At 34.8% G+C, this 72,089-nt stretch overlaps 1 non-coding gene across 1 annotated transcript; it reads left to right on the top strand.

Annotated features, from left to right (window-relative positions):
• Positions 1 to 42,943: 42,943 nt before the first annotated feature.
• LOC121215866 (small nucleolar RNA R71) lies at positions 42,944 to 43,050 on the top strand. The gene has a single exon (XR_005911836.1). It is a non-coding gene; the product is annotated as a small nucleolar RNA R71 (small nucleolar RNA).
• The last annotated feature ends 29,039 nt before the right edge of the window (positions 43,051 to 72,089 follow it).

Here is a 72,089-nt window from a genome sequence, read left to right as displayed (position 1 = left end):
TTCACATGGTCGCGACATGGCAGGATGTGTGTTTTGGTGTGTTTTTTTATCTTTCTAATTTAATCCTAATTTTTTTATAATCGAACTGAGGTCCTTAAAAGCTATCAAATATTTCAAAACTTTGCATGTTTAAGATTTGAATGTCTAATTTAATAACTCTACTGTTCATTTCTCAAAAAAGATCTTTAAGATATTTTGTTATATTTACGATTTAGTCCTTAAACCTTAGTTTAAAAAATAAAGCGAGTTTCGTTTATTAGATTAAAATGTTTTTATTTTCAAATATTATTTTGATTAGGATTCTAAGGACTAAATTCATGCTTAATTGGTAATTAGTGAATGTTCGTGTCATGTATGTCAAAATTACAGTTTTAACCTTGAGTGTATGCTGATTGGTTGTTTACTAGTAAAGCATGAACCTAGGGTTTGTTTGCTTATGTTTACTCGTTTGATTAATTATTGTGTGTGAATATTGTGTGGTGTGAATGGTGGTTTGGTGGTTGATAAGGAGGTTATGTAAGTGACTAATGTGACGTTTTGGATTCGGGTTGGACTGTCTCGACCGAGTTAGGGGCACCACAGATTTTCCATGGATATCTATTGTCACACATTGCAAACTTGTCTTCATATTTTTCTAATAGGGATTTTGTAACATGGAGTTGACCCTATGCTTTATACTATACCACTTCAATGTAGTAACAAAAGTATATTTAGAGGAAAACTTCATTCCAACTTGTAAATCGCCGATATGTAACGAAGAACTTGCATGGTCCAGTCTTTTTTGAGGAAGTTCTGGAAATTCTAACCTACCTTCAACATCAAGGTCGAGATTAAGTATGTGGGGTGGAGGTGCATATGTCGTGACATCTGGATGGTATCCTCCAACATTTTCTAGACCTTCATTTTTAGAACCACTCTCTTTTGGTTTAGTAAGAATGACCTTTAGTTTAGATAATAATGCAATTTCCAAACCATCCAACACGGACTCCCAAATTGAATTATTATCGGTTTTAGATCCCTCTTTGTTCTCTTCATTCTTATCTCCCTCTTCATTATTAGCCATAGTTGCATGTCTAGGGTTGGATGTCCTTTCACCGGTGTAGTTTATAGGGAGTAAATCGTCTGTTCTTGTAAACCCTACGTTAAAACCAAAATCACTTGTGAATTGCTCACCAGTGTAACTTGATGGCATACTTGTATAAGTGTTTCTAATATAGAACATTGGCATTCGGAAGTTGGGATCTAAAGCACTCACAAAATGTCGTGTCGAGGTGTCCAGGTTTGGGTTACCAACTAACCGTGACTGTTGGCTCGAATGTATGCCAGAGTTAAATTTGAGGGTTGAAATCGATGAATGCCTTACCTTTGATGATTTCAACATTTTCAGATAAGATCTTTCTAACAATGCTATGAACCCACCACACAATCGTGTGGTTGAACTTTTTGCTTCTTATTCCCGATACAAATTTACTAGAACTGTTGTCGAACTCAAAGCATATTCCTTGACATAAAAAAGTAGGCATATAACTCTAGTATAGCATTTCCACTAGAGCAATGCGAATCGAGCATCACATAAACTCCCATGTTACCTTTGAGCTCAAATATATCATATCTAATAGGGTTCAGTGACATTAGATATCTATATTTAAAGCTCGAAATTCTTCTTCGACTTCAAGTCAACACTTTTCTTCTAATTCTTGACTGAAACTCTTGCAATTTTATGCTTCAGTTGAAAGTCAATTCTGTAGATTGGACTGATACAACAACGACCCCAATTTTGGCATCACAAGTGTGACCCTGAAAAGAAAAGAAAAGGAAAGAAAAGAAAAGTTTCAACTACATGAACATTAAAAGAAAAGAAAAATGAATAGTAAAATTGCCTGTCTAAAACAACACACTAATTTCGGTGACCCTAAGATTGATTATATAGGAAACGACCTACTTGGTGACCATTCAATCCGAGATACACTTAGATACCAATAAATAAAATATTCTGATAAATGTTAGGGTCACAAAAAGGTCTAAGGAATCAATCATATTTTGGCCTACCATCGTCGCCTTGTTGTGACGTGGGCATGCTCTTCATCACGATGTCGCCACCGTGAATGCCCTTCGATCTTCACCGCGTCGTCATGAAGAGAGGAAGCTCCTCATCACGATGTCGAGTATACTCTAAGCCTTGGTAGCTTCGTTGGCCTATCGGAATCCCTTGTCTCGTGGCCTTATCATCCTTCATTGTATTCTTAGACCTGAATTGGCACCTGGAATGATGAAAATGTGCAAGTGTACACAATCGCAACAAGTAATAAATTGACAAGTAAATGTTGAGTTATCGTACCCACAGGGATTATGAAAGGAATTATTTATGAATGCAACTAAAAACACTTAGGTGAAGAAAAATATTTTGATTTGAGGAGGTGATTAAAAATTAAGATTTTTAACCATGTAAAATAAATAAAGAGAAAAAAAAGTTCCAATGCACTATTTCAAAAGATGATTTTAATCAAGATGACATAATTGTGTTAGATTAATTACATTTCTTAACTTAGAATTACTAAACTCATGTTCATGTTGTTACGAATAAATTCATGGCAACTTGGTAATTTGCTAACTTATGAACATACTCACCTACCAAAATCCATTTATCTCTTGACTATATCTCTATGTCAATTCAACCGATTACACAAATTTTAATATGCAAATGTGTTAATGCTCATACATACTTTTGAAATTAAAATAATCTCTTGTACATATCTCTATACCAATTCAAACAATTAATTCAATCTCATAAGCACATAAAATATTATGTGAGGTAACAATGTATTCCTACCTTGAAATAGTTTAATCACAATAATCTTGCAAGTTATGCAAGGCTAATGTACCATTAGATACCGTTGCTAATCTAACCCTTAGCTACCTTAGATGATTAAACATGTACTGATTAAGTATTGTCTCAATTAATTACAAATTCAATCCGTTTAAATAATTAATTCATTAGTTATCTTACAATTGTAATGCAAGAATAAATTAGTCATGGTTTTACTTAATCAAACATCTTACCAAGGCTTATAACAACACATACACAATTTTAATAAATTAAGTGGACAAAATGCAATCAACCTAACACAAATTAAATTTAAGCCATATTAATTAAATTAAACATATCAACATCACAATTATTCATAGACATGTTCATAACAACAACAATAAAATTAAAAGGATAAGGAACAAGAATCAAATCCAGTGTTTCTCCGAGGCTTGACTAGTTTGCTCCACTCCTCCTTCTCTGTTTGTTCTTGTTGAACCCAAACTTCTATGAACACTTGAATGCTGCTCCAAATGGTGGTTGAAGGGCTCTTTTTCAAGAGGTGAAATCGGAAAGGGAATGGGGAAGAAAATGAAGAACAACGGAAGGGGATTGAAGAGAGAAAGTGAGAGAAAAATGAAATGATGAGAGGTTTTGAGGTGTGTTTCAAATGAGAAGCCAATGGGGGGTTTTTATAGGTTGAGTAGGCTACTAAAAACAACAAAAATCAGCAGCCATAGAGTCCCCCCATGGCCGGCCACACATGTGGCAATTTTGAAGGTTTCAAACTTGCTATTTTAAGGTAGGGGAAAATCTAGAAAGGCATGAATAGTGGAGGGGCTTGAATGAAAATTCAAGGAGTCTTCAAGGGCTATTTTACAAGCTAAATAATCTACCAAATAAGCTGATCGGGTCAGCATGTGGGATGGTTTTGGGTTGCCCAGTGCTCGGTCAGATCGATTTTCTTAGTTTAGCTCAACTGAGCCTCTTTTCATAATTAATTAATAATAATTTATTTAACCCAAAATAATTTGGATTAAAATTAAATTTAATTATATTATGAATTAATATTCATAATTTGGACTGTCTTAGGCTGAAAAATTAATTCGCCTTGATACTTCAAAAATTGCTTCTTAGTTTTGTGCTTTTAGGAGTGTCTACCGAGTCGTTTTTTGCCCTTTATGTAAATCAGTTGAAAATAAATCAAAATTTAATATAAAATTAATTAAAATTAAACATGTTCATAATTTAAGGACAATTTAATTATTTTATAATTATTATATATGTTTTGACAAGAATTTCATCGAAACTACTTGAATTTGAGTTAAAAAGGGCATGAAAAATGTGTATATTTTCGTGTTTCCACACCCCCAAACTGAATTCATTGCTCGTCCTGAGTAATGAACAAATTGAAAAGAGTTTCTCGGAAACTCCTTTGAAAAATTCCTTTAGAACAACATTCTTCCCAAAATTATGAATTTAGTATAGTTATGCTCAAGAACAAGAAATTTGATATTTATGCTACTTAAGTATACATATAATTCAAATTAATCTCAATTATTATTATGATAGAAAAAAATAAACTACATGCTTAATCAATAAAGACATGGTAAATCCCTACCAATATTATTTTATTCCCTTATTTAAGATTAAGCTGCAATCATCAAGTTTAATTTATGCCTTCATATGTTGAGCATAGCAATTTCTCTCCATTAATGTAGGTAGCATAGAAACTTGAATCCATAGGTCTTTTAAATAGGTTGTAACGTGGCTAGGGTAGGGGTAGGTAAAAGATAGATAAATTTAGGCTTAAAACCCTAGACTTAGCTTCAATCGGACCTTTGGATTATTTGCCTTCAATACTCCAACTTATTTTGCTTTCACATGCTCTTTTGTACATCTATTTTCTTTCAAGTACATATGCTATTCTCTTTTTTTCTCCTTTTTTTTTCATGAGCATTTTGCTGTATGTACTACAAATTTTTTTGAGCATTTGATACTTCTTTTCAACTCCCTCAAACTTATATTCAAAGAATATTTTGAATAGTACTGAGTCTAGTGTTTGAGACAATTTAAAGATAATTAAGAGAAAAGTGCTTGCTAAATATTGCAAGGGTTCAAATAAAATTAGGCCATATAGTCTCAAAATTGGGTTTCAATGAATAAAATTTCGTCAAGGTTGGCTTGAAAGGCTCAAATGGTCCAAAAAAAAGTCACCTAAATCATTTTCAACATTCCATGCTTCCTAGGATTTCACCTCAAGAAACTACTAAGTCGATTCTAGAGACTTAAACTTTAATTCATGCCTAACTTTCTTAAGGAACTAAAAATTTTATGGTATGATTTGCATGGTTTATTTAGAATACATTTGTATCATAATTCAACCAACATAACAATTATTGAAATAATAGAAATTTATTGACACTGATGTTTAGCATACTTAAAAAAATTTCAAATTTTTGAAGAAAATATATCCTAATCGTAATTAAAAGAACATTTTATTCTGAGAGGAAATAATTTCAATTTTTCAGTCCCTCTACTTAAGATGAACAATGTCCTCATTATTAAAAAGGAATAGATACTATACACTAGGTAGGGTTCTAGAAAATAGGAGGTGAGCCAGTTTGACTACTTAAGTACCAAGCTCTCTCTAGAGCCAATTCTAGACATGTACATATCTATTGCCACACTTCTTTTTTTAAAACTTGTTCATTTTTATTTATGAATTCCACCTCTTTTTTTATTATACAAAAAATAAAAATCCTAATAGATCTTAATCCTAAAATAACCTAAGAAAGAATTCTAAAATAACATAAGGTAAAGATCTTCCCTTTCTTATTTATTTGCAGATCCCTCAGAATCTAACTCATCTTTTGCTCCATCCTCTTTGTTTTTGCATGAATTGCTTCGCTCCCTCTTTGATAGTGGACTCCATGGTTTAAATATGAAATCTGGAAAATCAGACACAAAAATAAATGGGTCATTGTATATTTTTATAAGAGCGCTTCTCGTTGAGTCATCCCATATTTTTGAATATCTTCAGTAAGCTTGTTGCTGCCATTGCATATGTTGCATTATGTCCATCAACTTTAACAGCTCACCTTGAAGATCTGGATGAGGCGATTGAGTTCTAAACATTGAGGTTGTCATGTCAGGTTTGGTTGCTGGTTCTATTGGTTCTACCTTATTAGGGATTTCAACTGACTGCATTGGTTCGATCTCTGTGGGATCTTCTTCTTCTTCTTTTTCTTCTTCTTCGGGATCCTCGCTCTCTTCAACTCGTTGCTGGAGAATAGAATCTCTGGCTATTCGGTAGAGGTCCCAATCTGTGATTGTACCCTGACTATAACCTGTCTTCTTTACGTTTGCAAGAATTTTAGCTTTCAAGCACAAAATTGTTATCGTAAAGGGAAAGTAAGCTGGGCCAGAATGTCTAGTGGCACAATTCTGCATTTCTCTCAGAATAATTTTTCCCACATCAATGGTCCTTCCAGTTAAAATTGAGTATAATAAGACCATTCGCTCTAATGAAATTATAGTCCCATGTGAAATAGGCATAAGGATGAATCAAATGAAATAGAACCATACCTTCGTTAGTGGTGTCAAATATTCTCTGCAGCAAGTGTGAATTCCTTTCTTTGACATAGTCCACTTAGAACCTGGAACTGTAAGTTCCTCAAGAATTTCTTGCATATTTTTAGGCTCAATATTTCTCATCAAGGAAGAATATTCATCATCTTCAAAATCAAATAATTCAAAGAATTCATTAATAGCATTTGAGGTTATTGGTACCTTGATTCCTTGGATAGAAACTTCCTTTAATTCGTTTGAGGTCAAATTTGCATAAAACTCACGAACTAATTCCCCATCTGAACTAGGTATTTTCTGACAAAATAATTCCCAATTGAAAGCTTCAGCAATTTGTCGAATGCGCACCATGAAATCAATATAGTTGCTTTCTTTCAGTGTAAAGCCTTTTTCAGGGTGCATTTGTTGATTCCTGAAAATGCTTTCGTATCTCACTTTGGATTTTTCACAGTGAAATTTGTTTTGTGATTCATCAATTTGGACAAAGGCACGAGTTCTCTTGTGAGGCATGATTAACCTGAACATAAGATAGAAACAAATATTTTCTCAAAAATTTAATTAGTATAAAATATTAAATAATTAAATAAAATTGAAATTTAGGAGAAAAATTTGTCTTACCACCTTTATAAAGAAATTAAGCACTCAATAAATAAAATTAGAAGTAAAAGAATTTAATTGAGGGATGGTTGGAAATGTGACCAATTGGTGGCAAAATAAGATGGAATTATGGTACACAAGTGACAAGGGTGTGTGGTTAGAGACAAGGGTAGCAGCGGCACGCAAGGGAGAAACGTTGTCTAGCTTGGTGTGATGATGGTAGCAGTAATGTGCGGAGCCTTGTGTAGGCAGAGGGGCACGAGTGTGCCACACGAATGTTGGGCAGCAGTAAGGTGGGTCGTGCAGGGCCTGGTGAGCTGCTGGGCGCGCGAGCTGGTGTAGATGTGCTATTGGCGCGCACGGGCTTGAGCTAGGAGCGGTAATAATGTGCGCAGAGTTGGACGTACAAGGCAGCAGCAGCACGTGATGGTCGGCTGGTGTAAGCGTGGGCGTGAGCGGCTTTGGAGTTGGCTAGTGACTTGTGTGATGGGACAGGTAACGAGGTGCGTGTGAGGGTGGCTGTTGGACGACAAGGTTACTAAGGGTGTAGACGGTGGGTGTTGGAAGGAAGGATGGGGATTGGTTTAAGTGATGTGAGAAAGTGTAGAAGGTGATTAGAATTTATAGTGAAGAGGGTAGGTGTTCAATTAGAATTCTTAGAACAAATTAATAATTAAAATATTCTAAGTTCTAATTCTACACAATGTTAATAACAATTAATAAATAATATAATGCATATTACTTTATTATTTGCTATTAGTTTATTGAAAAAAACCTATTAATTAAAATATGATCAATTTTAAACAAATCCTAATTCCATACAAAGTTGATAATAATTAATATATATTATAATAAATATAATTATATACTTGTTATTATCATCTTATTTATTAAAATTAAATTAAAAACATTTATTTTAGATGCCTTTGAAAGTATTTACAAAAAAAGACATCTAATTTTTAATATTTACACAAAGAGCAACCAAAATTTGAAAATAGTTCAATTAAGTACCCAGACTTAAAGGAAATTTGAAAATTGAGTCACAATTAAAACTTGGATCAAAATTAAACCTTTTATTTGAAAAACTAAAAATTCATTTTTCCATTTAAGGAATAATTTTTCAGAAGATTATGTTGAAATCAATTCCCAAGAAAGATTGGAGGGGTCACAAACGATCCCGCTTATGTTCCAATCTCCTAGATAGAATTTATTTAAACATATTAATCCAGAAAATATACCCTAAATAATTTATTTAAAAAAATAAAAAAATTAAATATCTAATAAAATGAACGAGATTTGATCTCGTTCAATTTTATCCCCCCAGTAATGTTTTAAGCACTGAGCATTGACTCGAAAATGACCTCTCTTACTTGAAGTTTGACAAATTAGTATGGATAAACTTGGTGAATTGTAAATGGACCGAACCAACATGATTTTATCTTACCCGGAAAGAACCTTAATCTATAATTGAATAACAAGACTTGCTGACCTGCTTCAAATTCTCGAACTCAAATGTGCTTGTCATGCCATCTTTATGTCTTTCCTTGAATAGTTTGGCATTCTCATATGAGAACATTCGGAACTCCTCTAACTCATTAAGTTGAAGCATCCATTTCTCTTTAGCAAGCTTAAGGTCCAAGTTGAGTTGTTGGAGAGCCCAGTAAGCTTTGTGTTCTAACTCCAAGGGTAGATGACTTGGCTTTCTCAAAGACCAACCTATAGGGTGACATCCCTAACTCAAGAAGAGAAATTGGTCCATATTCTTACGCAACATAAATGGGCTATTGCTTGGAGTATTGTCGATATCCGAGGCATTAATCTATCTTTTTGCATGCATAAGATCAAGTTGGAAGATGAAGGCAAGCAATCAATTGACCAACAAAGAAGGTTAAGCGAGAAGGTGAAGGAAATTATTAAGAAAGAAATTATTAAATGGCTTGAAGATGAAATTATTGACCCTATTTTTTATTGTAATTGGGTAAGTCTAGTGCAATGCATTCTTAAGAAGTGTGACATCACTGTGGTTAGCAATGAAAAAGACTAATTAATTCCTACACGCATTCCTATGGGATGGAGAGTCTGTATGGATTATCGCGAACTTAATGCTGCCACAAGGAATGACCACTTTCCACTTCCTTTCATTGACCAAATGTTGGATAGGCTTGCTGGAAAAGCCTATTACTGCTTCTTAGATGGCTATTTTGGGTACAATTAATTGCTATTGCACCGGAGGGTCAAGAGAAAATAACTTTCACCTATCCTTTTGGTACTTTTGGTTTTTGCTGTATTCCTTTCGGTATTTGTAACGCACCAGCCACATTTCAAAGGTGCATGATGGCAATATTCTCGGATATGATTGAAGATTCTTTAGAGGTTTTTATGGATGATTTCTCAGTCAATGGGAATGATTTTGATCATTGCACCGATAATTTGGATAAAGTATTGCAGTGATGTGAAGACACACATCTTGCTCGAAATTGGGAAAAATGCCATTTCATGGCAACTGAAGGCATTGTGTTAGGCCATCGCATCTCTAGTAAAGGCATTGAAGTAGACAAAGCTAAAGTGGAAATCATTGATAAATTACCTCCACCGACAAATGTGAAAGGTATTCACAGTGTTCTTGGGCATGCAGGGTTTTACCAAAGATTTATTAGAGCTTTCTTGAAAATTGCAAAACCCTTATGCTCATTACTGGAATAGAGACGATGTAAGAGTATGCCCAAAGATCAATCATGAGATGGTTGTAATAACATACTTGATTTATCATGTTTATTAATGTAAGGTAATATAAGGCGTTACCATTATTATTTTAGTTCCTTTTCTGTGAGTATAAATAAATTCTTTTATAATAATATCCTGAAAATAATATGGTTATTCTTAAAAGGTCCTTAGTCATGTATTATTGTTGACTAGGACAACAATAATGCATTAAGACTAACATGTAGTTGATTGATGATAAAGAGTTGTCATTGATATAGAGTGTTAAAATCAATGCATGAATATGTGTGTTAGAGAACAAACATATTGGACTGACCCGCTATGAGTATATTTCTTAGATTATTATGTAATTGTCACAACATTACTCATAGTGATTAATATGTATATGATCCTCAGACTTGAGATCATCATTATCCCAACATCGTGAGTTGTACATTTTGATACAGTCAAACGTACACCGTAACTGGTTGTTCTATAAAGGCTGATGTTGGATATACCCCAATATATGTAGAGGGATATGGTTGATCAATATAGGATAAGTCCCTCCTACATAATGGGAGTAATATCTTAGGCCACTTGATTGAGTGAGACTAGAAATGCATGGCCTGCTCAAATAAGTTGATATGAGATGTCATACTTATTTGTATATCATAGTCTACTCAAGATATCAAGGAACATGGAATGGACTATGTGTAACACTCCCTTACCCGTGTCAGACGCCTGTATCAAGTACAAGGCATTACAGAACTTTAACAAAATTAATTTTTTCATATTTTATTTTAAAGTCCCTTTTTGCATTTAAACATTTACATACTTGCATTAAAATTTTTCAACACAACATTGAAATTTCATACATGTGGAATTTAATCCATATTAGTCCATATCGATGACTTATACGAAATAAACTATTATATAGTATATACAGAACAATTTATGACACATAAAAAAATGACCAAGTCCTCTATATATGCCATAATTCCAAAGTAATATTTTTGACTAAAATACCCAAAAGGAAGTTGATAGTGTGACTGGATCTCTGATAACCTCCGATTTCCGAGCTGGCTTGGTAACACTATAAAACAAGGGAAAATAGAAAAGGGATAAGCATATAGCTTAGTAAGTAAGTATGTAATTAATAAACAAGTTTCTAGCATATTTCCATAGATAATATAATCATAATCACACATAAATTCATTCTTTATTCAAGTTCCAGCAAGCTGTTTATTCGCATCATAGTTAGTAAATTATTTTTATCCAGAGTTATGGAACTCCAAATTAAGATCCTTAAATTTTTCATGAAACTAGACTCATATATCTTCTTACCATAAAAATTTCAGAAGTTTTGATTTATCCAATTAGTACAATTTATTCTTTAAAGTTTTTCTTGTTTCACTACTCAAAAGCTCTGACCCCTCTTCACTAAAAATTAATTATCTATTTGTAAAGAATTCAAAAGATATTCAAGTTTGTTTTTCTAGAAAATAGACTCATTTAGAAATTTAATCATGTAAATTACAAACCATAATTATTTTTTTACAATTTTTAGTGATTTTCCAAAATCAGAACAGGGAATTTCGAAATCATTCTGACCCTGTCTCACTAAAATTCAAATATCTCAGAGTATATAACTCTTTTGTCTATTCTTTCTCTTTTATATGAAAATAGCCTCATTAAGATTTAATTCCATATCTCATTCAACTAGTAACTAAATTCCTATAAATTTTTGTGATTTTTCAAACTAACGTCACTGTCACTGCCCAAATCTGTTCTGTTTCAAATTCACTCATTCATATAACACTATAACAATTTAATTTGTAGGCACAGTACGAGACTTTATCACTCTAGTAACTCCTTTGCAATTTAGCACATTTCAATCACATATTCATATTTGTTTGCAATTACTCATATCCCGTTGAACATGTCGGAATAATAACAAATATTTAGTGGTTTGCACATAGTACCACCGATGTGACCATTGTCATCTGATACACGTAGTAGCCTACACATAGTACTACAGACGTGATCAAGCTTTCTAGTTCACATATTAGCCTGCACATAGTACTACACACGTGACCAAGGTCATCCGGTACACATAGTAGCCTGCACATAGTACTACACATGTGACCATTATCTATCGATACATGTAGTAGCCTGCACTTAGTACTACACACGTGTTCATAGGTACTTTATTCAAGCCTTTCCTATTCCGACGGTCCAACAGGGATTCTCAATTTTTAATATTTTACAATTTATCCAAAATCAAATCACAATTTCCAATATTTCAGTCCAATACCATAACAAATTTAAAAATTCGATTCGAACTACTTCAATTTTTACTCGACAATCATATATCCACAATTCAACTATCAATACTAAATTTCTAATTGTTAAATAACTATTTCATATTAAACCATTTCTCATATATTATAACAAAATATTAAAAAAAAATATAAACGATGTATTATTTACATACAACTTACCTCGGTGCAAAATGTAGTGAATTTGCAATTTAATCCGAAATCTTTTCTTTTCCCCAATTGAGATTGATTCCACGTTCTTCTTGATCTATAATATCAAATTTAGCTTGTTTAATATTCAAACTTATCCAAAACAGCCCTCGACTCAATTTTTGGAAAAATTACAATTTTACCCCTAAACTTTTGCATATTTCCACTTTTGTCCCAAAGCTCGGAAATTAAAATTCATCCCTTATTCTTATGTTTTATGACATGCTGAAAATTTTTCCCTTCTATGGTAACATCAAATTCCCACTCTAACACTTACTTATGAACATTAGGTATTTTTACCAATTATGTTGTTTTACTCGGTTTCACTTAAAATCGACTAGCAAAAGTTGTTTAACATAATTTCAAACTTCATATTCTACCATAAAACATCAAAATAAACACATTTCAACTATGGGTATTTTTCCAAATATGAACCCTAACATGAATTAATGGTAGAATAAGCTAAACCGAGCTATGAGGACTCCAAAACCGTAAAAAAATATTAAAAACGGGGCTTGGGTGCACTTACTATAAGGCTTGGAAGCTTGAAAACCCAAACTATGGCTTCCCATATTAAAAACGGGGCTTGGGTGCACTTACTATAAGGCTTGGAAGCTTGAAAACCCAAACTATGGCTTCCCCCTTGTAAAATTTGGCCTTAGCTTGAATATGGACAAAAATTGGCTTTTAATTTTGTTTTTAATTCATTTTAATAACTAAATGACCAAAATGCCCTTAATGAAAATCTTTAGAAACATGCCTAACCATGTCCATTTTTTCTGCCAACTTAACCAATGGTCTAATTACCATATAAGGACCTCCAATTTAAAATTTCATAACAACTGGACACCTTTAACATATAGAACTCAACTTTTACTCTTTTTACAATTTAGTCCTTTTGACTAAATTGAGTGCCTAAACGTTAAAATTTTCTAACGAAATTTTCTCAAAGTCTTTCTGTGAAATTGTAGACCATAAAAATATAATGATAATAAAAATTTTTCTCGTCAGATTTGTGGTCTTGAAACCATTGTTCCTACTGGGCCCTAAATCGGGCTGTTACACTATGCAAGTGTGGCTATTCCATGAATTGTGTTCAATCCATAGATAAAGGACTTAAGGATTAATGCATGAAAGGTTAATCGCAAAAAGGTTATGTCTAATCATGATTTCTTGTAACTTAGGTAGGAATGATGTATTACTAGATGCCACTCATTTTTGGTAACATTAGAATCGTTCTAGTATTACTGCTAACGTTACAAAAACCTACAGGTTCACACCCTATGGTTGAAATGAACAGAATAAAATATAGTTAGTATTGTGTTTGGTTGTCACATGAATTAAAAAATTATTATATTTATTTATTTTTAATTATGATTATTATGTTCGGATAAAAATTTTATGAATTATGATTCATTATATATATACCAATTATAAGAGGGTTAGTGTGTGAGAGTTTTAAAAGAACCCTAAGAAATAATATCCCAAAATTTTTCTTGTGAAGTCTAGCAGCCGTCAAGCAAAGAATTCTCCAAAACAATTTTAGGGATTTCTTTCGTTCATTGTTAAACCGGGTGGATTACGTAGAAGTCAGAATTAGGAAAGGTTGCAGCTTGGTTTGATAGTAGATTAGAATTCTCATTGCTGAGGCGTCGCTATCTACTCAGATTGAAATTACGGTAATTTTTAAACCGTTATTTAACCTCGATTCATTCATCGCACATGGATTCATGGGTTGGATCGCCGAAATTATTATTTATTAATTTTCGCTTCGCCATGGGGTTACCGGTATTCCCAACAGACGATGCATGTCTGGATGCATTCATTCAATTGAAGACGCAGCTAAAATGCACTCATTGTCGTTGCACCGGATTGGTCTCAACCTTTTGAAGTTATTTGTGATGTAAGCGACTTTGATGTGGGTGCTGTTCTAGGACAACGCAAGGGAAAAATATTTCATGCCATCTATTATGCTAGCATAACTCTTACAGAGGCTCAAATCAACTATACCACTACAGAGAAAGAATTGTTGGCTGTAGTCTTTACTTTCGACAAGTTTTGTTCATATCTTGTCGGCGCAAAGGTTACTATATTTACTGATCACTCAGCGTTGAGATATCTTTTTGTGAAAAAGGATGCAAAACGAAGATTGATATGCTGGATCTTACTGTTGCAAGAATTTGACATTGAGATAAAAGTCTGTAAGGGTTCAGAGAATCAAGTTGCAAACCATCTGTTTCGATTGGAACTTGGCAGTGAAGATGGAAACATACTTCAAATTGTCGACGCATTCTCAGATGAGAAGTTATTTGCTATAGGTGCAACCCCTTGGTATGTAGATCTGGTTAATTATCAAGTGTGTGGAAAACTCCCATTGGGTGTCACAGGCCATAAAAAATAAAGATTTCTTCGTGAAGTAGTGAAGTATCATTGGAACAAATCGTATTTATTCAAGGTATGAAATGATAACATTATTCGGCGTTGTTTTCCAGAAAAGGAGATGCTTTCAATCCTGAAGCACTGTCATGATGCTCCTTATGGAGGTCATTTCGGTGGCTTGTGAACTATTTCTAAGGTTCTCCAATCAGGATTCTACTGGCCTTCATTATTCAAAGACGCCCATAATTTTGTGAATCAAGGCGATAGTTGTCAGTGCATGGGTTCTATATCCCGACGCAATGAAATGTTGCAGCAGCCAATTATGGAGGTTGAATTGTTCGATGTTTGGGGTATGAATTTTATGGGACCATTTTGAAATTCATTTAGAAATCTTTATATTTTAGTAGCTGTTGACTACGTCTTAAAATGGGTTGAAGTTGTTGTAGTCCCAAAGGATGATGCAAAGACATTGCTTAATTTTTTCACAAACATATACTCACTCGCTTGGGCACACCAAAGGCATTAATTAGTGATCAGGGTATACAAAACTCCATTAGGGATGTTGCTGTATCAATTGGTTTTTGGGAAAGCATGTCACTTGCCAGTTGAACAGGAACACAAAGTAATATGGGCAATTAAGTAAGTAAACATGGACTACGAAGCTACTGGAAATAAAAGGTTATTGGATATCACTGAATTAGAGGAGATTAGGCGAAATGCCTATGAAAACACTACGATTTACAAAGAAAAGACCAAAAGATGGCATGACAGAATTATTTTGCGGCGACAATTTATCGTGGATCAACAAGAATGAGAGGATTAGTCAAGAAAGCCACCAAGCCTATTGAAGGAACACTCATCCTCTGCAACTACAGTTCGTGGGTCTGAATCCTCCATGCCAACGAAGAAAAAGGAGCCGGTGATCTTTTTAACGAAAGCGACCAAAGATCGGTTTCAATACAACATTTTAAAGCAAAACTTCCACCTAGAACAGGGCATTCTCCTTTGGTAATAGCAAGACTTGGGCAAGCAAGTCTCCCAAACCATCTCTAAGCTGAAGTGGGAGACTTTCTGCACGCATCTTGGAAGCTATTCTCCTTCATTTGTACGTGAGTTTTACGCTAACCTTTATGACCATGAGTTGGAGTTTATCTTTGTTCGGGAATGCTTAATCCCATGGGATGCTAAAAAAATCAATGAGCTATACAACAGTAAAATGGATGTAGATGAACATTCTGAGTTTATTGAGGATATCACAAACGACAAAAGAGACCTGTTGATGAAGGATTTATTTGTTGAAGGAGCATTGTGGATGGGTTCACACCAAAAGAATTATACGATGCACCATCGTTTTCTGACACTACAAAGCAAAATCTGGTTTCATTTTGTCAACTGCAGGCTACTGCCTCTACTTACAGCACCACAGTCAACCTCGATAGAATGTGCCTAATACATTCAATTATCAAGGGCAGAAAGATTGATGTCAGCACAATACTGCACCAGGAAATTACTGATTGCACTGCAAGGCAAGCTGGAATTTTGATTTTCCCATCGTTAGTTATGCTACTGTGCCCGCAGAAAGCGATTGTACCCCATGCTGATGAAGAGGTCTTGGAGAATAAGAGCCTGATAAATAAAGCCTCTATTGAAAGAATGACTCGGGGCAAAGATACACTAGCAATGAAGGTGACAGAGACCAGCAAAATAAGAAAGGGCAAAACCAAGGGAACAAACCTGACTACAGAGATATCATTGTTGTGCAAAATGCAAGATATCAAGAAGTTGGCCAATTCCATCAGCAATAAGCAGAGTCGCTATAATAGAGGATATGGTCAGATCACAAAATTTGTTCTACACTTATACTAGGGCCTTGGTAATTTGCTAACTTATGAACATACTTACCTACCAAAATCCATTTATCTCTTGACTATATCTCTATGTCAATTCAACCGATTACACAAATTTTAATAAGAAAATGTGTTAATGCACATACATACTTATGAAATTAAAATAATCTCTTGTACATATCTCTATGCCAATTCAAACAATTAATTCAATCTCATAAGCACATAAAAGATTACATGAGATTCCTACCTTGAAACAGTTTAATCAAATAATCTTGCAAGTTATGCAAGGCTAATGTATCGTTAGATACCGTTGCTAATTTAACCCTCATCTACCTTAGATGATTAAACATGCATTGATTAAGTATTGTGTCAATTAATTAAAATTTCAATCCTTTTAAATAATTAATACATTAGTTACCTTACAATTGTAATGCATGAATAACTTAGTCATTGTTTTACTTAATCAAACATCTTACCAAGGCCTATAACAACACAAACACAATTTTAATAAATTAGGTGAACAAAATACAATCAACCTAACACAAATTAAACTTAAGCCATATTAATTAAATGAAACATATCAACATCACAATTATTCATAGACATATTCATAACAACAATAATAAAATTAAAAGGATAAGAAACAAAAATCAAATCTAGTGTTTCTCCAAGGCTTGACTAGTTTGCTCCGCTCCTCCTTCTTTGCTTGTTCTTGTTGAACCTAGACTTCTACGAACACTTGAAAGTTGTCCCAAATTGTGGTTGAAGGACTCTTTTTTAAGAGGTGAAATTGAAAAGGGAATGGGGAAGAAAATGAAGAATAATGGAAGGGGATTGAAGAGAGAAAGTGAGAGAAAAGTGAAAGGATGAAAGGTTTTGAGGTGTGTTTCAAATGAGCAGCTAAGGGGGATTTTTATAGGTTGAGTAGGCTGCTAAAAATAGAAAAAATCAGAAGCCATAGAGCCCCCCCAATGGCCAGCCACACATGTAGCAAGTTTGAAGGTTTCAAACTTGCTATTTTAAGGTAAGGGCAAATCTAGAAAGGCATGAATAATGTAGGGGTTTGAATACAAATTGAAGGAGTCTTCAAGGGTTATTTTTCAAGCCAAATAATTAGAAAAACAAGCTGATTGGGTCAGCATGTGGGATGGTTTTGGGCTGCTTAGTGCTCGGTCGGATCGGTTTTCTCTGTTTAGCTCAACTGGGCCTCTTTTCATAATTAATTAATAATAATTATTTATTTAACCCAAAATAATTTGGATTAAAATTGAATTTAATTACATTATGAATTAATATTCATAATTTGGACCATCTTAGGGTGAAAAATTAATTCGACTTGATGCTTCAAAAATTACTTCTCGATTTTGTGCTTTCAGTAGTGTCTGCCGAGCCGAGTTTATGTTTTTGAACTATTTTCAAACCCGAAAATAAAAATAAACCCTTCGGTCATAGTGAACATGTTGAGTTTGAATATTGAACATATTTTCTCAAAATTTTACTAAGGGTAAAATAGGGATGAGAAAATTGTTTAATATAGATATTATAGTTTATTTTGAGAAATAGAAAAATCGAATCGAGTTGATCACATTACAAAGTACTAGGTCAAAAGGCCCAAGAAGTACTCATAATTGGACCCGATGTGAGAGAGGCCCAAAGGCCCTAGTAGAAATACTAGGGTGCGCCATCCACCCCACTCCTACTCTAAGTAGGAAGTTTTTTTTCTATTTGAAATAAACCACTACAACTCAACAAGGGTTCTACCTTCCCTTCCTATAAATAGATGACACCTTTAGAGCTATTAACACAACTTTGAGAGATTATTATTTTGCCAAAAAATAGTGAGAGTTTATTCTGAACTATTAAATATATTTTTCTAGATAACAATTTTATCGGTTTTTATAAAAAAGAGAGAATTTTAATTTTCATACCAAAAGGAAAAGAAAACTTTTTCTAAGTATTGTATTTTGATTCAATTGGTTCGAGCCCACACTCAAAGTAGTTTGTGGTATAGTGGAGAAAGTCATTTGGTTGAAAGCAAAAAACATTAATGATTCGCTTATCTGAAAAAACATGTACGGTTTCGGTCTAAGGTTTATTGCTATAAATATCACAAATCAGGTTGATTTTCAAATTTTCAATTTTTTTCTGTGCAAAAAAACTATTTTCAAACCGGATTGTTTTCCAACAAGGATATCTTTCACCCATGTCTCATGCTATGCATTCGACTGTCTTGAATGATGCTACATACTGTAGAAGTCATATACCCAACACACCAACTTTCTGGTCATTATCTATTCGAACTCAGGCTTTTACATACATCAAAGTGTACGAGTCACGCATACATGGCCTGCCATCCACTCAGGATTCAAGCATGTCACACTATGAATGTCACAAGCAAATAGATCAATAAACGGATTCAGAATCTATTCTACTTTGGTCCAGTCCAATGTACTTATTGTAACACCCTTAACCCGTATCTGTCACCAGAATAAGGTTATAGAGAATTATCGTAAAAATGTAACTCAAATCATCCATTCTCAACATTTCATAATCATTGTAAAATTCAATCAAACACATGCATAATGTCTCTAGTTCAAGCCCTCGAGGCCCTAGAAACACTTTGGAAACGATTTGAGACTAAATCGGGAACATTTAAAACTTCATGGAAAAGATGGTAAAATTCACACTGTAGGGGTCACACGGCTGTGTGGCCAGGCCGTGTGACTCACATGACTGAGACATATGCCCATGTCTTAGGTCATGTGGACATTCGACGTAGGGAGACACAGTCGTGTCCCAGCCCGTGTCTATGCCCGTGTAACTCTCTGACTTGGGCCACATGGCCAAGCCACATGCCCATTTGTCACACTGTGTAACCTTCGAAATATAACCTCTAAAACCTACAGGGGACATGCAGCCGTGTTGCGTGGCCATGTGTCACACACGGCTAAGACACACGCCTATGTCTTAGGCCGTGTGGACAAGAATTAGGCCATTTTCAAGCCATCTCTCTCACCCAAAACATGACCAGACATTCAAGCCCTTCCACCTAATTCAAGCATTCATAAAGTACCTAAAGTATGCATAATAAAATTAGATCAATATAGCATTTTTGCATACAACCAATATGCCAAAAAGACATCTCAAACATAAATCTTGAAATCAACCTAAACGCATACATGTTTTGGCATAAATCAATTATACACAACCACAAATCATCGTGCCAAGACATAACACAATTGACCATAAATCAAGTCTCCACAAAATATACCAAATTGATCACTAAAAACATACATCTACTTGGCCATTTCAACATTAACCATTTAAGCACCAAAATGCCAAAATGTTATCAATCATAAAACACCTATACATGTGCATATTTAATCATTTATCAATTATATTGTTTCCATATCAAAACATAGCGAAATGACCTTACCATTGGGACCACTTCTCACATGCATCAAAATTATTTAAATGTCACCACTCTAGCCATTTCCAAATGATTCCAACAACCAACATTCAAACACAAGTTCACCTATACATGCCATTATAACCTTAGCCAAAACATCAAACTACCGATATAACCTTTGGATAGTGTGATAGATCTTCGATGAGCTTCCAATAGATCGAGCTTCCGATAACCTGTAAAATAAGGGAAAGACAACTATGTAAGCAATGAATGCTTAGTAAGCTCATATAAAATTTATATATAACATTCCATTTCAATAATGATCTTTATAAGGTAATTATAAACCTATACCAATACCATAAGATTTATCATACCATAATCACCAACTCATAAATGAGTATGTCCATAAACTCCACATATATTTAACATTCCTAGCATAATAGGATTTTATAAGACATATTACACAGTCATTAACCTTTTTCATAAAACTTTGAAACCTTTCATTTACTTACTTTAGCTTAAATAACATTATCAACTTACAAATTAGTGTATTTATCCACGACCTATATAAATTCATCCATAGCTTAAATAAATTTCTCACATACAAATAAACCCTTTAACTCATCAATCCATTTACATTATCATATTACATCTTAATTATGAACTTACCATTTCATTACATTCCCTTACCCATCTTATTTGCATAACACAAGACATAAGCATAAACATCGACCAATTACTCAAGCTTGAAACAAGAGTATATATCATCAATACACAAGTTAGTGCATTTATACATTACTCTTTTGGGATCAACCACATGATAAACCATTTCATTAAAAAAACACATCTTTTGATTCATACCACCTTTTCATGAACATAAACATATTTCCATTTGGACAGTTACCATTTCAATGTATAACATTACCATTAACAATAATATAATCCAACCATAAGCTTGGCACAAGTCTAAGCATTATCAACTACACATGTTATTGCATATACATATGATTCACTTGAAATATCATAAGGTAAGTTATTGAACATTAACAACTTCATTTGAAATAATCAATTTCATGAACATTAGTATACTTTCACTGAACATTTCCTTTCCAATTCTTTTCATAGATTCATGACATAATTCATTTGAGTACTTATTGTTCATTTTCTTTTCAAGCCCGTTGAACTAGTAACTTGACTCGGATACTCGGGTAACTACACCATACCAAGGGCATCATAGATGCATAACAGGGGCACCAAAGTGTAATCAGGAGCACAAATGTGCGACCAGGGGAACTGAAGTGCAAATAGGGGCATATATGTGCATTTAGGGGTATCGAAGTACAGGTAGGGGCACGTAAGTGCAATCAGGGACACCGAAGTAAAACAGGGGTGTGTAACTGCAATCAGGGGTACCGAAATACAAATAGGGACACTGATGTGCAAAAAGTGGTATCGAAGTACAAACAGAGGCACTTCTTCATTTCTGTATACATACTTAAATTCATCTCATTAGCATGTAACTTTAATAAAAATCCAAGAAAAACATTACTAATAATCTTTTCTCAATTTCATATATACATAAGTATTTGCAACACTTGTCCTTATATTATTAACCGAAGTAATTCACATATATATAAATCAATTAACTAGTGAACAACAATAATAATCACAAGTGAATTATGTTAAATGCAAATTAACCATTTTTAATGCAAATTCATACTAGCCAAATATTCATGACATCTTGTACAGTCCATATTTGTAATAATTTCACATCAAATCCTTGTATTTTTACTATTTCAACAATTTAGTCCCTAATCAATAAATTCATCAAAATTACTTAATAAAATACTTATAAATAACAACTAATACTTCAAATTCATCATTTAAAAACTAAAATCACGTTCATCAATGGCAACATTCAATTTCTTTAACAGTTTCAAAATTTAAGGTATGGGTTAGCTGTATCTAGTTGCAACGACCTCAAAAACATAAAAATTAAAAGAAACGGGTGAAAAACGGACTGACATGCACCCATAGAAGCTTGGAGCTTCTCCCCTTTTTGTTTTGACTAAAAATGGTGAAGAAGATGAATGAATCATCTTTTATTTTCTTATTTTTTTAACATTATAACATAATATGATGTTTTTATAATTTAACAAACACCATTTCTTTAACTAAATAACCCCACTAACTGCCCAACACCTTTTAAAAATGGTATATTTACCATTCAAGTCCACTTACCTTTATTTAGTAAGCCATTTAATCACTCAAATCAAAAGTGATCAAATTTTACATCTTTTACGATTTAATCTTTTTTAATTAATTAACTATCGAAACATTAAAATTTTTCAACGAAAATTTAATACAACTTTTATAACACTTCTTAAATATTTATAAAAATATTTATAGCTCGGTTTATAGAAACAAGGTCTCGATACATCATTTTTTAAAACCACTTGACTTTAGGGTCTTACTTGTAACACCTCTAACTCGTATCCGTCGCCAGAAGAGGGTTACAGAGCATTACGAAACAAACAGAACAGTAAACCATTTAATTCATATATCAATGCAATACATGTTCTAATTTCATTAAAAAACCATTCATAATGTCCCTTAATCGAGCCCTTGAGGCCCTAAAAATACAATAGAAATAGTGCGAGACTAAATCAGAAACATTTAGAAAGTTTAGCAAAAAGTTAGAAAAATTTACATTGCAAGGGTCACATGACCGTATGACCAGACCATGTGACTCACATAGCTGAGATACATGTCTGTGTCTCAGGCCGTGTAACATTCGAAATAGGGACACACGACTGTGTCCCAGCCCGTCTCCATGCCCGTGTAACTCTCTTACTTAGGTCACACGGCCAAGCCACACGCCCGTGTGCTAGGCCGTGCAAATTTTGAAAAGCAACCACTAAGAACGTACAAGGGAAACCCGACTGTATCGCCTAGCCGTGTGTGACACACGGCTGAGACACACGCCCGTGTATTAGGCCGTGTGGACAAGAAATAGGCCAAAATCAAGCCTTTTCTTTCACCCAATTTCAACAAGTGCCAACATACCAAATAAACCTATGATCCAGACACCAAAACATGCCAAAATATGCATAATAAGGTCATTTCAATATACCATAAGTCCATTCAACTAATATGCCATTTAGGCACCTCAATCACAACCAAGCATTTATACTTACATTTGCATAAAAATGATCATGTTTAATCCAAACAACCTTAACTAAATTCCATATCAACACATAACCTAATTGACCGCATTTCAACCATGCCAACACATACCACTTTGGTCATTTAACCCATGTATCAATTTGGCAATAAAACACCAACCATCAAGACATCAAATGCCAAAAGCACACCAACCATAATACCACATTTACAAGCCAAACATAACATCTCATCAAATCCAATTCACTTATACATACCATTATAACCTTGATCAAGATATCAAAGCTACCAATATAATCGTAGGATAGTGTGATAGATCCCGACAAGTTTCCAACCCGATCGAGCTTTCGATAATCTGTAAAGTAAAGGAAAATAACTACGTAAGCAATGTATGCTCAGTAAGCTAGTATGAATATTAAACATAACCTTTCATCATATATATGAACTTTATACGACAAATGTAAAGCTTTACAAATGCCAAAAGATTTATCAAACTATAAAACTATCAACTCACATATACTTTCTATTCATAACATAATAAGATCTTATAAGTTGTACTACATAATCATCAATCTTTTCTTAAAATGATGAATCATTCCACTTACTTTTCGTTCCATTTACTTAGCATAAATTTAATTATATTATCAATTCACAAATTATTGTGATTATTCATGACATAGGTAAATTCACCTTTAGCATAAAGAATTTCTCACATATAGGTAAGTCCTTTAATTCATCAATCCTTTTTTCTTATCACATTACATTTCAATTGTAAACCTACCATTTCATTACCTTTTCTCACCCGTTTCATTTGCATAACACAAGACATAAACATAAAAATCAACCATAACCACAAGCTTGATACAAGCCTAATCATCATCATCAATACATAAGTTAGTACATTTATACACAACTCTTTTGGGATCAAGTACATGATAAATAATTTCATAAGAAATTACATCTTTTGATTTATACTACCTTTTCATGAACATAAGCATATTTCCATTTGAACACTTACTATTTCAATGTATCCATTAATATCAATCATGATATAATCAAATCTTAAGCTTGGCACAAGCCTAAGTATTATCCACAACACATGTTAGTGCAGCAACTCGCAACTCACAAATCACTTTTTATTCTTTTCCTTTACTTTTTTCATTTGCATAGTACAAAGTATAAACACAAAAATTAATCATATATGTTCCTATCATCCACAATCTCAATCGGTGAATTGAAACATTCAATTCAAGCTTAAATATATGGCAATTCCATCAAAATCACTAAACAAGTTACCTTACCGAGATTTACAATCAGATGAATTCATCTATGTTCAGATCAATATTCAATAAATAAAAAATCTTTCAAATTCATTAAATAGATTACCTTATCGATATTTTCCATTCGAAAAATAACTTACGAATAAGAGTACATCGTCAGATAAATCGAACACACCAGACAGAGGCTCGTAAGAGTTGATCCAGCTGAAACACACCAAACAAAAGCTCATAAGAGTTGATCCAACCAAAAAATGCCAAATAAAAGCTCATAAGAGTTGATCCGATCGAAACACACTAAACAGAAGCTCATAAGAGCTGATTCAACCAAAACACGCTAAACAGAAGCTCATAAGAGCTGATCCAACCAAAACACGCCAAACAGAAGCTCATGAGAGTTGATCCAACCAGAACACGCCAAATAGAGAGTATAACACGAGATTTCGCAACAAATGCTAAACCTCGGTTTAATTGGGTAATATACAAATATCTCCGTCCAATACCATCTCCACTCCAAACTCCCATAACACACCAAATCACGATTGTACTCTATCCCACGTTCAATCCAAATCGAGCATCAAGTTTAATATTATATCTCAAATTACCATTAATTATCAATAATTAAAAATAAATATATAAGTTGTACCATGTTCATCTACTCCAAAATTCATAATGATGTTAAATTCTAACCGTACGAACTTGCTTGGCTAAATTTGTAGGAATCTCAAATTACAGGGGCTATTTGGTAATTTTTTATTCTTCTTGATTTTCCACTCGATCTTGATTTAAATTAATAATTTCATTCAATTTATTAATTTATATAGTAAAAAAAATTATATTATGCAATTTAGTAATTTTTGACAGTTTTACAAAATTTTCCCTAACATTTTACTTTTATTCAATTTAGTCACTAAGCCTAAAACATGTCAATTAACCATTTTTATTGCCAATTCATATTAGAAAAATATTCATGGTACCCATTTCAGCCCATTTTTACAACAATTGCACACAAGTCCTTGTACTTTTACTATTTTAACAATTTCGTCCCTAATCGATAAATTTATCAAAAATCACTTAACAAAATACTTTAAAATAAAAACTAATATTTAAAATTCATCATTTAACATAAAAAATCACTAGATTCATCAATGGTAACATTCAAAATCTTTAACAGTTTCAAAATCGAAGGTATAGGTTAGCTGAACCTAATTGCGACGATCTTAAAAATATAAAAATTAAAAGAAATGGATGAAAAATGGCTTACCATGCAAAGGTATAGCCATAGCCGAACCTTGAAGCATTTCCATGGTGAACAAAACCAAAATGAATAGAAAACTTCCTGTTTTCTTATTTTAACATTATTATATTATTTTAATATTAAAAATAATGTATAAAACATATATCAAATTAAAGGAAATTAAAGGAAATTAAAACTTAAACGGTCCACCATCTTAAGAATGGGTAATTTACCCATTAAGGCCATCCGATTATGATTCTTTAATGAATTAACACCCTTAAACTAATAGTGATTGAAATTTTCAAGTTTTATGATTTAGTCATTTTCGCTTAATTAACTATCTAAACGTTAAAATTTTTCAAAGAAACTTTAATACCACCTTAATGACATTCCGTAAATATTTATAAAAATATTTACGGCTCGATTTATAGAAATGAGGTCCCGATACCTCATTTTCTAAAACCACTTGATCTTAGGGTGTTACCATTTGAACTTTATAAATCGCTTATATAACATAAATTATCAAATCAAAAACCTTTTTAATATTTGACTCGTAAATATTAAATAATAATATTTACAAACTTACTCGTCAGATTTGGTGGCCCTGAAACTACTATTTCCGACACCACTGAAAAACGGGCTGTTACATTACCACTTGAACATAATAAATCATTCATATAACATAAATCACTAAATCAAAAACCTTTTTAAAACCATGTTTGACTTGTAAATATTAAATAATAATATTTATGAACTTACTCGTCAAGTTTGTGGCCCTGAAACCATTATTTTCGACAACACTGAAAAACAGGCTGTTACAACTTCCCCCCTTACGAAAATTTCGTCCTCAAAATTTCTCACTTGTTATAGCTGTCAAGTCAAGTCTTTCTTCCACATATACAATGGTTATGCATAGATAAATCAATCATAACTCAACTCGATTCAAAACTCGTATCAGAAGTCATATTAGAACTTAATACTATATATGAATTTAACTGAATAGCTATAATGTTCTCCTATCATAATTTTATCATTAATAGTATGACTACCAAGGAATTCGTAGTAATCATCTGTTGAAACATAACCAAGAAACCTAGATTATCAAACTCTGACTGATGCTTTTGACATGTTTACATCTATAACTTTCAACTGATATTTGTTCCCCTTTCATTGAAAACGTCAAGCAATATCATTTAACACAAGCGCGATCGCTTCAACTACCGAGACGACTTTAACCCATAATAAAATTTCCCGATTATAGCTAATCTAATAGATATATTTTTGTATCATGTCCTCTAGAATATGAATTCTTCATTCGGACTATCTGTCTATTTACCTATGAATCCGTAAAATTTATTCCCGAATTGAATAATAACATTTCAGAAGAATTCTTTCTTCTTACTGTCAAGATAATCCAAATATACCATCTATCATAATTCCCTCAGAATACCAATCAAAGATCTCTACAAACTTCATTAACTAAAACAAAACATAACATCCTATTTTTAACTCATTGACATAAATTGAGATTACCCGAGGAATGAGAACCAGTATACAAGTTTTGTAACAACCCATTTTTAGTCAAATCAAAATAGTAGTTTTGGGATCGCAAATCTGAAATCGATATTTATATTTTTAAGCATGTTAGTAATATAGTATGAAAATTTCATTAAGCAATTTTATCGTTTGCATGCTTAATTCGAAAAAAAGACTAAATTGTGAAAGGTGCAAAACTAGAGTTCTATAAGCTAAAAGGATTTAAAAGCTATGAAATTAAATGGTTAGAGGTTTTATGCTATCATTAAACCATTGACATGTTGAGTGAAAAAATATAGACATTTATTAGGTGATTTTAAAGGTTATATATTAAGGTTAATTAAGTAAATTAGTAAATAAGTAATTAAAATAAGATAAAGAAACGAAAGATATCATCTTTCTATAACACCCCAAACTCGACCTAGACGTTATGGTTGAATCTTGTGTGCCACATTGAAGTGTCTTTCGAAAAATTAAACTCGTTAGTAAAAGTTTGTTTCTAAGTTTAAAATAAACCCCTTTATTATTACTAATTAACAAACCAACCAGTCAAAAAGTTTGACTCGTTATCCATTATTGATTTGATAAGTTGGTCTAAAATCGCGGAAGCTTCTTAAATTCTTATTGTTTAAAGCCCGTGTCTTTGAAAATAGTAATTATTTTAAAAAAACTCGTCTTCTTCTAAACTAGTAGCTTAAAATATGTAAGCAAAAACCCAATTAAAATTTTTAAACCAACTTAAAGGCCTTATTACAAAAACAAAACCCAACTTATGATTTAATTTAAAATAAAAGCAATTGTGAACAGCAGTAATTGTGTGGCCACCTTCGAGTCCCTCACAGCACTGAATCGCCTAAGGCTGAGGATTACCTGCACAGTTAAAGGAAAAGGTGAGTTTACAAAACTTAGTGTGTAATCTCCTATTAGTCAATCAATATACGACATGCAGTAACAGTTTGAGCCTTAGCCCTAAGTAGTAACAGTCTGAGCCTTAGCCCTAAGCAGTAACAGTGTAATGTGAGCCTTAGCCTATTTCAGTAATTGTGTGGGCCTTAGTCCAATACAGAAACAGTACAGTGCAATAATGCAACCCAACCCAATCCAGCCAACACACCACTCCGTACCACCAACACACCATGTGGGGAATAAAATCGACCCACCCAGCCAACACACCAATATCGCAGCAAAGCTGCTAGTAATAGAACCGCAGCGAAACTGCCAGTAACAGTATGTGTGGCAAAGCCACCAGTACAGTATACTTCCCCTATATCAGAATCCCAACCCTATGCAGTATGTCATGTCATAAATCATACGTGTATGTAGTATGTCATACTCAATAACAGTCATATATATATCATAGAGCAAGTCGGTCATACACACATTTCAACTCCTAGGGGTATAACAGTCATTTTACCCTATGGGGGTATTTCGATCATTTTACCCTTCAGTGGTATTTCGTTCATTTTACCCTTCGAAGGCATTTTGGTCATTTTTACCCTTTAGGAGTATTTCGGTCATTTACCCTTCGAGGATATTTCAATCATTTTACTCTTCGAGGGTATTTCGTTCATTTTACCCTTAAAGGGTATTTCGATCATTTTACCCTTCAGGGGTATTTCGATCATTTTACCCTTCGAGTGTATTCCGGTCATTTTACCCTTCAAGGGCATTTCAGTCATTTGCCCATGAATAGCAAGTTGGGCTTGCCACTCAAGCGATCGTACGCCCGTGTGGTCTCAAACGAAGTGTTTGTAACAGCCCGATTTTGGGCCTAGTCGAAACAGTGGTTTCTGGACCACAAATTTGAAGAGAAAAAAATTTATTTTAATTATATTTTTATGGTCTACAATTTCACGGAAAGATTTCGTGAAAATTTCGTTCGAAAATTTCAACGTTTGGGCACTCAATTTAGCCAAAAGAACTAAATTGTAAAAAATGTAAAAGTTGAGTTCTATATGTTAGGAGTGTCTAATTGTTATGAAATTTTAAATTGGAGGTCTTTAAATGGTAATTAGACCATTGGTTATGTTATGGACAAAAATGGACATGAAATGGGTGAAATAGGATATTTTTAAGTTAAGGACATTTTGTTAATTTGGAAATTAAAACAAATTAAAAAGACAAAATAAGCCAAAATTTCATATCTTCTCAAGGGGGCTGGACGAATATCAGGTTACTCCATGGCTAGGGTTTGTTCATTCTTTCAAGCTTCATGGTAAGTCTGTTCTAGCCCCGTTTTTCTTGTTCTTTATATTTTTAGAATCCCGGTAACTAGCTTAAGCTAATTCTCCCATTAATTCGAGCTAGAATTTATGTTTGGAAAATTACCCATAGATGAAAAGTGTGAATTTTGATGTTTTATGATGAAATATGAAGAATATAATTATGTTAAACGATTTTTGCTAAACGAATTTCAGCAAAAACGAGTGAAACGGTATAATTGTTAAAAATTATTATTGTTCATAAGTGCACTTTAGAGCAAAAATTTGATGTTGCTATAGAAGAAAAAAAATGTTTAGAATGTCATAAAACATAAGAAAAAGGAATAAAATTTAATTTTCGAGCCTAGAGGCAAAATCGTAATTTTGTGAAACTTTAGGGGCAAAAATGTAAATTGGCCAAAATGTGATTTTTGGACTAGATTGAATAATGTGAGTGTAAAATAAGTTAAATTTGTTATTATAAGTCAAGAAAGACAAGGAATTAACTTTGATTAGTGAGAAAGAAAATAATGAGAAAAAGTGAGAAATTTTTCGATTGAGTATTTGGAATAAAAAGGGATACGAATGAAGTGACAGAAATGCTTACTTATGTGGCACGGACTGTGTGTAGGCCACTATATGAAAGAAAAAGTGATGGTCACGTGTGTGGTACTATGTGTAGGCTACTACGTGTACCGGAACGAAAGGTCGCATGTGTGGCACTATGTGCAGGCTACTATGCGTATCGGATAGCTTCGATCACGTGTGTAGTACTATGTGCAGGCTACTATGTGAACTAAAAAGTTTGATCACGTGTGTAGTACTATGTGAAGGCTACTACGTGTATCGAATGATAATAGTTAATCGAGTGGTACTATGTGCAAACCAACAAATATTCGCTATTATACCAACATGTTCAATGGGATATGAGAAATTGCAAACAAATATGAATATGTGATTAAAATGCGGTGAGTTACCAAAGAGTCACTGGAGTGATGAAGTTTTGTACCGTGCTTACAAAATAAATTGTTATAGTGTTATGTGGATGACTGAATTTGAAACAGAATAGATTTGGACAGTGACAGTGATGTTAGTTTCAAAAATCACAAAAAAAATTAGAAATTGAGTTAGTGGTTGAATTAGATATGGAATTAAATCTTAATGAGTCTACTTTCATATAAAAGCAACAGAGCAAGCGAAAGAGTTGTATATTTTGAGATATTTGAATTTTAGTGAGGCAGGGCTGGAATGATTTCGTAATCCCCTGTTTTGACTTGGAAAAATCATTAAACATTGTACAAAAATAATTATTAGTTATAATTTATATGCTCAGAGTTATTAATGAGTCTATCTTCAAAGAAAATAAACTGGAATATCATCCGAAATCTGTACAATGAGATAATTCATTTTTAGTGAATAGGTCAGAGATGTTGAGAAGTGAAACAGGGGTGACTCTAAAGAATAAAATATACTAATTGGCCAAGCCAAAAATTCTGAAAATTTTATGGTAAGAAGATATGTTAGTCTAGTTTCGGGGAAAATTAATGAAACTTAATTTGGAGCTCTGTAGCTCTGGATAAAAATAATTTAGTGACTATAACTCAACTAGACAGCTTATTTGAAGTTGAATGGATAGTGAAACTATAGAGAATGTTATTTCTAAAAGTGTTATGTACACTAAGGATGTGGAATAAAGAGGAGGAGGAGGAAAAATAAAATATACGAATGATTCGTGTATAATTGGCCATATGTTCATTTATAATCGATAGACGCCAAATTGAATAGTAGATTCGTATCGGTATTGAATTTATTAATAGAAATTGTTGAAATTTGAATAATATGTTTAGTAATAAACATAAAATAAATATCGATATTGAATTGTTTGTGAGTTGAATGAGAACTATTATGGATATGATTGGAATTAAAAGAATTATTTTAGTATTGAAATGCAAATTGGATTGAGAAATTAATTTGAATTGTGAACACGAAGAGTTATGAATTGAATGGAACTGAAGTAAAACATTGAATTGTTATTACTTGTGAATTAGTCATTTTGGTACATAGATAATGCTGGGTGATAATCATGCTTTGTAAAATATCTGTAGTCATAAGGACGATTATAAAATATCTTATTAGAATCATTTGGTTATGAGATGTTATAAAATGGTAAGATTTAATGGTTGATATGAATATTAAGACTAATTTACTAGTCGACTAAAGGAGAAATGAGTTGGTTGATGGTTGTGTATACGAATTTTTGGCATATACTCGAGATATGTAATGTAGTAATATGTGAAATTAATATGAAGAGATTTATGATTGTTATTAGTGTTGATTTTAGCATAATGTGAATTATTCAAGGTTGAAATAATTTAATGGATAAATTGAGTATATGAATGAGTTTGTATCGAGTCTTATAGGCTCTATTATTTATGAATATAATATTTCGAGGATAGGTTGTAAAGAATTATAAAAGCACGTTAATAATTTAAAAAGTTTTAATTCGGATGAAATTTTGTAAATCAGTTTAATATGTATACAAGTGTATGTGTTTTAGTAATGCCTCGTACCCTATTCCGCATCGAATACGGGTAAGAGGTGTTACAGTGTTTACGGCTTTCCAGCTTTTCGCTGATCTATAGTTGCAGTGGGTGATTACACACCTATTTTTGAAAATGTACTAAGATCCACAAACACCCAAAATCTACATTCATACAAGTTTTCCATTAGTCACTAACAATAGGGTTAATCTCATTCTTTTACATCCTTAACCAAAATTAACCTAATACTTGCCTCGACTGACAAAAGTGGCTTAGCCCACTTTTACAACCGATGAAGATTGACTTTACTCTTTTTTATGGATATCTACAATACAGCGTACTTCATTAAACATTATTGTTTAATCATGTAGTTGAAATCCACACATGATCATTTATAGAACTGTAGGAACATTCGGCCTACACTTAAAAGATGACTAGCCTACTTACCTTGATCGAGGGATAAGAGAGTGGTTTCGATGACTAACAACGCTTACACTGCACCACTCCTCGAGGAAAACTCTAAAACTGCAACAAGCAGTCAAAAATCAAAGATTACGAAGGAAGGTATTCGGTTTTAGGAAAAGAGAAAAAAATGAACAGAGTGAAAAGTATAACACTTATAGGTAGTCGACAACACTTGTAGCACTAGAATGAAGAGGAGAAGATGAGAAGAGATGAGTAGAGAAGAGAAAAGAAAAAGGGAGAAAGAGAGATGAGAGGATTCAACACAGGAGGAGAGGGAAAGAGGGAAAATAAAATAGAACAAAGAAATAAGCAAACCCGAGAGGTACTTCCCAAGACTTACCAGATATCGGCACTAAAAGCTAACAGGAGAACATGAAACTGACCCAAAATCAAAACTCTTAGTACCTAAAAACCAAATTCGGTAGATGCTACCCCAAGAAGTTCTTTCAAATGCAGAAAATGACAAAATTTTACCCCCTAGCCGAAATCTCAAGGGTTGAATAACCCCAAACGGCACACACTTTCCCCATTCTCAAATTCCTTGATTTTCTCCTAAAATCCTCCCCTTATCCCTTCTTGGTTTTCTCCACCCAATCACAATCCCACTATTCTCTCCATGACTCACTCCTCCATTCAAATTCCACAGCATTTCAGTCAAACTCTACCACCTCACTGCACAGGTGATAAAAATAAACACTCCACAGTGCAGCACAGGACTCGAACCTCAGACCTTAAAGTACTTCACATGCCACCTACCACTGGACCATTAGGCTCTTTTTGTCATAAAAGAAGCACTAAAATTTATAAAGCCTATGTGCCAGTGTCCAAATTCAAATAAAAGCAAAACTAAAAATTCTGCAAAAGCCAAGACTTGAACCAAGGCTCCTCAAACACTCCCATACACACCCAAATTACTTAAGCACTGAAGCAAACAAGCAATTTGTGACAAATCATGCAAAAATTAAAGACTTGAATTTTTGGGCGTTACAACTCTACCCCCTTTAATGAAATTTTGGCCTCGAAATTTTCCTGGTCAGAATAGGTGAGGGTATTGATGTCGCATCGCCTCTTCGGGTTCCCACGTGGCTTCTTCTGAACTGTGGTTACGCCAAAGCACCTTGACTAAAGGAATAGATTTCTTCCCCAGTACTTTAACCTCACGGTCCAATATCTGCACTGGCACCTCTTCGAAGGTCAGATCTGGCCTAACCTCGATCTCCTTAACTGGTACTATGTGTGTGGGATTAGAGCGATAACGCCTTAACATGAAGATGTGGAACACATTGTGAATCCAGTCTAACTTTGGAGGCAACTCAAGTTGATATGCAACCGGTCCCACATGCTTCAGTATATGATAAGGCCCAATGAACCTAGGGCTAAACTTACTTTTCTGACCAAACCTCAGTATCTTTTTCCATGGGGAATCCTTGAGAAAAACGTAATCCCCCACAGAATACTCAATCTATCAGCGTTTAAGATCTGCATAAGACTTCTGCCTATCAGATGCTTCCTTCAACCGATCTCGAATCAGTTTTACCTTCTCTTTGGTATCCGAAACTAACTTTGGCCCCAGAACTTGCCGCTCGTTTAGCTCAGCCCAATAGGTAGGAGTACGACACCTACAACCATATAATGCCTTGCACGATGCCATTTGAATATTGTACTGGTAGCTATTATTATACGCAAACTCTGCTAGCGGCAAATAATCTTCCCAATTGCCTCAAAAATCCATTACACAACACCTTAACATATCCTCCAGTATCTGAATCACCCTCTCTGACTGACCATCAGTCTGGGGATGAAACGCAGTACTAAAGTCTAGTCTCGAACCCAAAGCCTCGTCTAATTTCTTCCAAAGCTAAGACGTAAAGTGAGGATCTCTATCTGATATAATAGAAACTGGTACCCTATGCAGTCTTACAATCTCAGCCACATACAGTTTAGCCAACTTCTGCAAAGAGTAATCAGTACGGACTGGTATGAAATGAGCAGATTTAGTCAATTGATCTACAATAACCCATACTGAATCCTTCTTGGTAGTTGTTAAGGGTAACCCACTCACAAAATCCATGGTTACTCCCTCCCACTTCCAAAGTGGAATCTTAACTGGCTGTAATAATCCTGAAGGTAGTTGATGTTCAGCCTTCACTTGCTGACAAGTTAAACACTTACCGACAAAATCAGTAACTTCACACTTAAGACTAGGCCACTAATATAACTCACGAAGGTAATGGTACATTTTATTCGCACCAGGATGCATAGCAAAAGGACTACTATGTGCCTCTTGTAGAATAGACTGCCTCAAATCATTATCCCTCGGTACACAGACTCTACCACGGAAACACAGTACTCCTTTACTATTCAACCCAAAATCCAAAGTTTCCCTATTCTCAACCTGACGGAAACGAGGAACCAGTGAATCATCCAATAACTATTTACCATTAATCTGTTTGGTCCACGTCGGTCTAACTTGTAGCTTAGCCAACAAGCTACCATCATCAAACAAGCTGAGACGAGCAAACATCGCTCTCAAATCAGATACAACCCTACGGCTCAGTGCGTCCGCTACGACGTTAGCCTTACTAGGATGGTACTCAATTGAGCAATCATAGTCCTTAAGCAAATCTATCCATCTTCGCTGCCTAAGATTCAACTCCTTCTGAGTGAGGAGGTACTTAAGACTCTTGTGATCTGTGTAAATAGTACACTTCTCACCGTAGAGATAATGCCTCCAAATTTTCAATGCGAATACCACCGCAGCTAACTCCAAGTCATGAGTAGGGTAATTCACCTTGTGAGGCTTAAGCTGATGAGACACTGAAATGACGAAAATGTACAAGTGTACACAATCGCAACAAGTAATAAAGTGGCAAGTAAATGTCAAGTTATCGTACCCACAGGGACTGTAAAAAGGAATATTTATGAAATTAATGTTAAAACACTTTGGTGATGGAAAATATTTTGGTTTAAAGATGATTAAAAACTAAGGGTTAAAAACTAAGTAAAATAAATTTAAAAATAAAAAGGTTCTAATGCACGATTTCAAATAATGTTTAATCAAGATGATATAATTGTGTTGGATTAATTACATTCCTTTAAATTAGAATTATTAAACTTATGTTATACTACTACGAACAAATTCACGGCAACTCGATAATTTGCTAACTACTGCTCATACATACTTATTAAATTAATCAATCTCTTGAACATTTTTCAATGTCAATCCAAGCGATTAATCAATCTTCACAAGCATATAAAAGATCAAGTGAGGTAACAAAGTATTTCTACCTTGACACCGTTTAGTCACAATAATCTTGCAAGTTATGCAAGACATATGTATCGCCAAATACAATGCTAAATTAACTTCAGCTACCTTAGAAGAATAAACATGCATTGATTAAGTATTGTGTCGATTAATTACAATTTCAATATGATTTAATAATTAATTCATTAGTTATCTAACAATTAATATTGCAAGAATAACTTAGGCATGATTTTACTTAATCAAGCATCTTACCGAGGCCTATAATAACACAAACACAATTTCAATAATTCAAGCAGGCAAAATAAAATCAACCCAACACGGATTAAATTCAAGCTAGATTGATTAAAATAATCATTTCAATAGCATAAATATTCATAAACGTGTTTGTAACAACGGAATTTAAAAAGATAGGGAATAAAAAGCAAATCTTGTGTTTCTCCGTGGCTTGACTAATTGCTCCGTTCTTCGTTCTTCGTTGTCATCAGCAATAAGGATAGGATTCCGAGCAAGGTTTGCTCTGTTTCCTTGATTCATATGCTCAAAGTTTATCTCTTTGGTCCTTCTCTGGTTTGCTTGTCTTCTTCGCTGTCGAAAGGTTCGTTCTATTTCAGGGTCTACAAGGCGTGAGTCGATAATCTGGTCAATACTTATAAACACCTAACATAATCATATAAAGATTAATTAAGTAAAAATTTAAACAGGAAAATAAATAAACCAAAATGTAAAAAAGATCCACAAAATAATGGCTTTTTAAAAAAAAAACAGTCCCCAACAACGGCGCCAAAAACTTCGTTCTCCATTTTCCTCGGCTATCAAGGTGACTTATGAACACTTTAATTGCTACTCAACAATGGCTAATGAGGACCTCTTTCCCAAGAGAAGAAATTGGCACTTGAACAAAAGGGAAAATGGGAAGGAAATGTTGAGAGAAATTGAGAGAGGAGAAGAGAGAATGAGAGTGTGAGGGAAAATAGTAAATTCCATCAGCAAAAGAGACCCCCCTTGGCTGGCCACACAAATGGCAAAGTTGAGAGATTCAACTTTGCTAAAAATAGCCTGGGGCAAATCCATATTGCCACATTTTTTGGAGGGTTCTGAATGCAAGGTTGAAAGTTCTTCAAGGGATTCTTTGGAAGCTTATTTAGTCAGGTAAAATGCTGATTTGGGTCAGCATATGGACGATTATGGGCAGCCCAATTGGTGGCTAGTTTGGTTCACTAGATTCGGTTCAACCAATGCGGTTCAACTGGACTCTTTTTTTCCATAATTAATTAATAATAATTTATTTAGCCCAAATTAAATTAGGAATAAATTAAAATTAATTATATTATGAATTAACACACATTTTTTGACCATATTAGGCTCGAAATAAATTTTCCTCGATGCTTCAAATTGCTTCTCAGTTTTATTCTTCAAGCATTGTCTACAGAGTCAATTTTTGCCCTTTGTGCGAATCTGTCAAAAATATTCAAAGTTAATCAAAATTAACTATAAAATTAATTAAAATTCATCATGTTCATATTTTTAACATAATTTAATTATTTTATAATATTCAATTATTGTTCGACAAGAATTTAACCGAAATAGCATGATTTTAAGTTAAAAAGGGCATGTAAAAACACATAAATTTTCGTGTTTCCACACCCCCAAACTTAATTCATTGCTCGTCCCGAGTAATGCACAAATTTGAAAAGAATTTTCTCGAAAACACTATTTGAAAAAATCCTTTAGAACAACATTCTTCCCAAAATCATGAAATCAATATACTTATACTCAAAAACAAGAAATTTGATAATTATGCTACTCAAGTATATATATCGTTCAAATTAATCTCAACAATTACTACAATAGCAAAATTAGACTAAACATTTCTTAATAAAGACATGCTAATCCCTACCAATTTGATTTTAATCCCTTATTCAAAATTAACCTGCAATCATTAAGCTTAACTGATGTCTTCATATGTTAAACAGAGCAATTTCTCTCCACTAATGTAAGTAACATTGGAACTTTGAATCAATAGGTCTTTAACAAGGTTGAAATGTGGCTGGGCTTAGAGGTAGGTAAAAGATAGATAATTTTAGGTTTAAAATAGCCCTAGACTCAGCTTGTATCGGACCTTTCGAAATAATTACCTTCAATACATCAACTTTTCTTTCCTTTTCACATGCTCTTTAGTGCAATTTACTTCAAGTACATATTTTTTTTTCGAGTATTTTACTGCATGTACTACAATTTTTAGAGCATTTCATACTTCTTTGCAACTGCCCTAAACTTATTTTCAAAGAATACTCTGAATAGTAATGAGTCTAGTGTTTGAGACATTTTTAAGATAATTAAGAAAAGTGATGGCTAACTTTGTAAGGGTTCAAATAAAATTAGGCCATAAAGTCTCAAAGTTGGGTTTCAAAGGATAAAAATTTCATCATGGTTGGCTTGAAAGGCTCAAACGGTCCAAACAAAAGTTGCCTAAATCATTTTCAACATTCCATGCTTTTTAGGATTTCGCCTAAAGAAACTACTAAGTCAATTCTAAAGACTTAAACTTTCATGCATGCATAACTTTCCTAAAGAACTAAAATTTTATGGGTTGATTTGCATGCTTTATTAGAAATACATTTCATGTCATTATTAAGCTAACATAACAATTTATTGAAATAATCAAACTTTATTCATACTTAAATTTAGCATACTTAACAAAATTCAAATTTATTGAACAAAAATATATCATATTCATAATTAAAAGAAAAATTTTATTCTGAGTGAAAATAATTTCAATTTTCGGTCCCCCAACTTAAAATGAACAATGTCCTCATTATTTAAAGTGAATAGATACTATACACCAAGTAGGATTAGAGAAAAGAGGAGGTGAGTCAATTTGTCTGCTTAAGTACCAAGCTCATCCTAGATCCAATCCTAGACATGTATATACCTATTGCCACACTTTAGACTTTACTACTTGTCCATATTTACTTTTGACTCCCATCCCTTATTTATTATGCAGAAATAAAAAATTCCTAATTAATCCTAATTCTAAGCTAAGTTGATAAAAATTAATATATAAATTATAAATAATATAATTATATATTAAATTTTATCAAATTATTAATAATATTAAAGATATTTATTCTAGATGCTTTTTGAAAATATTCACAAAGAAAGGCACCTAGTTTTTTTTATTTACGAAAAAAATGACTAAATTTTAAAAATAATTCAATTATGTCCCCAAACTTAATGAAAATTTTGCAAATTAAAAATTGGATCAAAATTGACCCTTTTATTAGAAACTAAAAATTTATTTTTCCATTTACGGGATAATTTCTTGGAAAATATATGTCAAAATAAATTCCTAGGAAATATTGGAGGGGTCACAAACGGTCTCGCTTAAGTTCCAATCGCCTAGACAGAATTTATTTAAACATAATTTACCCGAAAATATACCATAAATCATTTATTAAAAAAACAAAAAATTAAGTATCCGATAAAGAGAACGAAATTTTATCCTGTTCAATTTTATCTCCCCAATAATGTTTCAGGCACTGAGCATTAACTCAGAAATTACCTCCCATACCTTGGAGTTCAACAACTCCGTATGGATAGACTTGGTGAATAGTAAATGGAACGGACCAACGTGATTTTAGCTTATCTAGAAAGAACTTCGACCTGGAATTGAACAACAAGACTTGCTGACCTACTTCAGATTCTCGAACTCGAATGTGGTTGTCATGCCATTTATTGAGTCTTTCTTTAAGTAATTTGACATTTTCATATGAGAACATTCGGAACTCTTCTAACCCATTGAGTTGGAACATCCGTTTCTCTTTCGTGACCTTAGGATCAAAATTAAGCTATTGAAGAGCCCAGTAAGCTTTGTGCTTTAATTCCAATGGTAGATGACAGGCTTTCCCAAAGACCAACCTATAGGGTGACATCCCTAACGGTGTCTTGTATGCTGTTCTATAAGCCCATAAAGCATCATCTAATCTTGTGGACCAATCTCGTCGGTTCGGGCAGACTACCTTCTCATGCATGCCTTTGATCTCATTATTTTCCAGTTCAGCTTGCCCATTCGTCTATGGATGGTAAGCTGTTGCAACGTTGTGCTTCACTCCGTGCTTGTCTAATAACCATTTTAACCACTTGTTCACAAAGTGGGATCCTTCATCACTGATGATAGCTCTTGGGGTTCCAAACCTTGTGAGCACATACTTCTGTAGAAACTTCATCACAACCTTAGCATCATTTGTCGGATATGCCTCAGCCTCGACCCACTTAGACACATAGTCTACTGCTACTAGTATGTACTTGTGACCGCAAGAAGGAGAAAAAGGACCAAGAAAGTCAATACCCCATACATCGAACAACTCTACCTCAATGATGTTTGTTTGAGGCATCTCATTTCTGTTGGTGACATTTCCAACCCTTTGACATCGATCACAGCTCTTCACATAAGCATATGCATCCTTGAATAGTGTTGGCCAAAAGAACCCGACTTGTAATACTTTGGCTGCTGTATGTGTACCTCCGAAGTGTCCCCCACTTGGAGTTGAGTGATAGTGGTATAAAATCTTCGGTTTTCATCTTCTGCCACGCATCTCTTGATCATCTGATCTACACACTTTTTAAACACATATGGCTTTTCCCAGAAATAGTACTTCACATTGTGAAGAAACTTTTTCCTTTGCTGATAAGTTTTATCAATTCGCATCAAACCACAAACTAAATAGTTAGCAATATCAACAAACCAAGGGGTATTGTGGACATGATTACCTTCAGGATATGTTCATCTGGAAACGTCTCCTGAATTGGTATAAGAGGAGAACTCCCTTACTGTGGCTCCAATCTAGACAAGTGGTCTGCTACTTGATTTTTGAATCCCTTTTGATCTTGAATTTCTAGATCGAACTTTTGAAGTAGAAGTATCCATCGGTTCAGCCTCAGCTTAGCATCTTTCTTCGCAAGTAAATACTTAATTACTGAGTGGTCCGTATAGACAGTCACTTTGGTACCTACCAGATAAGACCGAAACTTGTCGAAGGCAAACACAATAGCAAGTAACTCTTTTTTTGTTGCCGTATAATTCAGTTGAGATCCTGTTAGGGTTCAACTTGCGTAGTAGATGGGATGAAAAACTTTGTTCCTTTGCTAGCCAAGACAGCTCCAATTGCGAAGTCACTTGCGTCACACATCAATTCGAATGGCAAATCCCAGTCTGGTGTGACGATTATGGGTGCCGTGACTAATCAACTCTTGAAATCGTTGAAGGCTTTTAAGCATTCCTCATCAAACTTGAATATAGAGTCCTTCTCCAATAATTTGCATAAGGGTTTAGCAACTTTGGAGAAGTCCTTAATAAATCTTCGATAAAAATCGGCGTGACCCAAAAAGCTCCTAACACCCTTTACAGATGTTGGAGGTGAGAGTCTCTCAATAATGTCTATGTTTGCTTTGTCTACCTCGATCCTATGTCTCATTATCCGATTCCCTAGAACAACTCATTCTCGTACCATAAATGACACTTTTTCCAGTTGAGTACGAGATTCATTTTTTCGTATCGCCTGAGTACCTTAGTTAGATTGGCTAAGCAATCATCGTAAGTATCTCTGAATACTGAAAAATTGTCCATAAAAACTTCCAAATATTTCTCAACCATGTTAGTAAAAATAGACATCATACATCTTTGAAATGTAGCAGGTGCATTACATAAACCAAATGGCATGCGTCTAAATGCAAACGTACCGTACGGACAAGTGAATGTTGTTTTGTGTTGATCTTTCGGTGCTACTATAATCTAATTATACCCTGAGTATCCATCAAGAAAATAGAAGTAATCTCGTCCTACGAGTCTATCAGCATCTGGTCCAAGAACGGCAAAGGAAAGTGGTCTTTCCTAGTCGCATTGTTCAACTTCCGATAATCGATACAGATTCTCCATCCTGTAACCGTTCTAGTCGATATCAACTTGTTGTTCTCGTTCTCTATGACTGTGATACCTCCTTTTTTTGGCACACACTGGATCGGGCTTACCCATGAACTGTCTGAGATGGGATAGATGATACCCGCATCTAATCACTTGATGATCTCTTTTTTTACTACATCTTTCATGATGGAGTTCAGTCTTCGTTGTCCGTCGGTCGTCCCTTTTTTGCCATCTTCCAGGATAATCTTGTGCATGCATACCTTCGTCAGAGCTATCGTCTCAAATTCTCCAAGTCTTCCTTTCTTAGACAAGATATCTTTCATGAACTTGATGTAGTTTCGACATTTGCTCAAGTGCTTCAACCAACGGGATGTTGATGTGAAGTTTCTTGAGTACGTCAAGGAACTTCTTGAATTAAATCTACTGATTCTGTTTCTAAAGTCTTTGAGGGTAGGGTGGTGGTGGTTTCATTACTGGGACTGATTCTGGCTGATTTGTCCTTAGCGGCAATTCTGCATCTAACGACATTGTTAGTTGATCAGAATTAGCTGGTTCTGAGGTTACTTTGTCGGGTTTTGCAGATTCTGGTTATGGTGAAACTAGAATTTCAACACTTGGTTGAACTTCTTTTGAATCTTGAGTGTCAGCTGGCTCCATTTCAACTTCAATAGTGTTGGGTTCTACTGTCTTTCCGCTCCTCAATGTCAATGCTTTACAATGTTCCTTCCCCATATTTCTATGATTCTCTGTGTCACTAGGTAGAGCACTTTGTGGTCGGTTCCTGAGTTCAGTAGCAAGCTGGCCCACTTGATTCATCAAATTCCTTAAAGTGGCATCATTTTTCGCTATGTATTCCTTCAATAGATTCTCTAAGTTATTGGATGGTTCCACTTGGGTTTGTTTCTGAACTTGTTGGGGGAAAATAGGTGGCTAAGTTGGTCTAGGTTGGGCGTAAGTGTTACTGGTTCTAGCCCCTTGGTTACTCTAGGAAAAATTCGGGTGATTTTGCCATGATGAGTTATAAAAGTTGGATTGCAGTCCTTGCCTCCCTCGGTTTTGGTTTTGGTTACCCATGTAATATACGGATTCGGGGTTCGATGGACATTCTTCAAACAAATGTCCTTCCCTGCAACACACACAGGCTATATTCTCAAATTGGTGAGGTGGTTGGGCTGCAAAATTAATAGACATATTAGTGGTAAGATTCTTAAGCATTTAGGATATTGAAGATACCTGAGATGCGAGTGAAGTGAGAGCGTCCACTTCATGTATTTCGATGACTCGTCTTCCTGATGCTGCTCGATTGGTTGACCATTGGTAATTGTTGCTGGCAATCCTCTTAATAATTTCATAAGCCTCATTATAAGACGTAGAAAGGAGAGCACCATTAGCAGAGGCGTCCATTACCATCCTCGTGTGAGCATTGAGACCATTATAGAATGTCTTAAGTTGAATGCAATGTGGGATTCCATGATGAGGGCACTTTCATAATAACTCTTTGTACCTTTCTCATGCCTCATACAGGGACTCATCATCCATTTGTTGGAAGGCAGTGATCTCATTCCTCAACTTGGCATTCTTGCTCGAGGGGAAATACTTCATGAGGAATCTCTCAGCTAACTCTTGCCATGTAGAAATGGAGATCGGTGGCAATGAGTTCAACCAGGCTAACTCCGTTTCCTTGATTCATATGCTCAAAGTTTATCTCTTCGGTCCTTCTCTAGTTCGCTTATCTTCTTCGTTGTCGAAAGGTTCGTTCTATTTCAGGGTCCACAAGGAGTAAGTCGATAATCTGGTCAATACTCTTAAATACCTAAAATAATCACAGAAAGATTAATTAAGTAAATATTTAAACAGGAAAATAAATAAACCAAATTGTAAAAAAAGATTCACAAATAATGGTTTTTTTTAAAAAAAACAGTCCCCGACAACGGCGCCAAAAACTTGAAACGACGAAAATGTGCAAGTGTACACAATCGCAACAAGTAATAAAGTGACAAGTAAATGTCGAGTTATCGTACCCACAGGGACTGTAAAAAGGAATATTTATGAAATTAATGTTAAAACACTTTGGTGATGGAAAATATTTTGGTTTAAAGATGATTAAAAACTAAGGGTTAAAAACTAAGTAAAAAAATTTAAAAATAAAAAGGTTCTAATGCACGATTTCAAATAAAGTTTAATCAAGATGATATAATTGTGTTGGATTAATTACATTCCTTTAAATTTGAATTATTAAACTTATGTTATACTACTACGAACAAATTCACGGCAACTCGGTAATTTGCTAACTACTGCTCATAAATACTTATTAAATTAATCAATCTCTGGAACATTTTTCAATGTCAATCCAAGTGGTTAATCAATCTTCACAAGCATATAAAAGATCAAGTGAGGTAACAGAGTATTTCTATCTTGAAATAGTTTAATCACAATAATCTTGCAAGTTATGCAAGGCATATGTATCGCCAAATACAATGCTAAATTAACTTCAGCTACCTTAGAAGAATAAACATGCACTTATTAAGTATTGTGTCAATTAATTAAAATTTCAATACAATTTAATAATTAATTAATTAGTTATCTAACAATTAATATTACAAGAATAACTTAGGCATAATTTTACTTAATCAAGCATCTTACTGAGGCCTATAACAGCACAAACACAATTTCAATAATTTAAGCAGGCAAAATATAATCAACCCAACACAGATTAAATTCAAGCTAGTTTGATTAAAATAACCATTTCAATAGCATAAATATTCATAAACATGTTTTTGAAAACAACAACGAAATTTAAAAAGATAGGGAACAAGAAGCAAATCCGGTGTTTCTCCGTGGCTTAACTGATTGCTCCATTCTTCGTTCTTCGTTGTCCTCGGCTAACAAGGTGGCTTATGAACACATTAATTGCTACTCAACAATGGCTGATGAGGACCTCTTTTCCAAGAGAAGAAATTGTCACTTGAACAAAAGGTAAAATGGGAAGGAAAAGTTTAGAGAAAGTAAGAGAGGAGAAGAGAGAATGAGAGTGTGAGGGATGAGTTGAATGATCAGAAATGGGTGACTTTTATAGCTGATTGTGGCTGATAAAAATAGCAAATTCCATCAGCCAAAGAGATCCCCTTGGATGGCCACACACATGGCAAAGTTGAGAGATTCAACTTTGCTAAAAATAGCCTGGGCAAATCCATAAAGCCACATTTTTTGGAGGGGTTTGAATGCAAGGTTGAAAGTTCTTCAAGGGGTTCTTTGCAAGGTTATGTAGTCAGCTAAAATGCTGATTTGGGTGAGCATATGGATGGTTCTGGGCAGCCCAATTGGTGGCTGGTTTGGTTCACTAGATTCGGTTCAACCAATGTGGTTCAACTTGACCCTTTTTTTCCCATAATCAATTAGTAATAATTTATTTAGCCCAAATTAAATTGGGAATAAATTAAAATTAATTATATTATGAATTAACACACATTTTTGGACCATCTTAGGCTGGAAATAAATTTTCCTTGATGCTTCAAATTGCTTCTCAGTTTTATTCTTCGAGCATTGTCTGCCGAGTCAATTTTCACCCTTTGTGTGAATCTGTCGAAAATAGTCAAAATTAATCAAAATTAACTATAAAATTAATTAAAATTCATCACGTTCATATTTATAACATAATTTAATTATTTAGAATAGTTAATTATTTTTCAACAAGAATTTAACTGAAATCACATGATTTTAAGTTAAAAAAGGCATGTAAAAACACATAAATTTTCATGTTTCCAGACGCATAAGCAACCACCGTACCCTCCTGCATTAGCACACAACCCAAACCAACGTGTGATGCATCACTGTAGATAGTGAATTCCTTCCAGAATCTGGCTGTATTAAGACAGGGGCCTCAGTCAGAACTTTATTCAATTTCTCAAAACTTTCTTGCTCCTTATCAGTCCAATTAAATGGTAACCCTTTTTGCAGCAACTTAGTTAGAGACGCACCAATCAAGGAAAACCCCTCAAAAAAACGTCTGTAATACCCTGCCAGACCCAGAAAACTTTGAATCTTAGATACAGTCTTAGGTGGTTTCCATTCCAGTATAGCTTCAATTTTTAGAGGGTCAACCCTAATCCCCTCGGCAGACACCACGTGACCCAGAAATGTCACTTCTCGCAGCCAGAACTCACACTTACTAAACTTAGTGTACAGCTGCTTATCCCTTAAAATCTATAGAACAATTCGAAAATGTGCATCATGCTCATCCTCGGTTCTCGAATACACTAAAATATCGTCTATAAATACCACCACAAACCGATCCAAATAGGGCTGGTATACTCGGTTCATCATGTCCATAAATGCTGCTGGTGCATTTGTAAGCCCAAACGACATCACTAGGAACTCGTAATGTCCATAAAGGTCCTAAACGCAGTCTTATACACATCAGCCTCCTTAACTCTTAGCTGATGATACCCAGAATGAAGATCTATTTTGGAGAAAACCGATGCTCCTTGCAACTGATCAAATAAATCATCTATCCTCAACAAGGGATACTTATTCTTGATAGTCAGTTTATTCAATTGCCGATAGTCGATGCACATGCACATGGTCCCATCTTTTTTCTTTACGAACAACACTAGTGCTCCCCACGGAGACACACTAGGTCGAATGAATCCCTGATCCAACAGTTCTTGGATTTGAGCTTTTAACTCCACCAGTTCCTTTGGTGCCATCCTATAAAGGGTGATAGAGACTGGAGCCGTTCCTGGCAGAAGCTCAATTCCAAATTCAACTTCGCAGCTTGGAGGCAACCCAGGGAGCTCGTCTCGAATAATAACAAAAAAATCCTTAACAATTCTGACATCCACAACAAAAGGACCCTCAGAATCAGATGCACAAATATAAGCTAGAAACGCTTCACAACCCTTACGAACCAGTTTTTCGGCCCTTAATGCAGAGATCACATTAGACAAGAAGTCCCTTCGCTCCCCAATCGCAGCCACCTCCCCATCCTCAATAGTCTTTAACACCGTACACTTAGCAACACAATCCGAATTTGCATGGTGTTTAACTAACCAATCCATCCCTAAGATTAGGTCGAATTCACCAAACGGTAGCTCCATCAAGTCCGCTAGAAATATAACCCCTTGAACCTCTAGGGGCACATCTTTGAACAACTTGTCAACCCTTACTGATTGTCCCAGTGGACTTAACACAGTCATCTCCTTAACAGTACCCTCACACATGATACCCAAGATGGCAGACACAGTGCATGCAATGTATGAATGCGTAGACCCTATATCAATTAAAGCAGTGTAAGGTACATTATGAATTAGGAATGTACCAATTATAACATCTAGAGCGTCACCATCCTCTCAGTGATGAGCAGCATAAACCAGTGCTGGCTGCCTTGCCTCACTGTTACCAGCACCTCTGCCTAATGTTCCACGACCTCGTCCAACACCATTTCTACCTCTAACCTGCCCACGGCCTCTTGGTGGCTACTGTCCACCTTTCACTGGCTGAACGAAACCCTGACCTGTAGCTTGCATCTGAGTAGGCCTCTGAGAACAATCTTTAACTTGATGCTCCTTAGACCCACATCTGAAACATGCCCCAATCTTTTTCCAACACTTACCCAAATGATGTCCCCCACAGTCAGCACAAGGCTGTAGTCTAGCAATAATAACCCCAGCTCTGAAACCCTCCTATACCTACCCCTATCATTCTCACAGTTCTGGCACTCAGAGCGCTTCACATCCTCCACGATTTCGCCTTTTCAATTAGGGCAGCAAAATCTCACTCCTTCTGCGGAGCTATCAAGACTTGCAACTAATCCCGGAGGCTGTCCTCAAATCGCATACAACGTTCATATTCAGTTGCCACTATCCCACGTACATAGCAACTCAGCCACAAGAACTCTGCCTCATATTCTGCTACAATCTTATTCCCCTAGGTCAAGCTCAAAAATTCTTTTCTTCATGCGTCCACATAACTTGCGCCCATATACTTTCCTTGAAAAGCTGACTTAAGGAAATCCCACATTAATCAGTCGGCTTGAGTACCCTCTCTTACGGTAAGCTACCACTGATAAGCCTCGTTTCGCAGTACATACACCGCACCTTTTAGCTTTTGCTTAGAAGTGTAGTTGAAATCATCCATTATTCTTTCCATGGCTTCCAACCAGCATTCAGCCACATTAGGGGCTACTCCGAAAATACCCCTAAAAATTTCTACTCCATTCAATCGGATTCGTTCTAAATTCGACCCACGGCCTATAGTATCAGTACTAGTCCTTGCGACCCTTTCTAGAATATGGAGCATAGCTTGGGATAGTGCATCATCCCCAGCCGCTCAATCAAATGACCTCATCTCAGTCACCGATGAAGCTGGTGTTTCCCTGGCCTCGACATTAGGCATGTGGCCTGATGCCGAAGACCTAGCCCTATCACTTCCTTGGCCTCTACAATGGCCTTGTGTACCCCTTCCGCGAGTACCTCTAGTGCTCATATCAAATAACGTATAATCTTTTTACGCAGTTTTATGCATTAGTGAGTAATTATAGTAACTATTAATAGATGTCTTATGAAAAGTAATAATCAGAGTTTGTTTTCGTATTCGAGAGTCTCCCTACAGTTTTCAGTATTCCTACAGTCTCAGTTTTCTCTAACTTAAGAGTTTCAGTACAGTCCTACTATCTATAGTAATCTCTCAATATATTTTAGTTCAAGTAGTCTACAATATATAGAAACTTACAAATTCGGCACTAGAGACTCAGTGTGCCACACTTGTAAACCTTTCAAAACACTTTAAGAACAATTTTTTTTCAAAAATTCTAGGTATTTTCAAAACCCATTCTACAGTCAAGTTTTTGTAACCTGGCTCTGATACCACTAAATGTAACACCCCAAATCTGGCCTAGACGTTATGGTCGAATCTGGTGCGCCACATTGAAGTGTCTTTCGAAAAATTAAACTCGTTAGTAAAAATTTGTTTCTAAGTTTAAAATAAACCCCTTTATTATTACTAATTAACAAACCAACCAGTTAAAATGTTTGTCTCGTTATCCGTTATTGATTTGATAAGTTGGTCTAAAATCACCGAAGCTTCTTAAATTCTTATTGTTTAAAGCTCGTGTCTTTGAAAATAGTAATTATTTAAAAAAAACTCCTCTTCTTCTAAACTAGCAACTTAAAATATGTAAGCAAAAACTCAATTAAAATTTTTAAACCAACTTAAAGGCCTTATTACAAAAAGAAAACCCAACATATAATTTATTTTAAAGTAAAAGCAATTGTGAACAGCAACAATTGTATAGCCACCTCCGAGTCCCTCGCAGCACCAAATTGCCTAAGGCTGAGGATTACCTACACAGTTAAAGGAGAGGGTGAGTTTACGAAACTCAATGTGTAATCTTCTATCAGTCAATCAATATATGTCATGTAGTAACAGTCTGGGCCTGAGCCCTAAGCAGTAACAGTGTAATATGGGCCTTAGCCCATTTCAGTAACAGTGTGGGCCTTAGGCCAATACAGAAAAAGTACTGTGCAGTAATGCAACCCAACCCAATCCAGCCAACACACCACTCCGTACCACCAACACACCATGTGGAGAATAAAATTGACCCACCCAGCCAACACACCAATATCACAGCAGAGCTGCCAGTAATAGAATCGCAGCGAAGCTGCCAGTAAAAGTATGTGCGGCAAAGCCACCAGTACAGTATACTTCCCCTATATCAGAATCCCAACCCCATGCAACATGTCATGTCATAAATCATATGTGTATGCAGTATGTCATACTCAGTAACAGTCATATATATATCATAGAGCAAGTTGGTCATACACACATTTCAACTCCTAAGGTTATAACTGTCATTTTACCCTACGAGGGTATTTCGATCATTTTACCCTTTGAGGGCATTTTGATCATTTCGGTCATTTTATCCTTCGGGGGTATTTTAGTCATTTTACCCTTTAAGGATATTTTGGTAATTTTACCTTTCGAGGGTATTTCGATAATTTTACCCTTCGGGGGTATTTTGGTCATTTTACCCTTCAAGGGTATTTTGGTCATTTTACCCTTTGGGGGCATTTCGATCATTTTACCCTTCGAGGGTATTTCAATCATTTTACCATTCAAGGGTATTTCAGTCATTTTACCCTTCAAGGGCATTTCTGTCATTTTCCCATGAATCACAAGTTGGGCTTGCCACTTGAGCGATCGTAGGCCCATGTGGTCTCAAACGCCGTGTTTATGGCTTTTCAGCTTTTCGCCGATCTACAGTTGCAGTGGGTGATTACACACATGTTCGTGATAACGTACTAAGATCCACAAACACCCAAAATCTGCATTCAGACAAGTTTTCCATTAGTCACTAACAATAGGGTTAATCTCCTTCTTTTACATCCTTAACCAAAATTAAACTAATAGTTGCCTCGACTGACAAAAGTGGCTTAGCCCACTTTTACAACCGATGAAGATTGACTTCACTCTTTTTGACGGATATCTGCAATACAACGAACTTCATTAAACAATATTGTTTAATCATGTGGTTGAAATCCACACATGATCATTTATAGAACAATCGGAACATTCGGCCTACACTTAAAAGATGACTAGCCTACTTACTTTGATCGAGGGATAAGAGAGTGGTTTTAACGATTAACAACGTTTACACTGCATCACTCCTCGAGGAAAACTCTAAAACTGCAACAAGCAGCACATCGAGAGAAAAGCATCAGCAGTCAGCAATCAAAGATCACGAAGGAAGGTATTTGGTTTTAGGAAAAGAGAAAAACAATGAACAGAGTGAAAAGTATAACACTTACCGGTAGTCGACAACACTTTTAGCACTAGAATGAAGAGGAGAAGAAGAGAAGAGATGTGTAGAGAAGAGAAACGAAAAAGAGAGAAAGAGAGATGAGAGGATTCGGCACAGGAGGAGAGGGAAAGAGGGAAAAATAAAACAGAAAAGAGAAATGAGCAAACCCAAGAGGTACTTCCCAAGCTTAGGAAATATCGACACCAAAAGCTAACAGGAGAACACGAAATTGACCCAAAATCGAAACTCTTTGTACCTAAAAACAAAATTCGGCAGATGCTACCCCAAGAAGTTCTTCCAAATGCCAAAAGTTACAAACTTTTAACCCTTAGCCAAAATCTCAAGGTTTGAATAACCCCAAACGGCACACACTTCCCCCTTCTCAAATTCCTTGATTTTCTCCTAAAAATCCTCCCTTCATCCCTCTTTGATTTTCTCCACCCAATTACAATCCCACTATTCTCTCCATGACTCACTCCTCCATTCAATTTCCACTCAGTCAAACTCTACCACCTCATTACACAAGTGATAAAAATAAACACTCTACAGTGCAGCACAGGACTCGAACCTCAGACCTTAAGAGTACTTCACACGCCACCTACCACTGGACCATTAGGCTCTTGTTGTCATAAAAGAAGCACTAAAATTTATAAAGCCTATGTGCCAATGTCCAGATTCAAATAAAAGCTTAACTAAAAATTCTGCAAAAGCCAAGACTTGAACCCAGGCTCCTCAAACACTCCCATATACACCGAAATTACTTAACCACTGAAGCAAACAAGCAATTTGTGACAAATCATGCAAAAATTATAGACTTGAATTTTGGGGCGTTACACTTTCTTCCATCTTCACCACCAACAATGAAAGAAGAAAAACACCATGGAAGCATGCTAGGTTCGGCCATGGCATTCTAGCTTGTATGTAAGTCATTTTTGTCTCGTTTTTAATTATTTTTATGTTTTTGGAGTCGTTGTAGCTTAATCTAGCTAGCCCAGGGACTAATTTGCAAAATTTTTGAATGTTTAGGGTTTTACCATGAATACAATTTTGTTGTTTATGATGTTTAATGGAAGAAAATGAATCCTTATTGTTAGATAAAAAAACTTTTGTTAAGTGGTTTTTGAAAAATTTGTTAATTAGGGGTTAAATTAAAAATTATGAAATTCTCATAGTGTAATTTGTGAATTAATGAAATTTGTGGGGTGCTATAAGCTTGTATGATATTCGGCTAGGCTTGGGTAGGGATGAAATTGCTTGAATTTCATTTTATAAGCCTAAGAACTAATTCGTAAAGAAATCAAAAGTATAGGGGCAAAATTATAATTTTGCTAAAATGTGAATTTGAGTTAAATTTAATAGAATGATTATTTAATTGAGCTAAATTTATTCATTTAGATCAAGATAAACCACGTACAACTTTAGATCGAGGCAAAGAAAAGGATTCGGATTAGTCGACTTTATTTTTTTACGTTTATCATCGAGGTAAGTTTGTACGTTTAAGTTTTGTTTTTATTTTATGAATTGAATGCTATTATTGTATAATATTACATTGAGTGTTGATGAAAAAATCCAACGGCATAACATCGATCAGCGACAAATGAAAAGTGATAGCTTCGACTATCGAATACGAAAAGGGATAGCTCCAGCTAACAATTATGAGAAGGGATGGTGATGACCATCAACAATGAAAAGGGATGCTGACGACCATCGAAATATGAAAAGGGATGGCTTCGGTTATCGAACTATGAAAAGGGATAGCTTTGGTTATCAAATTATGAAAAGGGATGGTGACGACCATCGAACAATGACAAGGGATGGTGACAACCATCAAATTATGAAAAGGGATAGCTTTGGCTTTTGAACTATGAAAAGGTATAACTTCAGTTATCGAATTACTAAAAGGGATGGGTCAACCATCGTGTTATTACCTCGTGTGAACTTCGGTAAGAGCTTTCACTGTAAATTACATTAGTTTGATGAAAGGTAAGTAATGTGTACCTTGTGAAAGTTAAGAGGATGAATGTAGATATATAAGTTTTTGAATTAGTAATTCTCATGTTGGATTGGGTTTACATGCTTTGTGGTTGTATATTGTATTGGCAAGGTTAGACTATACGTTTTACGAACTTACTAAGCATGGCATGCTTACTTTGTGTTAGTTTTTCTATGTTTTGTAGTTGTCAGAAGCCCGTTCGGGTTGGAAAGTCGTCGGAGATCTATCACGCTATCTATCGGCTCTTTCAGTACTTACGAATGTTTAATTTTGGTTATAATGGCATGAATAGGTATTTTGGCTAATGTTGGCCATGTGTTTTGGTTATTGGAATAGCCATTTGGTTTGGCTTGTGAGTTAGCATTTTGATGTTGATATGAGCTTAGTTTATGGCATGTAAATATTAATCTTATTATGGTCGATTTTTGGCTTAATATGATTGAATTATGATAGATAAATATGCATATTGTATAAGCCTTATAACTTGTTGTGGTTTAGTATCTTGTTACGAAAGGTATATAAATGTCTGTTGATGTTAGTGAATAAATGACATATTTTGTACCATTTGATAGGCTTTGGTAAGTTAATTCAATGGTTTGAATTGATGCAAGTTTACTTGAAAGTTAGTTAGTCATTTTGGCCAATTTGAATACCTAGTTAAATGATCGGTTGTTTAACGTCATAGAAATAATGTGCAAGCGTAAACTATCGATGCAAGTATAGTAGACAGATATAAGTCTATCAGATATCGATACCACGAGGATGGTTGTCTTTTGTCTATCAATGTCAGTGCAATAAATAGATAGAAACAAGATAAATTGTGAGAGTAGTTGTTGAAGCAATAACTTGAAAACAATAAGATAAAATATGATAATGATAAACTGGATTCCCCAACGTGAATATTTAGCAGAATACTAAGTGCTCACAAGGTATAAAAGGATAGGTGATTGTCGATGCATTAAATTGCATTGAATATCTTACCAAGCTTAACTTCTATGTTTAATGTAAGACTTAAACATGCACATTAACCACACCTTCCAATAATGACAATGGAACACTATTAAGAGCAAGTGGATTAAATTCCTCTAATCCTCAAGCAACTTCTGTTGTCATGCTTGTTAGCTTGAACTGTCGCTGCACTTTCCAGTGTCAGTGACCGCAATAACACTTCCATGCTAAAAACATTCAAACCCAAAGATTGGATAGTAAAAGCAGGATTGAATAAAATAGAATTTAACCCAGAAATCATGTGTACTTCTGTACAAACATGAAATAGAAAGTAATCACCATCATCTAGAAAAGAAATATAAAATAAACAAGTGGAGAGTACTATTCCTAGAAAATCTCGACTTGATCTCTCAACTCCCTCTTGTGTTGCACTCAGGGCTCCTCGTCAAGAGATAATTTGCATCCATTTCACGTCGGTTCACCCGAAAAAGGCTTAAGCTGCCATAGCTGAAAAGTTTCAAAAGATAGGTTGACAAAGATAATCCCCCAAAAAGCCTCTCTCTTTTCTTTTTATCTGAATATTAATATTTATCCAAATAGCACAGGTGTCCTTCAATCAGAATCATGCTACCTCTGTACATATAAGTTGATTTTACCAGACTGGATAGCTCACACCCTTTTGTTTACCTGGACAGCAGTCAGGTGTGGCGGCAATTTTGGGCGTAATCTGAACATACTCATACAACACATCAGTACCAAAACATGATGAAATTAAGGATAAATAGGTTAAGATACACTGAGTTATAAAATTGTAATTTACTGAATTGAAAATGCTAAAATATGTTCTAATGATAACTAAATGGGGACAAATTAACCAAGAAGTAGGGAGAAAACAAATGTTCTTTCTAGTACTATCACACCCCCAAACTTGAGTTTTTACTTGTCCTCAAGTAAAACAAAAACTAGTAAGGATACACAAGAATTCACTAAGGCAAATGATCATTCTAGCAACTTGAATTACCTAAAATCCCAATGAATGAGTCACATTCAGATGAAAGAATATTGCATCAGCAGTACATAAGTATGAATAAATAAGATTGCAACTTCATCAAAACCAACATCATGCTTTAAATCCTAAATTCTATCTACCAATTCAGCATTTATTGTACAATCTATGTCTATTTTTTGTTCTTTTTTTATGAATAAGGGATATCGTTGCATTTGTACCCTTGTTCCTGAGAAGTAACGATGGAATGCAACAAACCCCCAGAGAGTATGTAATTGCGTCGACACACACTCATGCAACGACAACCTTTGGCCAGATTCATTTTTCTAACGCTTGCATTGGAGTGCTCCCTCTTTAACATTTCATAATACACCCACTTTGAAGTGTCTCTTATTCATAACTATATATATAAGCAGCTGTAAAAGGCAGATTCATTCAAGATTCAAGGAATGCTACTAGTCATCCATTACTAACGCAACCTAAACCATTCATCAAAGAATTGAAGATACAACATTCAATCAAATTTATCCAACTCATTCATTGATAATTCACATGATTCAAGAATTAAGCATCAAATGTAACAAAAATTTTCAAACACATTTGCATTAACCAAAAATAAACCTTGCATGCTTAATTAAACTAAAAAAAAGAAATGTGGGTGTATTTCCAAACCCCATATGCATTCCCCCAAACTTAAATTTTGTATTGTCCCCAATGCACTAACATTAAAATGCAATGACAATAAAAATGGAACAAAAATGTGCACTAACAAAATGAAAATTACAGCTACATGCAATGCATGAATACTGCAGCTAAAACTGAAAATAAACTAAATCAGTTTTCCTCGGCCATCAATGTGGCTGCACGATGTTTCTTCTTCCTCCTCTTTTTCTCCTCCTTGCGCTTTTTGTCTTTGCAGCGTTTTCTCTTCTTTTCTTTGGGTTTCGCATAGTCTTCAGATCACTCTTCAGGTTTTGGAGCTGCCTCAGCATCATTGGCTGTTTCCTCTGTAACTTCCGCTGGTCTAGTTTCATCTAGCTCCAAATTATCAGTAGTTGCACCCACAAACTCGAGTGCATTGACAACATTCTTTTCGTTGACAATAAAGCCCAAGTACAACAAAAATGGTGCCTAATTATTCTGCAGAAAAAAAGAAGTAAAACAAACTTAAACAAAAACAAAAAATAAAATAAAATAAAATAAAATCACATAATGATAAATTCAATAAAAATTAAAATTTTTCGACCAATTTAATGGTCGCTGCCTGCTTTTGATTAATATTCCCAAAATAATATTTCAATCGTTGGCCATTCACTTTGAACTGGTGTCCATCATGTAAATCTTTGATTATGACTGCACTATGAGGAAATATTTCGAAAACTTCAAAAGGTCTAGACCAACAAGAGCACAATTTATCCGGGTGTAGTTTCAGTCTAGAATTGAATAATAAAATTTGTTGACTCATGATAAATTGTTGCTGTAAAATAATTCTGTCATGTCATCATTTGATCTTTTCCTTGTAAATTGCAGCGTTTTCATAGGCATTTTGCCTAATCTCTTCTAGTTCAATGATATCAACCAGCCTTTTCTTTCTGGCAGCTTCATAGTCCATGTTCACTTGCTTAATTGCCCATATTGCTTTGTGCTCTAGTTCAACTAGAAAGTGACATGCTTTCCAAAATACCAATTTATACGGTGACATCCCTAATGAAGTTTTGTATCCTTTTCGCAATACTCATAAAGCGTCATCTAGACTGGAAGACTAATCTTTCCTTGAAGGGTTCACAACCTTCTTAAGAATGTTTTTCATTTGTCGATTCGATACTTCGGCTTGTCCATTCATTTTTGGATATATAAGTAGTAGCCATTCTATTATTAAGTCCATATCTCTTTAGTGTGACAGTCACTTGCTTGCAATGAAAATGTATACCTTGATAACAAATCAATACCTTTGGTGTGCTAAAGCGGGTGAGTATGTATATGCTTGTGAAAAAAATTTAAGCACTATCTTTTCATCATCCTTTGAGACTGTAACAACTTCAACCCACTTCGAGGTGTAGTCAACAACTACTAATATATAAATATTTCCAAATGAACTTGAAAATGGTCCCATAAAATCCATACCCCAAACATCAAATAATTTAACCTCCATAATTGGCTGCTGCAACATTTCATTGCATCAGGATATAGAACCAGTGCACTGACACCTATCGCATTGATTCACAAAATTATGGGCGTTTTTGAATAATGAAGGCCAGTAGAATCCTGATTGGAGAACCTTAGTAGCAGTTTGCATGCCATCGAAATGACCTCCACAAGGAGCATCATGGTAGTGCTTCAGGATTGAAAGCATCTCCTCTTCCGAAACACAGGGTCGAATAATTTTGTCATTGCATAACTTGAAGAAATACGGCTCATTCCAATGATACTTCACTACTTCATGAAGAAATATTTCTTTTTTATGGCCTATGACACCCAATGAGAGTTTTTCACACACTAAATAATTAACCAAATCTGCATACCAAGGGGTTGCATCTACAACAAATAACTTCTCATATGAGAATGCATCAAAAATTTGAATTATGTTTCCATCTTCGCTGCCAACTTCCAACCGAGACAGATGGTCTATAACTTGATTCTCTGAACCCTTGTGGTCTTTTATCTTGATGTCGATTTCTTGCAACAGTAAGATCCAACGTATCAATCTTGGTTTTGCATCCTTCTTCACAAAAAGATATCTCAATGCCGAGTGATCAATAAATACAGTAACCTTTGCACCGATAAGATAAGAACGAAACTTGTCGAAAGCAAAGACTACAGCCAACAATTCTTTCTCTGTAGTGGTATAATTGATCTGAGCCTCTGTAAGATTTTTTCTAGCGTAATAGACGGCGTGAAATATTTTTCCCTTGCATTGTCCTAGAACAGCACCCACAACGAAGTCGCTTGCATTGCACATAACTTCAAAAGGTTGAGACCAATCTAGTGTAACAACAATAGGTGTATTTACTAGTTGTGTCTTTAATTGAATGAGTGCATCCAAACATGCATTGTCAAAGAGTATTTTTTTATTCTATTCCAATAATGAGCATAAAGGCTTTGCAATTTTTGAGAAATCTCTAATAAATCTTTGGTAAAACCCCGCATGCCCAAGAAAACTGCAAATAGCTTTCACATTTGTCAATGGAGGTAATTTCTCAATGATTTCCACTTTAGGTTTGTCTACTTCAATTCCTTGACTAGAGATGCGATGGCCTAACACAATGCCTTCAGTTGTCATGAAATGACATTTTTCCCAATTCAAAACAAGATGCGTGTCTTCACATCGCTGCAACACTTTATCCAAATTGTTAGCGTAATGATCAAAATCATTCCCATAAACTGAGAAATCATCCGTAAAAACCTCTTTGAAATCTTCAATAATATCCAAGAATATTACCATCATGCACTTTTGAAGTGTGGCTGGTGCGTTGCAAAAACCGAAAAGCATACTGTGAAAAGCAAAAGTACCAAAGAGACAAGTGAAAGTTGTTTTCTCTTGATCCTCTGGTGCAATAGTAATTCGATTGTACCCAGAATAGCCGTATAAGAAGTAGTAATAGGCTCTTCCAGTAAGCCTGTCCAACGTTTGGTCAATGAAAGGAAGTGGGAAGTGGGCCTTTGTGGCAGCATTAAGTTTGCGATAATCAATATAGACTCGCCATCCCGTAGGAATGCATGTAGGAATTAATTCGTCTTTGTCATTGCTAATCATAGTGATGCCACTCTTTTTAGGAACGGATTGCACTGGACTTACCCAATTGCTATAAAAAATAGGGTAAATAATTCCAGCATCAAGCCATTTTATAATTTCTTTCTTAATAACTTCCTTCATCTTCTCGTTTAATCTTCTTTGTTTCTCAATCGATTGCTTGCCTTCATCTTCCAACTTGATCTTGTGCATGCAAAAAGATGGACTAATGCCTCGAATATAAGCAATACTCCAAGTAATAGCTCGTTTATGTTACTTAAGAATATAGACCAATTTCTCTTCTTGAGTCACATCTATTGTCGCAGAGACAATAACTGGAAGAGTATTGTTATCACCAAGAAAAACGTATTTAAGATGAGTAAGCAGTGATTTCAATTCCAAAGTAGGTGCTTCATCGATAAATGGCTTGAAAAATTGAGCTATTCTGCTGGCTAAGTCTAGGGATTCAATCTGCTACCCATGCCTGAGTTCAATATTATTAGCTTCAACCATGCTGTCACAATTATCTAAGAATTCATCATTAGATGTCATTGCAAACTCTTCAGAAAGTATTGTGCTTTGTTCATTGAATACTTCCTCAATTAGATCATGTAGCACAACGACAATATGGCATTCTTCTTTATCCTTGCATTGAATAGATTTGAAAACACTGAAGGTAACGTGCTCATCATTAAGTCGCATGGCTAGTTCACCTTTGTAAGCATCAATAAGAGTTCATCCGGTGGCTAAAAATGGTCGTCCCAAGATTATGGGAACTTCCTTATCTGTCTCGTAATCAAGCATGATAAAATCAGCCAAAAAAATGAATTTATCCACACGAACTAAGATATCTTTTATTTGCCCTTCAGGTTGAGCCAATGATCGATCACCTAGTTGCAATGTCACTGCAGTAGGTTTCATGTGACCAATTCCCAACTTTTTGAAAGTAGATAGTGGCATTAGGTTGATGCTAGCTCCCAAGTCGCATAAAGCCTTGCCCAAATAATAGTTGCCAATTGAACGTGGGATAGTAAAGCTCCTAGGATCTTTCATTTTGGAAGGCAACTTATTTTTCAAAACAACACTACATCCCTCTATGAGTGCAATAGTTTCCATATCACTAAGCTTATTCTTTTTGGACAAGAGCTCCTTTATAAATTTCCAATAATTTAGAATTTGCACAAGAGCGTCTACTAAAGGAATATTGACCTGAAGTTACTTCTGTGTGTTTAGGAACAGTTAGTACTACTTATCCTGCTCATTCTCCCTGAATCTTTATGGAAAAAGTAAAGGTGGAGATACATCTGATTGCGCCGACACCTTTGATTGCATCGAAAGTTTCGAAGGTTGGACATTAGGCATATGAGTGGCAATTTGTGGAACTTCTTTGTTCGGTACATCGACAAGCTCTTTAGATTCAACCTTCTCATCAGGGTTCACTTCACCAGTATCTTAAGGTGCTATTGTAGTCAGCTTGCCAATATGTTTACTACTCCTAAGAGTGATAGCCTAGCAGTGTTCTTTCCCCTTCGGACTGGGATTTTTCGTGTGACTAGGTAATGTGCCGGATGGTCGAGTATTCAGATTTGAAGCAAGTTATCCTAATTGTGCCTCCAACGCCTGAATAGAAGATGAATTCCCTTGTACAATAGCTTTTGTGTGAGTCATATGCTCCCGCATTAAAGCCTCAAAAGCTGCTAACGGGTCAGAAGGAGAAGTTTGTTTGTACTGTTGTCATTGATGTTCTTGAACATGCTGATTCGGTATTGAAAAGTGTTGTGGCTGCATCTGATTTTGGTGTGGATGCATCTGGCTTTGTTTTGGATGCATTTGAGTGTGCTGATTGTAGTTTCGTTGTTGTTAATTGTAATTCCCTTGTCTTGAATTATAATTTCCTTGAGTATATATATTCCCATGTCAGAATTTCACAGCATTTTGTCTAGCATTCTAAGTTCTCCAAGACTGTTGATTACATGCAGAATTATTTTAAGAGGTTCCATAAGAATTTTTGCAGATGTTACTGACATAAAAGGAATTCTTTGCATGTTGTGGAAAATCTTCATAGCTGTGGTTGTCACTGCAAATCTCATAAAAAAAGGTAGGAACATCAACTTGTTGAGCGACTTATATAGGTGCAGCGTCATTAGTCCCTTGCATATTTTTTTATCAAATTTGCAAGATAAGAAACTTGATCATTAAGTGTAGATATTGCATCCAATTCAATAACTCCCGGGGTAGCTTTTGGTTGTGCAGCTTTAGAGATAGGATATTGATAATCATTCTGAGCAATTCTCTCAAGAATTTCAATAGCATCATTATAAGTACAATCCAACAAAGGGCCAGTGGCGGATGCATGGACAAGATTCCACGTGTGTGAATTTAGCCAATTATAGAAAATCTCAATTTGTGTTACTTGTTAAATGTCGTACATAGGACAACATCGAAAGAAAGATTTATCACGTTCCCATGTGGTGTGAAGATCCTCATTATCCAACTGTTGATAAGCTATAATATCATTTCGGAGATGAGCGTTCATTGTCCACAGGTTAAATCGCAAAACAAACTGTGTTGCTAGTGCATTCCAAGAAGTAATTGATTCGGTAGGTAGCCCAAGGAACCAAGTACGAGCTCTTCCCTGTAAGGAATACGTTAATAATTGCATCTTCAAAGTGTCATCAGGAATGCCTTGTTGACTAAAGGAAGCACAAATCAATAAAAATGATTTAAGATGTTCTTATGCCTCTTCATGTGGTAGTCCAGCATATTGCCCATTAGAATTCAGCATTTGAAATATTACTGGCTTGAGTTCAAAATTTCTAGCTTGGATTACTGGCCCAACAACTTTCGGTTGTAATTCATCTAAGACAGGTACTACAAAATCTCGTATAGTCCTATTTTGTATTTGAGCATCTTGCGGCAACGATGGATCATTAGCATTTTGGTGCTGCATTGGGGGTATAACATCATAGTTTCTTGGTAAATCCATATTCCCTTTTTCTCGAAGTCTCCTCTGAACAGTTCTTTCAATTTCTAGATCAAAATCGTCAATAAACTCTGAATTGCTTCGGGTTATACCACACTTAAAATAAAATGTGAACATAGTGACAAAAAAAGTTAGTAACAATTGAATATTATGAAATAAAAAAAAACAAAAAAATCAAACAAAAGCCATCCCTAGCAACGATACCAAAACTTGATTGACTATTTAAAATCACAACAATAATGTGCAATCATACACTGTCGATGCAAATATAGTAGACAGATATGAGTCCGTCGGATATCGATCCCACGAGCATGTTTTTTTTCTATCAATGTTAGTGTAATAAATAGATAGAAACGAGATAAATTGAGAGAGTAGTTGTCAAAGCATTAACTTGAAAACAATGAGATAAAATATGATGATAATAAACTGGGATCTCCAACGTAAATATTCAACAGAATACTTAGCGCTCACAAGGTATAAAAGGATAGTTGATTATTGATGCATTAAATTGCAATGAATATCTTATCAAGCTTAACTTCTATATTTAATCTAAGACATAAACATGCACATTAACCACACCTTCCAATGATGGCAATGGAACACTATTAACAACATGTGGATTAATTCATCTAATCCTCAGGCAACTTTTGTTGTCATGCTTGTTAGCTTGAACTGTCGCTGCACTTTCCAGTGTCAGTGACCGCAATAACACTTCCATGCTAAAAAATTCAAACCCAAAGATTAAACAGTAGAAGCAAGATTGAATAAAATAACATTTAACCCAGAAATCATGTGTACTTCCGTACAAACATGAAATAGAAAGTAGTCACCATCATTTAGAAAAGAAATATAAAAGAAACAAGTAGAAAGTATCATTCCTAGAAAATCTCAACTTAATCTCTCAACTCCCTCTTGTGTCGCACTCAGGGCTCCTCGTCAAGATCTAATTTGCATCCCTTTCATGTTGGTTCTAACGTGTGACCCCTACAGTGTTGAAAATTTTCATGATTTTTTGAAAAATTCTCTGAGTTTCTAATTTTGTCCCAACTTGTTTCTAACGTGTAATTAAGGCCTCGAGGGCTCGTTTAAGGAACAATATGTATGTGGTTATTGATATGATTTGAAAAGTTTGAAATTTATGTCTGTTTGATTTGAAAACTCTGGTAATGCTCCGTAACCTTGTTTAGGTGACGGATACGGGTTAGGGGTGTTACATTTATTGGGATCAGAGCTATGGCTTAGTCAATTCTTGAACTAAATGTAGCGTGTATAAGTCTAGCTATACACGCCATTATATAACATGTGATAGTGTGATATCTCCTGATCATTTAAAAATATGTTTTGATATAGCAATGACATCCAACCGAGCCGACTCCGATGAAGTTGAAAGTAATACGCAAGCCTCCATTCACGGAGTAGCGTCAAGTAGTTCAAAATCGATATTTGAGGGTCGAGAAGGGGAAGCTAAGAAAGCTTTCTTTCAAATGATGAGTGAGTGGTTTACCGAGTTTGTACTGTTGTTTCCTTAGGTGTGGAAACAATATGAGCTAATAAACTGCCAGTCGATAAAATTCGCTAATATGGAGCTGAAGAATTTTGAGTTACAATTGATGATGATCCTAAGAGAGCTGAGTTTTGGTTAGAAAATACTATCCGATTTTTCGATGAGTTATTTTGTACACCAGTTGAATGTGTAAAATGTGTAGTATCTCTACTAAAAGATTCGGTATATCAATGGTGGAATACCCTAATTTCAGTTGTGCCGAGAGAGCATATCGACTGGGAATTCTTCCAAAATGAGTTCAGAAAGAAATATATAAGTCAAAGATTCATTGCTCAGAAGCGTAAAGAATTTCTCGAGCTTAAATAGGGTCGTATGATAGTGTTAGAGTATGAACGAGAATTTGTTCAATTGAGTTAATATGCCCGGGAGTGCATTCTGACCGAGACTGCAATGTGTAAACAGCTTGAAGATGGATTAAACAAGGATATAAAGCTTCTAGTTGGAATCCTCGAGCTGAAAGAATTTGTTATTTTAGTTGGCAGAGCAAATAAGGCCGAAGAACTTAGCAAAGAGAAAAAAAAGTTGATTTCAAAGTTAGAGATTCAAAAAAAATGTCAACTAGGAAGTCGTATCAGTCATAGTCAAAGAGATCAAAAGAATACCATAATCGCTTGATTGCTTTAGAGGGTTACCTTGACAGAGATCGAGGCAAACATGATGTAGGTTCTAAGACACAAGCTACATCTATGGCTAGCATAGGTAGTGTTAAAGATAATAAACCTAATTTTTGACAGTGCGAAAGATGGGGAGGGTTTCAAGTGTGGTTTGCTTAAGCATTTTATTCATGATTGCCTAGAAATATTTGAGAAGGAAATAGTTTAAAATGTTCAACCCAGCAACACTGCCACGAGGGGTAGACCACCTCGTAACCCTAGAAATGTGAGTGGTAGTCATGGTGTAACAAAGGACTCTGCTGTGAGATCTGAGGCATGAGCACCAGCTACGACTTATGCTATTCGCGCACGAGAGGAAGCTTCTACGCTAGATGTTATTACGGTACTTTCTCTATCTTTGACACTGATGTTATTGCTTTGATTGATCTGGGATCAACTCATTCATATGTGTACACGAACTTACTGTTTAGTAAGAATTTACCGGTTGATTCCACTGAATTCCTGGTTAAAGTGTTAAACCTCTAAGGTTAACATGTATTAGTTGATAAAGTTTGCAAGAACTATCCGTTGATGACTTGGGGTTATAGTTTTCTAGCTGATTTGATGCTATTGCCATTTGACATGATTTTGCTGTGATTATGGGCATGGATTAGTTAAATCTACATGACGCTATTGTAAACTGTGGATGGAAGCTTATTGTATTGGAATGTCAGAACGGTGAGACACTTCGTATTGAATTAGATATTATGAGTGGGTTGCCTATTGTTATTTAAGCTATGTCAGGGCAGAAATATGTGAAAAAATGTTGTAATTCTTACCTTATATATGTGTTGGATAATAAAGTGTCTGAACCGAATCTAGAAATAGTGACAGTGGTTTGCGAGTATCCTGATGTGTTTCCAGAGGAGTTACCTGGATTATCACCGATTAGAGAGGTTGAGTTTGCTATTGAATTAGTACTGGGGACATCATCAATCTCGATTGCACCATATAGAATGGTTCCTACTAAGTTGAAAGAGTTGAAAGCATACTTGCAAGATTTGACAGATAGGGGTTTTACTCAACCCAACTTTTCACCTTGGGGTGCACCGGTTTTGTTCGTTAAGAAAAAAGATGGATGATAAGATTGTGTATTGACTATAGTTAGCTCAAAAAGGTTACAATCAAGAACAAATATCCACTACCTCAAATTGACGATCTGTTTGATCAATTGAAAGGTGTCACATTATTTTCAAAAATTGACATTTGTTCTGGCTATTATCAGTTACGAGTGAAAGATTCGGATGTGCCAAAAACTACATTCAGAACTAGGTACAGACACTATGAATTTCTTATGATGCTGTTTGGTTTAACTAATACACCTGTAGTATTTATATACTTGATGAACAGAATCTTTAAATCGTACTTAGACAATTTTTTGTGGTATTTATTGACGACATTCTGATATATTCACAAGACGAGTCCAAGCATACTGAACATTTGCGAATTGTGTTGCAAACCCTGCAAGATAAACAAATTTATGCTAAATTTAGCAAATGTGAGTTTTGGCTCCTAGAAGTTGGTTTTCGATGACATTTAGTATCGGTCAATGGCATCGAGTTGATCCGAGTAAAATTTCAGCAGTTGTTGACTGGAAACAATCGAGAAACATATCTAAAGTTAGAAGTTTCCTTGGATTAGCTGGTTATTATAAAAGATTCATAAAAGGGTATTCAATGATAACTACATGATGACGCGACTTTTATAGAAAGATGTAACGTTTGCATGGTTTGAGAAATGTCAGCAAAGTTTTGATCAGCTGAAAGCACTGTTGACCGAGGCACCAGTTTTGGTTCAACCTAAATCAGGTAAAGAATTTTTTAGTTTTACTAATCCATCTTTAAATGGTTTAGGTTGTGTTTTGACGCAGGAAGGCAAAGTGATAACTTATGCTTTATGACAGTTAAAGCTGTATGAAAAGAACTATCCGACACATGACCTAGAGTTAGCAGCTATTGTGTTTGTGTTGAAAATTTGGCGACACCATTTGTTCAGCGAAAAATGTCATATATTTACCAATCACAAGAGTTTGAAGTATCTAATGTCGCAGAAAGATTTGAATCTGAGACAGTGTAGATGGCTCGAGCTTTTAAAAGATTATGAATTGATCATTGATTATCATCTTGGAAAAGCAAAAATAGTTCTTGCTACTTTGAGTAGAAATTCCTTGTTTGCTCTATAAGAGATGAATATGCAATTGAAATTATCTGAAAATGGCTCAATCTTAGCCAAGTTGAAAGCTAGACCGATGTTTTTACAGCAGACCTGCGAAGCTCAAAAGTGTGATGACAAGTTGCTAGCTAAATAAGCACAGAGTGAGTTGACTTCTAATTCAGAATTTCAGATAGGACCCCACGATTGTTTATTGTTCATAGGTAGAATTTGTGTATCGAAGAATCCAAAGCTCATTCAGAGAATCTTACACGAAGCTCATAATGGTAGTTTTTTGTTCATCCAGGAAGAATAAGATGTACGATGATTTGAAATAGAAATGTTTATTATGTCAACAAGTTAAAGCTTAACATCAGGTACCTTCTAGATTATTGCAGCCAGTGATGATACCGAAATGGAAATGAGATCGAGTTACAATGGACTTCGTATTGGGTTTACCCCTATCTCCGAGGAAGAAAGATACAATTTGGGTTGTTGTTGATCGTCTGACGAAGTGTGCATATTTTATTCTGGTACGGACAAGTTACTCCCTTGAGAGATTAGATGAATTATACATTTCTTAGATTGTCAGATTGCACGGAGTACCAGTTTCCATCATTTTGAATAGAGATTCGCGATTTGTGTCAAGATTTTGGAAAAAGTTACAGGAAGCTCTTGGTATGCGGTTGCATTTTAGAACTGAATTTCATCCTCAGACCGACGATTAGTCTGAGCGAGTAATTTAGATACTCGAGGATATGCTTTGTTGTTATGTATTAGAGTTCGAACGCAGCTGGGAGAAATATTTTCCATTGGTTGAATTCACGTAAAATAACAGTTATCAGTCGAGCGTAAAGATGGCACCATATGAAGCTCTGTATGGTCGTAAATGCCAAAATCTGTTACACTAGACTAAGATCAGTGAGAAAAAGATACACGTGGTTAATTTGATTCGTGAGACTGAAGAAAAAGTAAAAGTGAGACGAGATAGTTACTCCCTTGAGAGATTAGATGAATTATACATTTATTAGATTGTCAGATTGCACGGAGTACCAGTTTCCATCATTTTGAATAGAGAACCGTGATTTGTGTCAAGATTTTGGAAAAAGTTACAGGAAGCTCTTGGTATGCGGTTGCATTTTAGAACTGCATTTCGTCCTCAGACTGACGATCAGTCTGAGCGAGTAATTTAGATACTCGAGGATATGCTTTTTTGTTTTGTATTAGAGTTCAAACGCAGCTCGGAGAAATATTTTCCGTTGGTTGAATTCACATAAAATAACAGTTATTAGTTGAGCGTAAAGATGGCACCGTATGAAGCTCTATATGGTCGTAAATGCCAAAATCTGTTACACTAGACTGAGATCAGTGAGAAAAAGATACACATGGTTAATTTGATACGTGAGACTGAAGAAAAAGTAAAAGTGATCCGAGATAGTTTGAAATCAGCTTCAGATCGTCCGAAATCATATGCAGATCTTAGACTTAAAGACATAGAATTTCAAGTCGGGGAGAGAGTATTCTTGAAAGTATCGCCCTGGAATAAAGTTCTTAAGCTTTTATAATCGAAAATGTGTTCTTAATGTTGTTAAATTAAAAGAATTAATTTTACGTGAAGCTCATGATAGTATTTTTTCTCTATACCCTGAGGGAACAAAAATGTATCGGAACCTGCAAGAGTTGTATTGGTGGCCAGGAAAGAAAGGGAAATAGTAAAATTCGTGGCTAAATGCCTAACCTATCAACGGGTCAAGGTGAAACATCAAGTCCCCACGGGATTGCCTCAACCTATTTCTATTCCTCAATGGAAATGGGAGCGCATAACAATGGATTTTTTCGTCGGATTACCGTTATCTCCAAATAAGAGAAATGTCATTTGGGTGATAGTCGATCATTTCACAAAGCCAACTCATTTTATTAAGGTGCGAATAGATTGGCCTCTACAAAAGCTAGCTGAAATATATACTCCAGAAATTGTCAAATTACACAGCATACCTATGTCAATAATATTTGATCTGGATCCCCGATTCACTTCATGGTTTTGGAAGCAATTGTGTGAGTTACTTGTTATAAGGCTAAATTTTAGCACGACTTTTCACCCTCAGACGGATGGACAATCTGAACGTGTTATTCAGGTTCTAGAAGACATGCTTCAAGCCTGTGTGATTGACTTTGAATCTAGTTCGGAACGTTATTTACCTTTGGTCGAGTTTGTGTACAATAATAGTTTCCAATCAAGTATTCAAATGGCTCATTACAAAGCTTTATACGGTCAGAGATGTAGAACACCGGTAATTATGGCCTCAAGGGCTCGTTTAAGGGACAATATGTATGTTTTGAATTAGTTTTAATGTGTTTATTGATATGATTTGGAAAGTTTGAAATTTATGTCCATTTGATTTAAAATTTTCGATAATGATCTGTAACCCTATTTTGGCGATGGATACGGGTTAAGGGTGTTAGAAGTTTAAACTTGACCTTCCACCGTATATTCTTTTTCCATTACTTATCCATTTCATAAAAGCTAGAAATGGAATATATAATGAAACAATTTCAATTATTAACATCGAAACTTTAAATCATATCGGAGCCACCATCATCTGATTAATTAAAATCATAGTGCTTTAATAAGACCAATGTTACAACCGTATAGATAGAACAATACATCAACCATCAATATTACACTCTGAAACAAAATAGGGAACTCTGATGTAGTTCTAGTAACAACCTGTGAATAATACAACCTCTATAAATCTAAGATCTATATCATCGTGCTCCCAAGATCCAACGAGGAATTATAACCGTAATAGATGTAATTATCTCCAGTCAATTAATATCCTTTACAGATGAACCATATTTGATAGATTAACAATAAGAACGATAAGAAAACCGAGATAATGAAATCCAAGATGTGGAGCTCAACTGAATTTCTAAGAATACAACCCATATTGAATAATAAAGAGATCAATGATACCCTAGAGAAAAATCAAGAAGAAGAATATAGCTCATACTGTAACATTCCGTAAGTTAGGGGTGTCGGGAAACATATTTTCGAGACCCGCCTTCTCGAATCGGGCTTAAAAATATTAGTATTATATTTTAAAGAGTTACTTTAGAAGTGAATTGAATGTTAATTAGATAATTTTAATTATTAAGGACTAAATTAAGAATGACATAGAAATAGAGGTTATTATTAAATTGCAAAGTGGAACTTTATTAAATGACTTATTTAATAAATACACCATTACCTATATAGATTTTGTTAGTGGATGTTTATGATGGTTTATATATATTAAATATATATATGTATATTTGTGTATTGAAATCATTAGTAATTAGAATATATTAAAATAAAATATAAAAATTAAGAGAGATGGTTTAATAAGAAAAAGAAATAGATTAGTGGAGAAAGAAAAAGAAAAGAAAAAGCTTCATGTTCTCTTGCATGCCGAAACGGGGAAAGAAAATTTCAGCCATTTTATTCATGCTTTAAAGCTCAAATTGGTTAGTAAATTTTGGTTCTTTCTTTATGAATTTTGTGTTTTTGGAGTCCTAAAATCATGAATTAAATTGCCCATGTGGAAATTTTTAGAGTTGTGAATTAGTGGAACATATCATCTTCGTAATAGTTTAGTTTTGAAGTTGTTTGGTAGAATTAGGGGATTAAATTGTTTATCTAAGTGAAGTTTAAGGACTGTTTTGGAGGTAGTTCTTTGTGCTGGAAATATTTAGTTAGGTTACTAAGTGTAATGAGTGATTAAATATGTTTTTATTAAGGGTTGTTGTTAGTAATAATTTTTAAGAAGTTTAATATTATAAATTTAACTAACATGGTGTTAATTTTTTATTTTTAAGAATCTAGGGAATTCTTTTATGAACCATATGTATATTGGTTAACTATGAAAATGATATGGAAAATTAATGAAGATGTGATTAAGCTAAATTTTTGTATTAATGATTTAATATGGTCAAATTTTTATATTTAATATTGGTGTCAAGATTCCACAAGTGATAAAATGTTCGAGTAATTTTTGGTATTTGATAGTAGAAGGATTTGATTTTATAAATGTATTTATTTATGTGAAGAAATAGTATTAATTGAATAAAATTGTAAACATTGATGAAGGAACAAATTGATCGGACGTGAATTGTGGAAAAATGAAATTAATGGAGTAGTTATCGGCCTCACTATTATGATTATTTTGTTAAGGTAAGTTCCTAGACTCGAACTTAATTTTTCTACTTACTATTTATTTAATCAATGCTAAACTAGTACTTGATATAAAAATGTATGTGTGTTATCAAATTGATGTAAGATAAATGAATGAGGAAATTGTGGAAGTAAATCATTGTACAATCGTTGGTATATGTGACTAGTGCTGGGCGCAAACATCGCTGGTTTAACCAACTAGAGTTGGGCTCACTATGGATTTTGTAGATATATTCGACTAGCACTGGACACAATTTTTGTCAGCTTGTCTGACTAGTGCTGGGCACACAATCGTCGGTATACCCGACTAGCACTAGGCACAAACACCTTTGGTTTATCCAATTATAGTTGGGCTCACATTCAACATCATTGGTATATCTGACTAGCGTTGGGTGCAAACATTGTTGGTTCATCCAACTAGAGCTAGGCTCATTTTCAATATCATCGGCTAACCCGACTAGTGTTTGGCACAAACTCCATTGCGATTTATCCGTAGGCACTGGGTGTTATGTAGTTAATAGACCATAAGCCAAGGTTACTTGAATTATCGAAAGAGTTGGTTATAGGTATAATTAATGAAGAATTGAGATTTTTATTTGGTGGAAATATAAGCGCATATTATTTGATTGTTCTTGTGGTTAATTTATATAAATGAAGTCTATTAAATGTAAATTGGTTTCCATGTTTGCATGTTAGATAAATCGTAGACTCGGACTGAGCGTCCTACAAGAATCCTGCACTCAACATTAGTGATGTTTCTTTCTTTTTTTTTGAAATTTTGGCATGTACCTAGGGTGTGTCTATGTCCTTAAAGTTGAATATTTTGGGTATGTGTTTATAAGATTGTAAATATGCATGGATATATGCTATGTTGCATGTTTTGGTGATGGTTGGTTTTGTCTATATGCTTATTTCATATGATAATGCTCAATGAAGGTAGTTATTTTTAGAAAGATGAGTATAGGTCATGTTTTTACTACATTCAATTATTTGATTGCTTAAATTTTATTTGCGGTACCTATGAAGGGTATATTGGTTATGGATGGATGTTTTAAATGTGGTGTCAATGAGGGCACATTGGTTAGGTATTAAGTTGTTTGTTTAAATAAGATTTGAACATGTTTTATTGAGTTTTGTTGTTGTTAAAGGTCCCTTGTTAAAGTGCATTTAGGTAGTTGATTGGTTATGCTTGTATAGGTTTGGAAAAAGGCTTGTTTTTATGGATTTTTAGTCCACACGACCTGAGATACGGGCGTGTGTCTCAACCGTGTTTGACACATGGTCTGGCGACATGGTCGTGGGTCCCCTATAGGTTCCTTTGAATGCAAGTCAAGAGTTACACGGGCGTGTGGCTTGGTCGAATGACCCAAGTCAGTGAGTTACACTAGTATGGACACGAGCTGGGACATGGCAGTGTGTCCCTACTTCGAATGTCCACATGAGCTAACACACGGGCATTACTCACACGGCCTAGCCACATGGCCGTCTGACCCCTATGGTAAAAAAAATTGCAACTTTTTCCTAGTCTTTCCAAATGATTTCAAATTGGTCCTGAAATGTTTCTATTGTATTTTTAGGGCCTCAAAGGCTCGATTTTAGGATGATACACTTGAAAAATGATTCAATTATAGTAATTTTATGATTATATATCTAATGTATGTTAAATGTTTCGATTTTTCGGTAATACTCCGTAACCCCACTCCGGCGGACACGGGTTAAGGGTGTTACACATACGCACTGGAATTAGTCAAGACAGAGACAACATAAATTGCATATATAAATCAGAGCATCAACCAATAGAAGAAATAAAATAGCATCATATGAATCTGATCGTTGAATCTTCTATCGAACATAATAGAATAAAATGCTAAAGAAAAATATAGCAACGTCAATCATAATCAACCAGACTAACAATACTCCTGTCTAACATCATGATTAGCCAACATTCTCATACGATAAGAATCACATCTGAAGATAAACAATTGCAGATGCCTGTCAGAATAACAGAACATGTATAATACCCAGAAGAGATCGTTGTAAGTTACTCGGCCTTAACCACTGCATTCAGATACATTTGTAGTTCAAACGCTATCCCACTGACCACTAAAGTCATCGATGATTTCACATTATCCCATTTCACTTAAGAAATTAGTTCAGAAGAAATTTCAGTTAACCTGTTCCTTAAATATCATACATGACGAAGTTGATTACCCGTGAATAACTTCTTCTTTAACAACGACATTGCGTACCCCGAATGATCTTCAAAAAAATTTGATATCTCTTCTTGAACCGTCTTTACTTGCTAACCAATTCTCAACTTTGACCACATTATTTCTCAATCAATCACTGAATTCTTCAGCTTCTTATTTTTCTGTGATATAATACTTTAAGAACGAGGGGCTGAAGCTCATAATGCCACAAAATTTAATTCTCCAGAATTCATATAAAATAACATTCATTAATATCATAAACATTATAAATCTCTAGTCTAACCTTTATAGATTTTGCTCAGCATTAGCAACCTTTTATTCTGAGACTTGAATATTGCTTTCAACAACATCAGAAGTAACTTGATT

Source organism: Gossypium hirsutum, chromosome D03, assembly GCF_007990345.1.
Source record: "Gossypium hirsutum isolate 1008001.06 chromosome D03, Gossypium_hirsutum_v2.1, whole genome shotgun sequence".
Lineage (NCBI taxonomy): Eukaryota > Viridiplantae > Streptophyta > Magnoliopsida > Malvales > Malvaceae > Gossypium > Gossypium hirsutum.
The sequence above is the reverse complement of the archived record's forward strand: the minus strand, read 5'-3'. Positions and strand labels throughout refer to the sequence as shown.